This window comes from Schistocerca gregaria, unplaced genomic scaffold, assembly GCF_023897955.1.
Source record: "Schistocerca gregaria isolate iqSchGreg1 unplaced genomic scaffold, iqSchGreg1.2 ptg000213l, whole genome shotgun sequence".
In the NCBI taxonomy this organism is placed as follows: Eukaryota; Metazoa; Arthropoda; class Insecta; order Orthoptera; family Acrididae; genus Schistocerca; species Schistocerca gregaria.
The window spans coordinates 547,159-619,247 of record NW_026061741.1 but is presented as its reverse complement, the minus strand read 5'-3'; the positions used below and the strand labels follow the sequence as shown (position 1 = coordinate 619,247).

Here is a 72,089-nt window from a genome sequence, read left to right as displayed (position 1 = left end):
GAAAAAAGAACACATTGACACCGGTGTGTCAGACCCACCATACGTGCTCCTGACATTGCGAGACGGCTGTACAAGCAATGATCACACGCACGGCACAGCAGACACACCAGGAATTGCGGTGTTGGCCGTCGAATGGCGCTAGCTGCGCAGCATTTGTGCACCGCCGCCGTCAGTGTCAGCCAGTTTGCCGTGGCATACGGAGCTCCAGCGCAGTCTTTAACACTGGTAGCATGCCGCGACAGCGTGGACGTGAACCGTATGTGCAGTTGACGGACTTTGAGCGAGGGCGTATAGTGGGCATGAGGGAGGCCGGGTGGCCGTACCGCCGAATTGCTCAACACGTGGGGCGTGAGGTCTCCACATCGATGTTGTCGCCAGTGGTCGGCGGAAGGTGCACGTGCCCGTCGACCTGGGACCGGACCGCAGCGACGCACGGATGCACGCCAAGACCGTAGGATCCTACGCAGTGCCGTAGGGGACCGCACCGCCACTTCCCAGCAAATTAGGGACACTGTTGCTCCTGGGGTATCGGCGAGCACCATTCGCAACCGTCTCCATGAAGCTGGGCTACGGTCCCGCACACCGTTAGGCCGTCTTCCGCTCACGCCCCAACATCGTGCAGCCCGCCTCCAGTGGTGTCGCGACAGGCGTGAATAGAGGGACGAATGGAGACGTGTCGTCTTCAGCGATGAGAGTCGCTTCTGCCTTGGTGCCAATGATGGTCGTATACGTGTTTGGCGCCGTGCAGGTGAGCGCCACAATCAGGACTGCATATGACCGAGGCACACAGGGCCAACACCCGGCAACATGGTGTGGGGAGCGATCTCCTACACTGGCCGTACACCTCTGTGATCGTCGAGGGGACACTGAATAGTGCACGCTACATCCAAACCGTCATCGAACCCATCGTTCTACCACTCCTAGACCGGCAAGGGAACTAGCTGTTCCAACAGGACAATGCACGTCCGCATGAATCCCGTACCACCCTACGTGCTCTAGAAGGTGTAAGTCAACTACCCTGGCCAGCAAGATCTCCGGATCTGTCCCATTGAGCATGTTTGAGACTGGATGAAGCGTCGTCTCACGCGGTCTGCACGTCCAGCACGAACGCTGGTCCAACTGAGGCGCCAGGTGGAAATGGCATGGCAAGCCGTTCCACAGGACTACATCCAGCATCTCTACGATCGTCTCCATGGGAGAATAGCAGCCTGCATTGCTGCGAAAGGTGGATATACAATGTACTAGTGCCGACATTGTGCATGATCTGTTGCCTGTGTCTATGTGCCTGTGGTTCTGTCAGTGTGATCATGTGATGTACCTGACCCCCAGTAATGTGTCAATAAAGTTTCCCCTTCCTGGGACAATGAATTCACGGTGTTCTTATTTCAATTTCCAGGAGTGTATTATTTTACCGCTTCTTACTGGCTATTACTTCAACTTAGAAGCTTCTTCTTTGTTCTACTATGGTGCTTGTAGTGTTTCCGCATATCGCAGCACGCGACATAGCTTTGCAAACGATAAATGTAACCGTTTCAGAGAGAAGAGAATCCAATGTGACGATCTGACATTAAGTCGATTCGATAGCAACTGACGAAAACGGGCGGATTTCTTATGTTTTTACTACATTTGAACACATTTCACCTTCTCCCGAGCAACGTGGCTGCTAGTCCTCCCTTCGTACAAATTCTTAAGGTCCTACCTCATGTCGAAGGCACCAAAGCCGCCTAAAAATTCAAAAATCGATATCTAAATTTGAGTTCTACTGCGACTTACTGGCTATTACATCAACTTAGAAGCTTTACTGTGTTCTACTATGGTGCTTTTTGTGTCTCTGCATATTGCAGCACGCAACATAGCTTTGCACACGATAAATGCAACCGTTTCAGAGACAAGAGCGGCCAATGTGACGATCTGACATTAAGTCAATTCGATAGCAAATGTTGAGAACGGACGAATTTCTTAGGTTTTTACTACATATGAACACTTTTCACATTCTCCCGTGCAACGTAGCTGCTAGTCCTCCCTTCATGCAAAATCGTAAGGTCCTAGCTCATGTCCAAGGCACCAAAGCTGGCTAAAAATTAAAAAATCGATCACTAAAACTTAAATTGTACTGCTATTTACTGGCTATTACATCAACTTAGAAGCTTATTCTGTGTACTACTATGGGGCTTTTAGTGTCTCCACATATCGCAGCACGCCACATAGTTTTGCACACGATAAATGTATCCTTTTCAGAGAGAAGAGCGGCCAATGTGACGATCTGACATTAAGTCGATTCGATAGCAAATGACGAAAACGGTTGGATATCTGTGGTTTGTATAACATATGAACACTTTTCACATTCTCCTGTGCAACGTGGCTGCTAGTCTTCCATTCTTGCAAAATCGTAGGGTCCTAGGTCATGTCCAAGGCACCAAAGACGGCTAAAAATTTAAAAATCGATCACTAAAACTTAAATAATACTGCTCCTTACTCGCTATTACATCAACTTAGAAGCTTCTTCTGTGTTCTACTACGGGGCTTTTGGTGTCTCCGCATTCCGCAGCACGCGACATAGCTTTGCACACGATAAATGTAACCGTTTCAGGGAGAAGTGCGGCAAATGTGACGATATGACATTAAGTAGAATCGATAGCAAATGACGAAAACGGGCGGATGTCTTAGGTTTTTACAACATATGAACATTTTTCACATTGTCCCGTGCAACGTGGCTGTAATTCTTAACTTCATGCAAAATCGTAACGTCCTAGCTCATGTCCAAGGCACCAAAGCCTGCTAAAAAGTCAATAATCGGTAGCTAAAACTAATATTTTACGGCGTCTTACTGGCTATTACGTCAACTTAGAAGCTTCATCTGTGTTCTACTATGGTGCTTTTAGTGTCTCCGCATTCTGCATCACGCGACATAGCTTTGCACACGATAAATGTAACCGTTACAGAGAGAAGAGCGGCCAGTGTGACGATCTGACATTAAGTCGATTCAAAGACAAATGACGAAAACTGGCGGATTTCTCAGGTTCTTACTACATATGAACACTTTTCACATTCTCCTGTGCAACGTGACTGCTAGTCCACCCTGCATGCAAAATCTTAAGGCCCTTGCTCAAGTCCAACGCACCAAAGCCGGCTAAAAAGTTAAAAATCGGTAAGTAAACTTGAATGGTACTGCTTCTTACTGGCTATTACATCAACTTAGAAGCTTCTTCTCTGTTCTACTATGGTGCTTTTAGTGTCTCCGCATTCGGAAGCACGCGACATAGCTTTGCACACGGTAAATGTAACCGTTTCAGAGAGAAGAGCGGCCAATGTGACGATCAGACATTAACTCGATTCGAAAGCAAATGACGAAAACGGTCGGATTTCTTTGGTTTTTACTACATATGAACACTCTCCACATTCTCCCATGCAAGATGTTAGCTAGTCCTCCCTTCATGCAAAATCTTAAGGTCCTAGCTCATGTCAAAGTCACCAAAGCCCCCTAAAAAGGCAAAAATCGATAACTAAACTTTAATTGTGCTGCTTCTTACAGGCAATTACATCAACTTCGAAGCTTCTTCTGTGCTCTACTAAGTTGCTTTTAGTGTCTCCGCATATCACAGCACGCGACAAAGGTTTGCACACGATAAATGTAACTGTTTCAGAGAGAAAAGCTGCCAATTTGACGATCTGACATTAAGTCGATTCGATAGCAAATGACGAAAACGGGCAGATTTCTCAGGTTTTTACTACATATGAACAATTTTCACATTCTGCTGTGCAACGTTTCTGCTAGTCTTCCCTTCATGCAAAATCGTAAGGTCCTAGCTCATGTCCAAGGCACCGAAGCCGGCTAAAAAGTCAAAAATCGATAACTAAGTTTTATTTCTACTGCTTCTTACTGGCCATTACATCAACTTAGAAGCTTCTTCTGTGTTCTACTATGGTGCTTTTAGTGTCTCCGTATATCGCAGCACGCGACATAGCTTTGCACGCGATAAATGTAACCGTTTCACAGAGAAGAGCGGCCAATGTGACTATATGACATCAAGTTGATTCGATAGCAAATGACGAAAACGGGCGGATTTCTTAGGTTTTTACTACATATGAACACTTTTCACATTCTTTCGTGCAACGTTGGTGCTAGTCCTCCCTTCATGCAAAATCTTAAGGTCCTACCTCATTTGCAAGGCGCCAAAGCCGGCTAAAAAGCCAAAAATCGAAAACTAAACTTTAATTGTACTGCTTTATACTGGCTATTACTTCAACTTAGAAGCTTCTTCTCTGTTCTACTATGGTTCTTTTAGTGTCTCCGCATTTCGCAGCTCGCGACATAGCTTTGCACAAGATAAATGTAACCGTTTCAGAGCGAAGAGCGGCCAATGTGACGATCTGACTTTAAGTCGATTCGATAGCAAATTTATTTATTTATTTATTTATTTATTTATTCAACCTGACAAGATTAGGGCCATCAGTCCCTCTCTTACATCTAACCAGGCATTCTACTTATTTTACAGTCATATGTTGTAGTAGGCATGTTAAACTACATCTAATACAAAAAGTGAGATAAACAATTAGAAAGGTACACCTCGAAAAATACATTATTGAAGAGAAAGATTTCAGATAGGAGTGCTGGCAGCAGGGAGTGTGGGGGGAACTCATGGTGAAGGGAGGAGAGGAATAGAGGGACATGATGAAACATAATTAAGGAAAATATAAAGGAAAAGAAGACTGCGTGGCTAATAGAGATAGATGAAGAGGAAGGCATCTCAGAAGCAAGATAGGAGACGCTAGCTTTGCTATTTGACATATGAGAGGATTGGCCTTGCACATTAATTTTGTGGAGAATTTTCATGCGGATGATAGTAGGAAATGCTTCAACTTCTTCTTAAAAGCAACAGGAGATTGAATTTTCCTCAAGGTGAGGGGCAGTTTGTTCCAGAGGCGAACAGCGGCAACTGAGAAGGAGTTTGCAAAAGTTTTTGTTTTGTGAGTGGGCACAGCTAGGATACCAGATAAGAGCGACCTCGTGTTTCGATTATGATGGCATTACACGTTTTTAATCTCTGAAGCTAGGTACTGGGGTGCTTGCGCGACGAGGAGTCGGTGAAGTAGACATATAGTGTGGTAGTCACGCAGTTTGTCCGGCCGCAGCCACCCTAGCTCGGAGTATGAAGCACTAACATGATCATATCGGCGAATGTTGCAGGTGTAACGCACACAGGCATTCATGGTTAGCTCTAGCCGTCTTTTGTTTTCACTACTCATGCCTTGTTGAATCACATCACAATAGTGGAGGTTCAGTAGAACGAGTGCTTGCACGAGCTGGCGTTTCAAGTTCTGTGGGAATATGTTCCTAAACTTTTTGAGAGCATAGAAAGAAGCAGATGTCTTTCGGCACACTGCGACTGTATTCTCCGCCCAGTTGAGATGCTCGTCCAAAGTTACACCCAAGTTTTTCACTGTTTTCTGATATGGTATTGGAGTACCTTCGAGCAGAATAGGAGGTAGCCGTTCGTGGAAATCTGAACTTATTAATTTCTGATGGGCTATTAAGATTACTTGCGTCTTTTTTGCGTTTAATTTAAGCCCCTGGTTTTTCGCCCATGTCACTACTGAAGACAGATCATCATTCATCAGAGCGATTGCAGTGTTTACGTCTTCAGGTCTGACGCTTAGGTAGAGCTGGAGGTCGTCGGCATATGTTTACAGGAGGACAAAACCGACGAAAACAACAGTGGTCCTAAGACTGATCCTTGTGGCACTCCCGAAGAAACATGTTTCGAGGAAGATTTTTCATTTGCGCAGACAACACATTGCTGTCTGTCTTTTAAGTAGCTTTCAAACCATCTCATTGCACTATCAGAGAAATTAAGCTGTTGCACTTTTCTGAGTAATATGTCAAAGTTAACAGTGTCAAAAGCTTTGCTGAAGTCCAGTAGCGTCAATATTGTTGCCTTTCGATTGTCGATGGCATATTTCAGGTCATCAGTTACTTTAATTAGAGCAGTGTTTGTGCTGTGATGTTTACGGAAACCAGATTGAAATTTGTCATATAGACTGAATTCATGCAAGTGTTCAGTGATTTGGTCATGAACAATATATTCAAGTGCTTTGGAAACAGCTGGCTGTATGCTAATTGGTAGGTAATCACTAGGCAGTTGCGGGTTTTCGATCTTAGGGATGGGTCGAATTATGCTTCTTTTCCATGCAGTGGGGTATATTCCGTTCACGAGGGAAAAATTAAATATGTCAGTTAAGACAGGTACTAAGATATCGGCAACATTCTTAATCATGGTTATACCGATAATGTCGTTGCCTATTGCATCAGAAGAGATTCTCATTATTGCTATTCTTGCCGTATTTGTTGTTACATGTTTTAGATGGAAGGTATCGTTGTTAGTTATCCTGTTTGGGGATTCTTGTGGACGGTAATTATCAGCCGTGCTGGTAATCAGAGGTGCAGAGAAGAATTCATTTAATTCGTTAGCTGACACATGAAAAGTAGTTTCCGATTTTGCCTTTCCGACCCCCAAGCTACGGAGATTCTTCCATAGAGTCGTGGGTTTCAGATCGCTGCATACAAGGGAGCGAGCGTGCCTGATTTTGGCATTGCGAATGCATTGTTTCACTCTGTTCCGTAGCTTTCTATATTCTTCGAAACGCTCGGTTTTCGGATCTGCCTTGAAACGCCTGTGGGCAGCATCATTATTAGTCATCCTTTGACGTAATTCAGCTGTCAGCCATGGAGCAGGAGATTTTCTTACACGGACTGTGTGCGCAGGTGCATGTTTGTCATAGAGGGCAAAGAGTTTATCACCAAGTTCATTAATTTTGCCGTCGATTGAAGGTTCTCTGATTATTTGATGCCATGAGATTTCTGAGCAATCGGCTGTTAGAGCGTCAAGGTCAATACTTTCCATGTTCCTACAAGTTATGTAACGCGTAAAGTCAAAAATCGATAAATAAATTTGAATTGTACTGCTCCTTACTGGCTGTTACATCAACGTAGAATCTTCTTCTGTATTCTACTATGGTGCTTTTTGTGTCTCCGCATATCGCAGCACGCGACATAGCGTTGCACACGATAAATGTAACCGTTTCAGAGTGTAGAGCAGCCAATGCGACGATCTGACATAAACTCGATTCGATAGCAAATGACGAAAACGGGCCGATTTCTTATGTTTTTACTACATATGAATATTTTTCACATACTACCGTGCAACGTGGCTGCTAGTCCTCCCTGCATGCAAAATCTTAAGTTCCTAGCTCATGTCCAGTGCCCCAAAGCCGGCTAAAAAGTACAAAATCGATAACTTGAATTGCACTGCTTCTTACTGGCTAGTACATTAACTTAGAAGTATCTTCTGTGTTCTACTATGGTGCTTTTAGTGTCTCCGCATTCCGCAGTACACGACATAGCTTTGCACACGATAAATGTAACCGTTTCAGAGAGAAGAGCGGCCAATGTGACCATTTGACATTAAGTCGATTCGATAGCAAATGACGAAAAGGGGCGGATTTGTTAGGTTTGTACTACATATGAACACTTTTCTCATTGTCCCCTGCAACGTGGCTGCTAGACCCTGCATGCAAAATCTTAAGGTCCTAGCTCATGTCCAAGGCTCCAAAGAAGGCTAAAAAGTAAAAAATCGATAACTAATCTTGAATTGTCCTGCTTCTTACTGGCTATTACATCAACTTAGTAGCTTCTTCTGTGTTCCACTATGGTGTTTTTAGTGTCTCCGCATATCGCAGCAAGCGACATAGCCTTCCACATGATAAATGTAACCGTTTCAGAGAGTAGAGCGGCCAATGTGACGATGTGACATTAAGTCGATTCGGTAGCAAATGACGAAAACGGTCGGATTTGTTGGATTTTTACTACATATGAACACTTTTCACATTCCCCCGTGCAACGTGGCTGCTAGTCCTCGTTGCATGCAAAATCTTAAGGTCATAGCTTATGTCCAAGGCACCAAAGCCGCCTAAAAATTGAAAAATCGATAACTAAACTTAAATTGTACTGCTTCTTACTGGCTATTACATCAACTAAGAATCTTCTTGTGTTCTACTATAGTGCTTTTAGTGTCTCCGAATATCGCAGCACGCGTCATAGCCTTCCACACGATAAATGTAACCGTTTCAGAGAGTAGAGCTGCCAATGTGACGTTCTGTCATTAAATCGATTCGATAGCATATGACGAAAACGGGCGGATTTCTTAGGTTTTTTCAACATATAAATAGGTTTCAAATACTCCCGTGCGACGTGGCTGCTAGTCCTCCCTGCATGCAAAATCTTAAGTTCGTAGTTCATGTCCAAGCCCCAAAGCCGACTAAAGAGTCAAAACCGATAGCTTGAATTGTACTGCTTCTTACTGGATATTACATCAACTTAGAAGCTTCTTCTGTGTTCTACTATGGTGCTTTTAGTGTCTCCGCATATCGCAGTACGCGACATAGCTTTGCACTCGATAAATGTAACCGTTTCAGAGAGAAGAGCGGCCAATGTGACCATCTGACATTAAATCGATTCGATCGCAAATGACGAAAACGGTCGGATTTGTTAGGTTTTTACTACATATGAACTCTTTTCTCATTGTCCCCTGCAACGTGGCTGCTAGACCTCCCTGCATGCAAAGTCTTAATGTCCTAGCTCATGTCCAAGGCTCCAGAGAAGGCTAAAAAGTAAAAAAATCGATAACTATACATGAATTTTACTGCTGCATACAGGCTATTACATCTACTTAGTAGCTTCTTCTGTGTTCTACTATGGTGCTATTAGTGTCTCCGCATATCGCAGCACGCGACATAGCCTTCCACACGATAAATGTAACCGTTTCAAAGTGTAGAGCGGCCAATGTGACGAACTGACATAAAGTCGATTCGATAGCAAATGACGAAACCTGGCGGACTTCTTAGGTTTTTACTACATATGATCACTTTTCACATTCTCCCGTGCAACGGGGCTGCTAGTCGTCCCTGCATGCAAAATGGTAAGGACCTAGCTGATATCCAAGGCCCCAAAGAAGGCTAAAAAGTCAAAAATCGATAAATAAACTTAAATTGTACTGCTTCTTACTGGCTATTACATCAACTTAGAAGCTTCTTCTGTGTTCTACTATGGTGCTTTTAGTGTCTCCGCATATCGCAGCACACGACATAGCTTTGCCCACGATAAATGTAACCGTTTCAGAGAGAAGAGCGGCCATTGTGGCGATCTGGTATTTCGTCGATTCGATAGTAGATGCCGAAAACGGGAGGATTTCTTAAGTTTTTACTACATATGATCAGTTTTCACACATTCTCGTGTAACGTGGCTCCCAGACCTCGTTTCATGCAAAATCGTAACGTCGTCAGTCATATCCCTGGCGCCATAGGCGGCTTATAAGTCAATAATCGATAGCTAAAACTTGAATTGTACTGCTTCTTACTGGCCGATTACATCAACTTAGAGCCGGCCGCGGTGGTCAAGAAGTTCAGGCGCTCAGTCCGGAACCGCGGGACTGCTACGCTCGGAGGTTCGAATCCTGCTCGGGCATGGATGTGTTTAATGTCCTTAGGTTAGTTAGGTTTAAGGAGTTCTACGCTCTAGGGGACTGATGAAAACAGATGTTAAGTCCCATAGTGCTCAGAGCCATTTGAACCAATAACTTAGAAGTTTCTTCTGTGTTCTATGGAGTTGCTATTAGTGCCTCCGCATGCCGCAGCCAGGGACATAAGTTTCCAGACGATAAATGTAACTGTTTTATAGAGAAAAGCATCCAATGTGACGATATGTCATTACGTCGATTCGACGGCAATTGACGAAAACGGGACGATTTCTTAGGTTTTTACAACACATGAACACTTTTCCAATTCTATCGTGTAACGTGTCTTCCAGACTTCGTTTCATGCCAAATCGTAAGGTCGTCGGACATGTCTGAGGCACCAAAGCCGGATAATAAGTCAATAATCGATTACTAAAACTTGAATTTTACTGCTTCTTACTGGCTGATTACATCAACTTATAAGTTTCTTCTGTGTTTTACTGTGTTGCTATTAGTGCCTCCGCATACCGCAGCACACAAAGTAAGTTTGAAGACGATGAAGGTAACCGCTTCACAGAGAAATTTCAAATTCTGTGTCTGTGTCTATTGCCTGCTCATATTGTTTAAAGCAGGTTGCTCTAAATGCCCAGTGGATCTGATTCCATTGATACCTATTCTAAACAATCTCGGATTGGTAAAGACCAAGCTCTGCTTATACTTATAGTCTGGGAAGTTGACATATCTTAGACAGTAAAATATGATGGTTAAAGATGTCCACTGAGTATTCCCATATACACTGAAGTTAGCTTTGAACAACAAATTATTAATTGGCCACCTACTCTTGACTCAATAGCTACTAAGATCTTTCACTAGTGAAGGAGGTGACGACGTTGTTATGTCCACTAGAGGCTTCTGTATTTTGCTGAAAATGATGTGATATAATTGTGCCTTGTGATTTTCTGTGGAGTTCCAGAGTAAGTTCTATACTGGTGCAGGACATTCATTCGTGCTGTTCTCATTCGAGGCAATCCTGGATTCTGAATCTCAAGCACCAGAGGATTATAAACAGCAATGCAACCTCTGTCTTCCTGGCTGTGCACTATTTCAAAGTGCTCTGGTTGACAGTCTCTTCTCATTGTGCAGTGCTTGTAGATTATTGTAAATGGATTATCTGCATTATTTAGAACATCTCATTCTAAACTTTCTAAAGAACGAGACTTTTCTGTCATGACCACTTTTTGTGTGAGGTGATAAATACCAGGAATTTGATTGCATTTTGAGAACCTAATGGTAACTAACATTATTGTCTATGTAAATTAATGGAACTGGATTTTTCCTGAGGTCAGCAGTTTTCCGAAGGTCGTCGTTTTTCCCGAGGTCGTCGTTTTTCCCAAGGTCTGCGTTTTTCCCCGAGGTCGGCGTTTTTCCCCGAGGTGGGCGTTTTTCCCCGAGGTCGGCGTTTTTTCCCAACAGCGGCGTTTTTCCCCGATGTCGGCGTTTTTCCACGATGTCGTCGTTTTTCCCCAAGGTCGGCGTTTTTCCACGATGTCGTCGTTTTTCCCAAGGTCGGCGTTTTTCCCCGAGGTCGGCGTTTCCCCCCGAGGTAAGTTTTTTCCCGAGGTCTGCGTTTTTGCCCCGAGGTCGGATCAAAGATTTTTTTTCCCGAGGTCTAGAAATCTATCGATATATTGAAAATCGAAAGTATTCTCATGTATGTAGACTATACTGTTATGTCATGTCATCTTGAAACATTTATCCGACCACTAGATAATGGTATTTATCAAGATAGCGATATATTTCGTTATATCTATTTATTTCGATAATCGTTTTCTTAGGGGTACAGATTTATTTTGAGACGTCCATACTTTTCCCATTATCGATTCAATTCGATATATCGACTTACGTAGATGCGCACATTAAATCATGATATCGATTTATTTCGAGATATCTATCTATATTGTGGAGTCTACTTATTTCGAGATATCGATTGATTTAGAGTATCAGATTATATCGAGATATCGATTTATTTTGATATACCGACACAATTAAGGTTGTCTATATATTTCCAGGTATCGATATATTTCCATGTATTGGTGTACTACAGATATCGATTCTTATCGAGATATCGATATAATTCAAGGTACCTCCATATCTCTAGTAATCCATAAATTTCTAGATATCGCTATTTTGAGAGATATCTTTATATTACGTGGTACCAATATATTTCGAGATATCGATATATTTCTGTACCTCAATTTATCTCGATATGTCGACTAGCATCGAGATTTCGGTCTATATGGTAAGCCGAAATGCGTCTAGATGTCGATATACTTCGGGATATCGACTCATTTCGGTGTAGCGGTTGTTTGGAGGTGTCGATTTATTTCGAGGTTTCGATTTATTTCACGGTGTCGATTTATTTCGAGGTTGCGATTTTTCGAGGGTTGCGATTTATTTCGAGGTGGCGATTTATTTCGAGGTGGCGATTTATTTCGAGGTGTGGATTTATTTCGAGGTGTCGATGTATTTCTAGGTGACGATATATTTCGATGTTACTTGTCGACTACATCAGCTTAGAACCTATTTCGTACAGAGTGGTGCGACTGCATACCTCAGCAGGCGACATTGATATCCAGACGATGAATTTTACCGTTTCCGAGAGAAAAGCGTGCGATGTGATGAATTGACACTACTTCATTATGAAAACAAATGACGAAAACGTGAGGTTTTCTTCGGTTTTTCTGCCACTGCTGCCAACTTTCAGCCCACCCCCTCCTCCCCTTCCCCAGTCGTGGCGATCAGCTTTTGTGATGGAAATGGACACAGGCAAGTAATAACGTTCCATGTAATCCCATTCTAGGGACGTTCAAGGGTAAATGTTCCAGACGGTTTATTTGCATTAAGACACGCATACTGCGCATCTACAATGTCACATCTGCCAGATCGTTTCTATTGTCAACAGTGGAAAACAAAACAGCGTACTGAAGAAGCCATAGTGAGACGCGGTTTTTGGTAGACGAAATAATAGGAATACTCTAGCCATTGATAATGATGATCTAATGAGAATTCTGTTATTGTTTTGAAAGATGCATTTAAATATGCATTGAACGTAGCTCCCAATTATTTTGAGAATTATAATTGCGGTATTATGAATCTACATTGGAGATTTTGTAATGCAAAACATTTCGATCTGAGAATACTTTACGTGATAGTACGGCATTGACCTTGTGTGTCATTAGGGTAAAGTTAATTTGCCGCCATTCACATAAAATTTATCCGCCATTAACATAAAATCTATTTTTCAGCGTACTGCAATAAGGACTCACTTCAGATGATTGGACAATTAAAGAGAACTCAAACCGTTATTTTAATAGTATTCGTAGGTCCATTGCAGCATTTACCGTGGACAGTCCCTGAGTCTAGACTGTCAGTTTTATGTAGGGAGTACTACTTTAAAAAAGCACTCCGTGTTCAGGTCACAAGTGGCCAATCAGGACCATCCGACCGCCACGTCATTCTCACTGAGGGTGGAGGAGGAGCTGGCTCTCCCACTCGTTGTGGTAGTTTCCTTTGACTGGAGCCGCTACTATTCGGACGAGTAGTTCCTCAATTGGCATCGGAAGGCTGAGTGCAACCCGAAAAATGCCAACAGCGCATAGCGGCCCATATGGTCACCCATCCAAGTGCCGACCACGCCCGAAACTGCTAAACTTCAGTTATCTGACGGGAACCGGTGTATCCACTGCGGCAAGGCCATTGCCCCTACCACTTTTTATGATATTTTTGATCGTAGTTCAGGTCTGATGGCTGGGAAGAATGGACGTTTACCATGTTATGCACATTTATATTTTCACTACGTCGACACAGCTGGTCCAATTACGACCACAGGTGATGGTAGCCATAATGATCGTGCCAAGCATCCCGTGTACATTAGTTACACCCAAGTGTGTGGGCATCACAGCATTCGTGACATTTAGTTACTTCTTTGCTACTATATTCGCAATAAATTTTGCAGACAGTATCCGCATATGACGCTGAATGTACCTACAAAATTATATCATTGTACGACACATGTTTCGGGAGATACGTCATAAAAACTCAGGACAAGGCCAGACGCTGCATAGTACGGACGTGGACGCACAGCTCTAAATAAATGCCTGGTCAACACCAAGCTTTTCCGCTAGTCATCTATAAAGATAAAAAATCCCCAATATTGTCTACCAGCGTATTTTTGAAAAACCTTTATTTTGTCATCCATTTTTTTCCTGTAAAAATCGTAAAAGCCGTGCATCATTGTGTTTTTAAAAAGCGTTTCTTATTGTCATCTCTTTTTATGTATTTTAAACCATCTATCGCTTGTGTAACCTGTGGCTACAAGTCCATTCCCTTTATGGTGTAATCGAAATAATAAACAACGCAAAAAAGTGTGGGTCAATTTCTTCCTCATTTTTCGGAACTTCTGATAATAGTAAATCGTTGGCTCTTTGAGGGCGTGGTAGGTACATACAAGAGATTAGTGTAAGATTAGAATTTGGGTTAGATGCAGTGCCAGGAGGTTCTGTTTCTATCTGGCTAGCTTCAGAGTACTTCACCATCTACTAAGTGATGCGTTTCATTGTGAATGGTGTGTTCTGTGCTAGGTCTACCCTTTTACTGCACAATGCTGTTCCTTCGATGCTATTAAAACCAGGATGTTATCAAAATATATGCACAGTGGCAGACTGGAGTCTGCAGAAATATTTCCAGTGGTGGGGAGGGGGGAAGGCGCGTCGGGGCTGGAGTGCATGATTCTGAAACTGGCACTCTGTGTACAAATCAGCTGGTCAGTTACGAGGTGCATCAAGCTACAAGACCCTAACTCTATAAGCGCTACAACTGGCCAAAGCTAAGGTTTATCAGTATTGTGGAGAATTCTTATCTGGAAGAGTATACTGTAACGAATAAAAACTCTTTACTCCAGATTCCAGGGAGGGTTGGGGGCGATGGGTGAAAGTGCCCTTTTGCCTATCCTCCCCTCCCGACCTCCTCCCCTCCCCCTCCCCTTCACCCTCGCAGACGCCAATGGCTGGCCCGTTCATTTTGAGAACATCAGAGCTCCAGTAACCTTTCTGAGAAACTGTTCTTGTTGTCCTTGTGCGTCAATCTTACCACTCAGAACACCAGTGGGAATGTTGGTTATCGCTGAAATAACTGGTTTTCGGCTCTTATCAGTTTCCCAACCCTTCTTTAAGCTAATTGTTAAAGCCCGTCACAATACCAGTTCTTGTAATAACCGATTTTCAGTCTTTTATTTACATTATTTTCTCTAGTAAACGTAGAAATCAAACAAAGATTAAACAATTTTTATTTTCTCAGTTTCTTGATAAATGGAATCAAAATGTCAAATTAAATACCCTTATGATGACCTGCAGCCGTTCAGAACGAAATTAGAATTATATTAATACCGTCAGCTGCTCACGTGTGTCGATATATATCAACGGCGACAGGTGACAATGTGTGCACGTCTGGGACTCGAACCCGGGATCTCCTGCTTACATGGCAGGTGCTCTGCCCGTCTGAGCCACCGAGGGCACAGACGATAGTGTGACTGCAGGTACTATCTCGCGCACGCCTCCCGCGAGACTCACATTCTCACCTTGCATGTCCACACACTACATTCGTAGTGTCCCACACCGACACACTCATTACTCGTGGAACACATTCTTACCAAGTCCAGTTCGGGGAATACGTGTGCATCTTCACAGAAGAAGGTCATGGCTGGTACTGCCAGAACCATATACTTATATTGATATGGACATGTCTTCCACGAGGAATGAGTGTGTTGGAGTGGGACTCTACGACTGTAGTGTATGGACATTCAAGGTGAGAATGTGAGTCTCGCAGGAGGCGTGCGCGAGATAGTCCCTGCAGTCGAACCATACACTGTGTCCTCTGTGCCTCAGATGGATAGAGCGTCTGTCATTTTAGCAAGAGATCCCGGGTTCGAGTCCCGGTCGCGGCACACATTTTCACTTGTCCACGTTGATATTTATCAACGCCCGCGAGCAACTGACGGTATTAATATAATTCTAATTTCTTTAAATTAAATAGTCAAATAAAACTTTGTCCGATCTTCGCTGCTGGCGAGTGCTTCTATACTACAGAAAACTGGCAATATTATCCTACTGATTATAGTTTTTAGAAGCTCTGCTCAAAAATTATATTGTAATCGGTTATCACAGCACTATGCAGGCATTACGTATAGTCCAGCGATAAAGAGTGAAAACTGCGGCAGGAGAACTCTCTTTTTCGTTTTAATTTCTCTGTTTTTAAGGGCTAAAAGCAGATAACGGCATACTACGTAGACACAGCAGCAGATCAGGCACTTTCTACTTTTATCCAGAACTATGAATGATTTGTTAAATTTTAACTTTTTTCCTTGTATGATGTCGCAAGTCGACCAAATCTAACTTTGTTCTTCACTCGTACCGCATATCGTAAAATACTTCCAGACTTCCAGATGGTGCCATTCTATGTTACAACTGACGTTCGACAACAGCGAGAAACTGTGTCCAGTCTCGCGCTCTGCTTGTATTACAGGCACAGTATTGTCTCGGCAATGTTGGACCAATCCATTTGTTGCTCGTTTCTATCAGCAGTGTTATTAAAGTGGCATACATAACTTTTCCCATTTTTTTCTGTAATTACGCCGTATTTCAGTGCTATGGAAATCTTACGAATAAAAATTACTCGTCTTTTTTTAAAAAGGTTTATTTGAAAACTAAAAATGTTACTACGACATCTGTGGCTAATTGATATATCTGTTTTTACGTGGTTATCAGGAAAAAATGAAAAGATACTTGTTATAACCGAGAGCAAACAAATACTGAAAGACATCGGTTATTCAGAACTAAAATACCCATGTCGTTTTAACTGATCGGTTTTTCTATCTATAAACTGCAGTGTCGCCATAGGAAAGTGTGTCGCTCCATCAATGTCCATAGCAACTTTGAGATATGTGTTTATGCGCAATATCGGCAAATGGAAACACGAAGAGGTAATAAGCACCTGAGCGATAGAATTTATTTCACAGTCAGAAAAGTCGAGTGACAGGCAAGACTGAATCACTGTAATAGAAATTATATGGAAAGCTGTGTAAAGGAAAATTTCCAGTTCTTTCGTGGATTCCAAAATTGAAGCAAATTCCGGGACACCAAGGTGACATAGTCTTATACGGATAGTATTCCATGACTATCGTAATTGGCCCATATACTGTACTGGTATACGGATAATATTACACGACTAACGTAATTTACCTGAAATAATTTACAAACATGTTACTGTAACATTCGCTACTACTCATTACGCTAATTCACCTTCAGCCATTAAGCGCAAATCTCAGTTATGATACGTGCGCCAAACAAAAATTTATCAACCTAGTAACTCAAGACAACTACAAACGATCATTGTGTGCAAAATAAATAGAACACTTCATAAGAAGAACATGACGGGTTTGAATCATTCCCACCGCAAAGGATGAAAAATTCAGGCTCGCACACAAGACCACTTGATAACTAACCAGAAATTCAGATTAGTTGTAGCTTCGGTGACAATCGCCTTTCTTACATTTTCCCCGTAAACTAGATAATTATGAAACGTAAGCAACTACTGTAAAATATCTGCGGCAACGGCCTTGCCGCGGAGGTTGCATCGGTTCACGTGGGATCACCGAAGTTAAGTGCGTTGTCGGGCGTTGAAGGCACTTGGATGGGTGATCATCCAGGCCGCCATGCGCTCTTGCCATTTCTCGGGGTGCACTCAGCCTCATGATGCCAATCGAGGAGCTACTCGACCCAATAGTAGCGGCTCCGGTCAAAAAATACCAACATAGCGACCGGGAGAGCAGTGTGCTGACCCCCGCCCCTCCTGTTCGCATCCTCCACGGATGATGACACGGCGGTCGGATGGTGCTGTCCCAGTAGGTCACTCGTGGCCTGAAGACGGAGTGCTTACAAAGCAAACTACTCTCCAGTGGATGGTCGTACTACTGAGACCTTGATGCCTGGCATCAATAACAGATGGCAGCACAAGAGGTTGGCTTACGCCTACTGCCGAATTTTGCGATCTGTCGTAAGCCTGCGTAAGCACGTAGGGCCTTCCGTCTTAAGTGCAAGCATATCCATTGCGTTTTCTGTCAAGCGACTTGAGTGGAATATTTCATTATTTCTGAAATTTTATAGAAATGTTTTTCGTTGTATATCCTCACCATCGGTACTGAATTTACTGTAAAATTACTTGCTCACTTTTCGGAACTTCCGTTCATAGTAAATCGATACTATTTGAAGCCGTGGTAGACACGAGTCTAGTGTGCTTCACCTTCAGCACCTTCTGTGTCAGTCTCGGTTAATATGTCGCTGATTTCACAACGAACAGTTCGTTGTCTACTGAGTATACTGTCTGTTGCACGACACTATCCCTCCCACGCTGCTAAATGTAGGTCGTCGGCAAAATATGACTGCAGTGGAACAAGGGCGTCTGCAGAAATTTCCCCAGGAGGTGGTGGTGGCATTGGTAGTGGTGTGTGTGTGTGTGTGTGTGTGTGTGTGTGTGTGTGTGTGTGTGTGTGTGTGTGTGTGTGTGTGTGGAATTTGGAAAGAGTGTTGATCTTATACCGCTTATACTGCATATTTTAAAATTCCACCTCTAAGGGGGAGACGCAGGACATGAAAGGATTTCTGAATCATGTAGCTATTAAGGTAATTTTGAAGCTAGGCATACGAACATTTGTATCTGGTTTCTAGGTCAGAAATAAAGAAATATGTGTTCCAGTATCTTTGGGAATTTAACCTCTATGAGGTGAAATAGTGGATGAACATTTTATTTTGAGATAAATAATTATGGAAGAACTATGAAAGTATTTTTAAGGCTACATCTACGAAAATTGGTATTTGACTTCAAGGCTACAAATAAGAAAATACGTGTTTCGGTGTTTTTGGAAGTTCAACCCCTAAGGGGATGAAATAGAGTGAGCTGGTGCGTTTCTGGCGCCAGTTTCCGTCGATCGTTGTTTCGATCTTTGAGTCGCGGTCCAGAGGACACTGCTCCCTAAGCGACTGTAGTAGTTCTCTGTGCAGCCCAACATCGGGCTTACCACGCTTACACTGGACACAGTTGCCAACAAATCGCCTGCCATCGCGATATAGGTTGGGCCAAAACATGTATTCCTGAACTCGGTTCAAGGTCTTGAAGAACCCAAAATGACCCCCGTCCGCCGACTCGTGGAAATATCTGAGTGCCATGCTAACTCGTTCCTGTGGAATACAGACCTTCACTTGGCCACGGTTGGCTCCCCCTTTACACAAGAGGCCCGCACGAAGGCAACAGCTAGTGACGACGTCGCCATCCACCAACTGCTGCATATTCGGTCCCCACCCGGCGTCCTCGGCCTGTTTGCCGGCTAAGTCGAAGAAGAAGCCGGGTGTCTCGGAGAGAAGGAAATTCACCCCCAGGTCCGGCTCCACGTTTCTGAAAATGGTTCATTATGAAAGCATTATGAAAGCATATCTGACAATTCGTATTCGGCTAATCTGTTACAATTTTTAAAAACTACGTGTTTCACTGGTTTTTAACTTCGAGCATAAGGGGATGAAAATTTTAATGAAATATTTATTGCGTTATATTAAAATATTTTAAATCTGCATCTACGAAAACCGGTATTTCACTTCTCAATTAGATATAAAGAAATATGCGTTATACAAACAAGAATACAAACGGCTTGATTAACAAAAACCTTGGACCCCAGCTGTCAGCATTGCTTTTTGGTCATTCAGCAAAAGACCATGCTTCAACGGCGTTAAGTTTAGAAAAGTTTAGAAAGTGTTGCAGTTTATAAAAGACATAAAAAAACGATTAAAGAAAAAATGCTTTGCAGACCATGAACGGTCTAAGTAAGTAAAGAAGCGGATGATAAGCTAGCTCTTTATGCAAATAAGTTGGTCAGTTTAAGTTCCGAGACATGTCATGCAGCAGGAACGGAATCTTATAGTTGCTACGATTGGCTAAAGGAAAAGTTTTGCAGAATCACGCGAAATCACTTCTGCAAGTGGCTGAGAATCTCGTAATGAATAAAAATTCTGTACTGAGAATTCCAAGGTGGGAGAGGTGAGATTCCTCCCCCCCCCCCTTCCCCCTTCTCAGAATCCTATCCTTCTTTACCTACAGCAAAAAATAAATAAATAAATAAAACTAGAGAAATTTCTACTGTGAAACTATTTGCATACAAGAGAACGGCCATTAAAATTTAACTCTTCAAAGTTTTAAGCCCTGCCCCGTTCGAAAATTCAATTTCTTTGTAGTTGCATTTTTTAAAGGTGTACTTGTCTAGACTCCTGGAACGGAAAGGTTTTTTTTTTTTAATCCGTGCTTTACAAAAGTTTCTACAGTCCATTGTTTGAAGCAGTGTCACGGCTGCCATGAGCCGCGCGGGGTACCCGCCATGTGTCCAACGCCTTGTCACGGTTCGCGCGGCTCCCCCCGTTGGAGGTTCGAGTCCTCCCTCGGGCATGGTTGTGTGTGTGTGTTGTCCTTAGCATAAGTTACTGTAAGTAGTGTGCAAACATACGGACTGATGGTTCAAATGGCTCTGAGCACTTTGGGACTTAACATCTGAGGTCATCAGTTTCCTAGAACTTAGAACGACTTAAACCTAACTAAATTAAGGACATCACACACACCCATGCTCGAGGCAGGATTTGAACCTGCGACCGTAGCGGTCGCGTGGCTCCCGACTGAAGCGCCTACAACCGCTCGGCCACATCGGCCGGTCTATCATGTATTCTAGAAGAGCTGCACGGTCGTCAGTGGCGCCTGTTCTTTCTAGAACAGTTACTATCTTCATATCTATGGTTAAACGTCACTCAGCCATTGACCTTCGTCTGTGCGAATGCGCACAGGCTACCGGAAATCTTACGGGAATCGTCACCTTAGTGCGAGCCAGTAATGAGTGGATGGACAAATACCTATTAAGTACATTACGTAATCGGATTGTGGGCGGTTCGGGGTGTGAGTCTCACGGGAAGCGTGCGAGGGATAAATTCCTGCAGTCGTGCTGTTCATTTGTGCCCTCGATAGCTCAGATGGATTGAGCGTCTGCCTTGTAAGCAGGAGATCCTGGGTTCGAGTCCCAGTAGCGGCACACTTTTCAGCTGTCCCCATCGAAGTATATCAACAACACCTGTCGGCAGCTGAGGGTTTCAATTAATTATCAGTTGTGTAGGTGATTCGATGAACCCTTTGCCAGGCACTTAAATGTGTTTTGCAGGGTATCCATATAGATGTAGATGATAACTCGTCCCGTGTCGCACGTGCTCAAAAGGATTCATACTGCAGAATGCATGCAAACATACTCACCGAAAATACGGACGAATATCAAGTGCAGGCTGCCGAGTGCTGCATATCCAGCTTAGACAGATCGGCTTTTCCTGCCAAGAAGAACAGGAAGTTGCTGTCTAGGAACAATCAGAGGTAGAGGAAGGGCTGATAAATACTCCTTGAATTGCAGACTAAACGTAAATAACGAAAATACATTTTTGGTAAAAATTGGTCAAAACATAATCGTTTGCCCTCCGTATTGGATTAGCTGTTTTGAATATTGAAAATCTGACTTCAGATTCGTTTTCAGCGACATTAAGAATATATGTGTAACACTCAGTTCATGCAAATCGAAGTAATAATATAACTAAATGTTTTCCCTAAACTTTGAACACTTTTTTTTTTCGAGTAACGATTTTCTCAGAACGGCATGCAGCATAAATTAAAAGTGGTTCGATCTCTTAACTTCTACCTCTGACCCCTAAAAGTAAACACTTTTCTTAGGAACTTATAGCTATAATATGACATTTGTTAATATTAACTAATTTTTGTGTAGGCATAAGGAGTGAAACAAACCCCTCAAAATCGAACTCAAAGTTCGAATTAGCACTGTATCGTTAAATTTAAGGTTGTTTCATTGCGGTTAGGTATGCGCTCCCATTAATTTTATGTATTATCGACTGATGTTATCCATTTTCAAGTTCAGAGAAATAATGTAGTATCAACTGATGTTACCCATTTTTGAATTCAGGTAACATCTGAGGTGCCACACTGCACGCACTCTGCGTACTCCAGTCTCGCAAGCCCTTGATCAAATCATAATTACGGGCGCCATTTTTTATTGAAAATCTAAAATTAAGCTCATAGTATTGTCACTCGTAATTCCCAAACAGATCGTTCGAATGTATTTTCATTGTCTCAAAAAAAATTTCAAATTTACCCTTTTTTGCTCATTTGTATGAGAACCTGGCCGTAACGCCGGAATATAGTCACTAGATTTTTTTTCAGAGACGCTGTACGTTCGCGAGAAGACTTTCGTTCTGCGCGTGTCGAAGGACATTCCTCAGATATTACTGTGTGTGTGCTACTCAGTCGTGCCATTTAAGTGTACATCTTTGCATAGTTTTCCTTTCACGATGTAAACAGTGTTCCGCTCAGTTGCTAACTGGCCAGTGAGTGGTTCCGAAGGTGTCGGATGAGCGGTGCGTTCGGTCTGCTAGGACAACAGCAGACTGGCGTGGTGCGATGGCAGAAGCAGACACTGAGGGAGCTAGCTGCTGGGACGCCAGCGAACAATTTATGCCAAGTAAGACGAAGAGGACTATTCTAAAATTACGAGCCGTCTAAAAAGTGTTTACCATTGGTAAATCTTGCTGTTGAGCCTGACAAAACTGACAGTTTTTCCTAGAGATACAGGAAATCCCCCCACCCCCCTCAATGAATTTTTGGTTGTGATGACAGGCCGATTGGTAGTGTAGCCCGAGATCTAAGTTAGGTTGGAAGGTGGTAATTTGATTGAGAGTTGTTTACGCCAACGATTATGAATGCCGACTAAACGTTGTGCGAGCAGATTGCCCTGTAGCGTAGCCTAGTGTTTCCGTACGCGCCACATTTAACACACTTTCTCTAACTGTGTACAAGTGTCTCACAACAGCCACGATAACTACGTTTCTGGTGGGGGGAGGGTAGAGTCCACTATGTAACTTTCACGGCAAATTTTAGTAACCGCATAAACTAACCGAAATAGAAGCGTCATTTTAACTATATTTCCTTTTGTGGGAAAATAATGGTTCTCCTCTTTTGGCAGCAACTGTAATATGTAGGCGACTTATTAGTTTTTTTTAAACTCTGAATCATGATCTCAATAGACGCAGTGCTTTTTTTACGTTACTTGATTTGTGGTCTATAGTAAACAATGCAACGAATTGGTAAATTCTTTGAAGTTTGACATGTGTTACATAGACGACGTCTGCAATGTTCGTAAGGCCAAGTTTGCATATATTCGGTGTCTGTTTTTTTGGCCATGTACTGTATAATTAAGGGGAGGAGGATTATGTTCAAGGAGCAGTGCATTAGCAGTCTATGGATAAATTGAGAATTTGGATCTAACGAACGGCATGCTCGGGCAGTTCGTGCTATTCTGTTGACCACTGTGTAATTCGGACACAGTGATCATTGCCTCTCCCTAGTAACCAGGGGACTCGGGTGCTAATCCTGGTCTGGCACAAATTTTCAACAGTGCCCATTGACTAAAGTCTGTGCCCATTGTCAGCTAATATCATTGTTTCGGTGTTAAATAGTATTTTGTTCGCGATACGTCGTTTAGCTTTTTCATGGATAACAGCTTTGAAAAGCGTACAGGTTATATTGATATTCGCTCGTCGTTAGTCCAAGGCAACTATAGCGATTTATAAACACAGTTGTAGTTCGTATTAAGCCCACATACGTAATTGTGTCCTGTGTTTCTTTACCAAGAACTACTCCGTAAGTAATTCCCCTGTAGTGGTATTTTGTTATAGTATTTTGTTTAAATATTTATAGACTGCAGGCTTGGATGAAATATGAAACACATATCCGAAGTTCCTGTTGATATTGCAGATACTGTTTCATCCGTACTAGGGGCCAAAACATTTCATCAAATACAGAAGGACACAATTTGTCTCGAGATTTAGCAATTTTTCGTAATAGAGGCCTTGCGTCGATATGTTTTTCTCTAATTCTTGTTTGGATTTAATCTTAAAACACACTAACTCTTCCACCAGTTATTCGATATGTGGTTTCATTCCTTTCGTAGCCTAGAGTTCTTAAACGGTCGATAATATTAATAATTTCCTTTCTCAATTTTATTTTCTGTAAAATCTCCTGCTTATGGTTATTGCTAACATGTTCCATGTTCTCACTTTTATTATTTTTATTTTTCTAGTTTTGTGACTGGTAGCCAAATTTTCTTTGAATCTGGTTTCTAATTCTGAAATAGTAACAGATGAAGGTCAAGAGAAGATTGCGATCTATTTGAGGAGAGTGTCTTGGAGATTTTTTATAATAGACGTACACAGGTCATGGGGATCCTTACCTATATACATTTACTTCGAGTGTGATGTAGCCCATTCTCTTGTCATGATCTCGGCTGTATCGTAGCACATTGTCTCGGTTAGGTTGGAGATTTCTGTTGAGAGTTGCCGAAGTCAACGAAAGTGATTACAAAGTAAAGACTGTGCTAACAGAACGATCTGTAGCGTTGTCCAACACGTTCTTTCTGTCCTTTTAAAGCCTCTTTGAATTGAAAATAACTAAAGCTGCAAGATACAATCACAGAAACTGTGTTACGTAATAGAGTAATCCCAGACTATTGTGGTGTAAGTTGTGTGCATACACCATTTTTTTTTCAATGAGTATACATTATTTTACTCATTTGCTGGGTTTCAGTTTTCCGCGTTTTCTGGCAAAAAACCTTTTCCTGTGAAGGGCCCATTAGCTTGTCGGTTATATTTGTGACATTCTCGACGGTCAGTAATTTCGTGATAGTCCATCCACCGGCGTCATTGTTAACATCGGATATAGATTTAAGTATTAGGAAGGCTAATATGAAGCTAATGCATGAGTAGGTCTAATAATTAATAAAAATAGGAATGTGGGTAAGCTACTACATACAGCATAGTGAACGCATTGTTGTGGCCAAGATAGCCACGAATCCCACGCCTACCAAAGTCGTAAAAGTAGTCCTCAGATGATGAAGAAATTGATGGAATGTGTGATGAGATAAAAGAAATCATTCAGATAGTGATGGGAGATGAAAATTTAATATTAATGGGTGACTGGAATTCGACAGTAGGAAATGGAAGAAAAGGAAACGTAGTAGGTGAATATGGAATGGGGGTAAAAAATTAAAGAGGAAGCCGCCTGGTAGGCTTTTGCCCAGAGCATAACTTAATCATAACTAACACTTGGTTCAAAAATCATGAAAGAAGGTTGTATACGTGGAAGAGAGATACTGCAATATTTCATATAGATTATATAATGGTAAGACAGAGATTTAGGAACCATATTTTAAATTGTATGACATTTCCAGGAGCAAATGTGAACTCTGATCACAATATATTGATTATGAACTGTAGATTAAAACTGAAGAAACTGGAAAAAGGTGGGAATTTAAGGAGATGGGACCTGAAAGAACTGACAGAATCAGAAGTTGTACAGTGTTTCAGGAAGAGCATTAGGGAACGATCTACAGGAATGGGGGAACGTAATACAGTGTGATGGGGGATCTGAGTGGTGTACTGTCAAGGGGGAGGGGGTTCCTCAGGGATCAGTGTTGGGGCCGCTATAGTTCCTTATTTATATAAATGATATGCCCTCAAGTATTACGGGTAACTCTAAAATATTTTTGTTTGCTGATGACACTAGCTTGGTAGTAAAGGATGTTGTGTGCAACATTGACTCCGTTTCAAGTAGTGCAGTACATGACCTCAGTCCATGGCTTGTAGAAAATAAACTAACGTTAAATCACAGTAAGATTCAGTTTTTACAGTTTCTAACACACAATTCAACAAAACCTGACGTTTTAATATCACAGCATGGGCATATGATTAGTGAAACTGAACGGTTCAAATTCCTAGGTGTTCAAATAAATAGTAAGGTGTTGTGGAAAGCCCACGTTCAGGATCTTGTTCAAAGACTTAATACTGCCATTTTCACTATTCGAACGGTACCGAAAGTGAGTGATACTTCGCCAAGTAAATTAGTCTACTTTGCTTATTTCCATTCACTTATGTCGTATGGTATTATGTTTTTGGGTAACTCTTCCCGTTCTAGAAGGATATTTTTGGCTCAGAAACGAGAGGTTCGGGCAAAAAGTGGTGTGAGTTCACGATCCTCTTGTCGACCTCTGTTCAGGGAGTCTGGGTATTTTGACATTGGCCTCTCAATATGTATATTCCTTATTGTCGTTTCTTGTTACCAATGTTAGTTTATTTCCAACAATAAGCAGCTTTCACTCGGTTAATACTCGGCAGAAATCAAACCTCCATTTGGATCGGACTTCCTTAACTCATGTGCAAAAATGTGTGCAGTATACTGCTGCATCAATTTTCAATAAGCTGCCACTCGAATTCAAAAATCTTAGCAGTAATCCACGCGCTTTCAAATCGAAACTGGAGTGTTTCCTCATGGGTCACTCCTTCTATTCTGTCGAGGAGTTAATTGAAAAATTAAGCTGATTCTCATTGTACTGCTGATAGCGTTTGTTTAAACTTATGGACTGATTTTCTCTCAGGTTCATGAACATGTATTTTTATCTGTTATTACTTTTATGTTGTAAGTGCATGTGTCGCCCTAACCGCCGTCTGCTTCACGTCTGCTGTGCAGCGAGCTACCTTAATTTAAGTATTAACTGTATTTTTCTTACTTGTCACTTCTTCTTCCGTGTGTTTTTGCTTTTGCTGCCTCGGAGTGTAGCGGCAGTGGGGAGTCTAGTGCGTCGCATGGTGCACCCCAGGTGTTAGATGCTTCACCCACTGTCCCTGCTGTCGAGACATCTTCGCGGGTACCGGGCGCGGCTGGCCACCCTCTCCCCAAGGGGAGTGGCGGGTTCAGCGGCGTTCGCGGCGCACGAGGCGGAGGGTCAATGTGGAGGCTGGCCGTGTGGTATCGCCCGCTCTGCCTGTGAATGGACATGTGGCTGCTCCTTCAGCAAGGTCCGAGCAGCCACACGGGGGGAGGGGTTTATTAGTTATTGGGAGCTCCAACGTTAGGCTGGTGATGGAGCCCCTTAGGGATATAGCGGAAAGGTCGGGGAAGAAGGCCAGTGTTCACTCTGTGTGCTTGCCGGGGGGTCTCATCCGAGATGTGGAGGGGGCCCTACCGGCGGCGATAGAGAGCACTGGGTGCACCCGACTGCAAATTGTTGCTGATGTCGGCTCCAATGACTCCTGCCGTCTGGGTTCAGAGGTCATCCTCAGTTCGTACAGGCGGTTGGCGGAGTTGGTGAAGGCGGAAAGCCTCGCTCGCGGGGTGGAATCAGAGCTAACTATTTGTAGTATCGTTCCCAGAACCGATCGCGGTTCTCTGGTTTGGATCCGAGTGGAAGGCTTAAACCAGAGGCTCAGACGATTCTTCGGAGAGCTGGGGTGCAAATTTCTCGACCTCCGCAATGGGGTGGAGAAATGTATGGTCCCCCTGAATAGGTCAGCCGTGCACTACACGCCGGAAGCGGCTACGAGGGTAGCGGAGTACGTGTGGAGTGCACATGGGTTTTTTTTTTTTAGGTTAGAGAATTCCCTCCCTAGGCCCGACAAGACGCCTCCTGAGACGCGGTAAGGCAGGAGTAGGCAAAATGCGACAGGGAATAACAATATTAATGTGCTAATAGCAAACTGCAGGAGCGTCTATAGAAAGGTCCCAGAACTGCTCTCATTAATAAACGGTCACAACGCCCATATAGTACTAGGGACAGAAAGTTGGCTGAAACCACATGTAAACAGTAATGAAATCCTAAACTCCGATTAGAATGTATATCGCAGAGAAAGGCTGGACAGTAAAGGGGGATGCGTGTTTATAGCGATAAGAAGTGCAATAGTATCGAAGGAAATTGACGGAGATTCTAATTGTGAAATGATTTGGGTGAAGGTCACGGTTAAAGCAGGCTCAGACATGGTAATTGGATGTCTCTATAGGCCCCCAGGCTCAGCAGCTGTTGTGGCTCAGCACCAGAAGAATAATTTGGAAAATATTTCGAGTAGATTTCCCCACCATGTTATAGTTCTGGGTGGAGATTTTAATTAGCTGGATATAGACTGGGAGACTCAAACGTTCATAACGGGTGGCAGGGACAAAGAATCTAGTGAAATATTTTTAAGTGCTTTATCTGAAAACTACCTTGAGCAGTTAAACAGAGAACCGACTCGTGGCGATAATATATTAGACGTTCTGGTGACAAACAGACCCGAACTATTTGAATCAGTTAATGCAGAACAGGGAATCAGGGATCATAAAGCGGTTACTGCAACGACGATTTCAGCCGTAAATAGAAATATTAAAAAAGGTAATAAGATTTTTCTGTTTAGCAAAAGTGACAAAAAGCAGATTACAGAGTACCTGACGGCTCAACACAAAAGTTTTGTCTCAAGTACAGATAGTGTTGAGGATCAGTGGACAAAGTTCAAAACCATCGTACAATATGCGTTAGATGAGTATGTGCCAAGCAAGATCGTAAGAAATGGAAAAGAGCCACCGTGGTACAACAACCGAGTTAGAAAACTGCTGCGGAAGCAAAGGGAACTTCACAGCAAACATAAACATAGCCAAAGCCTTGCAGACAAACAAAAATTACGCGAAGCGAAATGTAGTCTGAGGAGGGCTATGCGAGAGGCTTTCAGTGAATTCGAAAGTAAAGTTCTATGTACTGAATTGGCAGAAAATCGTAAGAAATTTTGGTCCTATGTCAAAACGGTAGGTGGATCAAAACAAAATGTCCAGACACTCTGTGGCCAAAATGGTACTGAAACAGATGATGACAGACTAAAGGCCGAAATACTAAATGTCTTCTTCCAAAGCTGTTTCACAGAGGAAGACTGCACTGTGCTTCCTTCTCTTGAAGTCGCATAGTTGACAAAATGGTAGATATCGAAATAGACGACAGAGGAATAGAGAAACAATTAAAACCGCTCAAAAGAGGAAAGGCCGCTGGTCCTGATGGGATACCAGTTCGGTTTTACACAGTGTACGCGAAGGAACTTGCCCCCCTTCTTGCAGCGGTGTACCGTAGGTCTCTAGAATAGCGAAGCGTTCCAAAGGATTGGAAAAGGGCACAGGTCATCCCCGTTTTCAATAAGGGACGTCGAACAGATGTGCAGAACTATAGACCTATATCTCTAACGTCGATTAGTTGTAGAATTTTGGAACACGTATTATGTTCGAGTATAATGACTTTTCTGGAGACTAGAAATCTACTCTGTAGGAATCAGCATGGGTTTCGAAAAAGACGGCCGTGTGAAACCCAGCTCGTGCTATTCGTCCAAGAGACTCAGAGGGTCTTAGACGCGGGTTCACAGGTAGATGCCGTGTTTCTTGACTTCCGCAAGGCGTTTGACACAGTACCCCACAGTCGTTTAATTAACAAAGTAGGAGCATACGGACTATCAGATCAGTTGTGTGCTTGGATCGAGGAGTTCCTAGATAACAGAACGCAGCATGTCATTCTCAATGGAGAGAAGTCTTCCGAAGTAAGAGTGATTTCAGGTGTGCCGCACGGGAGTGTCATAGGGCCGTTGCTATTCACAATATTCATAAATGACCTGGTGAGTGACATCGGAAAGTCTCTGAGGCTTTTTGCAGATGATGCTGTGGTGTATCGAGAGGTTGCAATAATGGAAAATTGTACTGATATGCAGGAGGATCTGCAGCGAATTGACGCATGGTGCACGGAATGGCAATTGAATCTCAATGTAGCGAAGTGTAATGTGATGCGAATACATAGAAAGATAGGTCCCTTATCATTTAGCTACAAAATAGCAGGTCAGCAACTGGAAGCAGTTAATTCCATAAATTATCTGGGAGTACGCATTAGGAGTGATTTAAAATGTCGACTGTCAATGATAAGAAAAGTGTTTCTAAAGAAGAAAAATTTGTTAACATCGAGTATAGCTTTAGGTATCAGGAAGTCTTTTCTCCGAGTATTTGTATGGAGTGTAGCCACGTATGGAAGTGAATAATGGACAATAAATAGTTTGAACAAGAAGAGAATAGAAGCTTTCGAAATGTGGTGCTACAGAAGAATGCTGAAGATTAAATGGGTAGATCACATAACTAATGTGGAGGTATTGAATAGGATACTGGAGAAGAGAACTTTGTGGCACAACTTGACTAGAAGATGGGGTCGGATGGTAGGACACGTTCTGAGACATTAAGGAATCACAAATTTAATATTGGAGGGCAACGTGAAGGGTAAAAATCGAGGAGGGAGACCAGGAGATGAATACACTAAGCAGATTCACAAGGATGTAGGTTGCAGTTGGTACTGGGAGATGAAGCTTCCACACGATACAGTAGCATGGAGAGCTACATCAAACCAGTTTGTGGACTGAAGACAACAACAACAACAACAACAACAACAAGGTATTTGTCTCATGTGTAACCTTCAACAGAAGTGGGGCAGACAAGAGGGTTAGATTATATGTACTTTCCATTGAAATTGATCCATAATGGGGAGATACTCAATGGGAAAATAATATGCTAATTTATTATCCACAGACCGCAAATGGACTGATCATGAACGAGGAATGAAAATTTGGTCACACTTCTGATAGTACACGTATTATTTGACACCTCTCTCTCTCTCTCTCTCTCTCTCTCTCTCTCTCTCTCTCTCTCTCTCTCTCTCTCTCTCTCTCTCTCTCTCTCACTCACTCACTCACTCACTCACTCACTCACTCACTCACTCACTCACACACACACACACACACACACACACACACACACACACACTCAATCGCGCGCGCGCGCTTGTTCTACTAAGTAATTCCATTCATTAATGGTGTCGGAAGAGATGGTTAGCAAGAAATCCTTTAGGCTCCTCGTAAACTGAAATCTGTCAGTAGTAAAGCTTTTTATGGCTGCCGGCAAGTTATTGAAAACATCGTTCTCCTTAATGATGGAGACTTTCTTGCACCAAAGTAATTAACTTACCAATTTTTGTGGAGATTATTCACTTCTAGTTATGACTTCATGAAATGAGCTGTTGATTTGAAAATATTCATTTGTTTTTAAACACAATATTCACGGGGAGACCGTATCTTCCATCTCCACCATGTTAACTGATCTATTTATATGACCCTTATCCTAAGTTGTGTTATATTAACGGTAAAACACAAAACATTTCTTACATGCATTTCCACTATTTTCCAACAAGCTGACAATTTTTCATGAATAATATATTAATAGTGAAATTTTTAGAAAAATTTTGAAAGACAGGTTTTGCGGGCAAATTTCAAAAATTAAAAGACCATAGTGTTCATTATAATACAATTTCTCCATGGTTTTTAATTCCTACTCCGAAGTTTTCTTTTGTTTCCTTTACTGCTTGCTCAGCAAACAGATTGAATAACATCGGGGATAGGCTACAACCCTGTCTCACTCTCTTCCCAACCACTGCTTCCCTTTCATATCCCTCGACTCTTCATGCCCTCGAGTAAGAAAACTGGTCGTTAGAATTCCATGGTTCTGGGATAAATGGTTTGAGAGGAAAGGTACATTTAGTTAGAAAAGTTACGGAAAATTTAAAGTTGTATTGCACTTACCGTCGTACATGCACTCATTTAAATTCATAGTTTCTTTCACTTTCCAATAGTACGCATGCTGTACATAAACATAACATTTGTTTCATGATATTTACTTTTTTATTTCTTGCAAGTCTTCTAGAACTTCTTTCGAAAACTTTGTGGGTAGATCTTGGCATTTGTTTTGTTCAGAAACGTTATTACTCTAGCAAACAACTGACTACGAGACAAGAAAAAATGTATTCAATAGGTGAAAGCTCAAAGCTACGGGTAAAATGTCCCTAGGCTTATCATCTCAAAGAAGAGATGGCACAGAGAAACAAGTGGGCATGTCTTACATAGCAAGCTGCCATTTAAACCGACATTTAGAACCTTCAAATACGGATTTGGACTAAAATACTTTCATATTCACACTAAGTGTAAATAAAACTGGTACAATCACCAATAAACAAAATTATTTTCATTGTTTTCGGGGTTCCTTTTGCCTTTCGGAATAAATATATTGCGAATCAGTAGTTAACATGCCTGGTTCCCCAAACAGGAGACGACTAGAAACTTCCGAAATGTGGTGGTGTAGAAGAATGCTAAAAAAGTTTTGATCGAATAGCTGATGGGGAGATACGAAATCAGATTAGGGAGCAGAGAAATTAATGGCACAAATTGACAAAAAGAAGCGATCGTGGATAAATGTCATATTTCGATTCCACCCATCCGCTGTGACCCACGACGTTCTGCATGACGTTGATTAGTTGCATTTCGAAGGATACCAGTGGCCTTATTAAATGTTAACTGCGATTGCCTTCGTGTCTAGAGCAATTTATAATGTTCGTTAACTATGATTTTTTTCGGAATATATCGTGATGAACTCTGGGAGGAACCACAGAACACAGCTTAAATTGTCGTTGAAGAAACGAGTAGTGATTGTATTTTTATCTTTCTTATCCGACACGTTGGGGAATCCAAGGTATAATGGGGTACACAGTTGAACACTTTGATTAAATGTACAAAATTGATAAATAAGAGAGTTACAAATTTTTATATGAACACATTATGATGTATTAATCACAAAAATACAAGAACATTGCCATAAAATAAAACAACAATATTTTCTCACTCAAAAACAGAAATTTATATCATTTGCACGCGGCAGAATGGGGTGGTAAATACAAGTGATTACAAAAACGTATAAAATTATCGGAAATGCAGAAAATATTGGCTTGCTCGTTATTTTTTTTAGTTTAAAGTGAGTATTAATGTCAAACTACAGTTTTCATGTATCGTATCCTTTTCTTGAGGCTGTTTACAAAATTCACACACGGGGAGACACTCATCATCTTCGCTATCTATTCCTGCACAAGAATCGTGTGTCAGTTTTTTGCAGGTGGAACAAGCGACCCAACTTCCAACTGATTTTGAATATAACCCACCACAATATACACATTGACAGTCAGAACTTTCCTCATAATCACTCTCGTTAGTATTGTATTCTCTCTCCTTTTTTCCATTTACCTTCAGAATCTTTCTCTCTTTTTTGAGTTCTTAATTTTATTCTCTTTCGCAGAAAGTTTTCTGTTTGCTCTTTCTTCTTTGTCAATGTTCTTTTTTCTATTTCTCCCATTAATGACTTTTAACTCTTTTTTTGTACGGCGAATCAGTTAAAACAACGTTGTTCCCCCTTTTCAGTCTCGCTCTTTTCTTGCTTTCGTTAACTTTTGACAAGAAAATCAGAATCTCAGGTGAAATATGAAATGAGGAGGTTGTGTTGTCAGTTGTCATCCAAGAGCACCCAAGATTAGAACAATTAGCCCCAATAACTTTGTTATTCTTAGGCGGCAGTTCATTGTAACAATTCGCTGAAACCTCGTCCCCTTGATTATCCAGCCCGTTTGAGTCGTCTTTTTCAGCTGGTGTGCTAGGTGAAGGCAATTCCAATTTTTCAGATATAATAACCTCTTTATCTGACGGCCTATCACGTCCGCTGTCAGTTGTGTGTGCCGGGAGGAAGTGTGCGTCGTGAATATGGATGGGTCCGTGGGCCATATTGCAGTAGCTTCGAAACCTTTAATAGCGGTTTTCATTGTTGCGCTTTAGACGAAAGCTGAACCAAAAAGCGTTGAAATTTGAAAGATAGTTACGACTTTCGCTGCATGGTTCCGTAGCCATTTTCGAAGCTGATCACTATAACGAGGATTTATAAAACAAACATCAAGCGGCTGAAGTCTGTGAGAGCAATGTGGTGGTAAAGAAACGCCACTCTCCCTCGCGTAGTCCATAACGTCAATGTTCGTGGTATGTGCTGAGTGGCCATCTGATATAAGGAGAACTGGGACCTGCTTTGATGCCTTAGAAAATACCACTAATTGTGGAAACCATACAAAGAAGGACTCTGTGGCCATACATGCTGTGCTGTGGACCTCAGCGCAACCTCCTGCTGCCTGTCCTAACTCAAATTCTTTCTGCTTCTTCTTTCGTGGAAAAATAATCGTAGGAGGAATGTCAGCTCCGCTTGCTGACGTACTAATGAGGCTGGTTGCAATTTCGCCCCTTTCTGCAGATGTTAACGATCGCACTGGACGGTTCCCTTTGCAAGCTGCGATGTTCGATTAGTTTTTAGCATTAACCGAGACGCCTGTTCCATCACAATTAGTTATTTGAGAAGTCATTAGTTTGTGATTGTCAGTTACATCTGTAAGCAACGAAAAAAACCTATCGACAGCTACTTTATTAAAATCCATGATTCTTATACCAGATGTTGCTTCGGGCTTGCGAACAAACCCGCATTTGCTTCTTCATTGTTTCATGATGTAATAAAGATTTCGATTTGTTTTGCTCGAAATTTTCGAAAAGGTATCTGTGAAACGTGCAAAAATTGAAATGGCAAAACTGTGCACCTGCCGAAATACGAGTGCGTATACTCATTTGAAAAAATGTTCCTAAACTGCTTCTGATACGCTAGAGGTTACCTCACAGTAAACAGCAATTGTAGTTGACCATTTGCCTGCACCGTATAAAGTACGGCCAATAAAATATTTTTGTAGGGAGGACACATCATCTCATCCTAAATGGAGAGTTCATCTATACGTGTAAAAGTAACCACTTGTGCCAGAGGGAAGCGTGTTGGGAGCCTTACTGTTCATGTTGTATATTAACATTACAGATAATATAAGAAAGCTCACATATTTCGAAAATGATGCCGATATCGACATTGAGGTAACAAAGGTCGTGTGAAGCGATATGCACATACAGGGGATAGTAAAAATGTGACCACCTATACTTGCATCTACATGGATACTCTGCAAATCACATTTAAGTGCCTGGCAGGTTGTTCATCGAACCACCTTCACAAGTCTCTATTATTCCAATCTCGCATAGCACCCGGAAAGAATGATCACCTGTGTCTTTCCATACGAGCTCTGACTTCCCTTATTTTATCGTTGTGGTCGTTTCTCCCTACGTAGGTCGGTGTCAACAAAATATTTTCGCATTCGGAGGAAAAAGTTGGTGATTGGAATTTCGTGAGAAGATTCCGTCGCAAAGAAAAACGCTTTTCTTTTAATGATGTCCAGCCAAAATCCAGTATCATTTGTGTGACACACTCTCTCATATTTCGCGATAATAGGAGGACGTGCTGCCTTTCTTTGGACTTTTTCGATCTACTCCGTCAGTCCGATCTTTTAAGGATCCCACATTTCCCAGCAGTATTCTAAAAGAGGACGGACAAGCGTAGTGTAGGCAGTGTCCTTTGTAGGTCTGTTACGTTTTCTAAGTGTTGTGCCAATAAAACGCAGTCTTCGGTTAGCCTTAACCGCAACATTTTCTATGTGTTCTTTCCAATTTAAGTTGTTCGTTATTGTATAATAATAATGGCGTGTGACGAGGGCCTCCCATCGGGTAGATCGTTCGCCTGGTGCAAGTCTTTCGATTTGACGCCACTTCGGCGACTTGCGCGTCGATGGGGATGAAATGATGATTAGTACAACACAACACCCAGTCCCTGAGCGGAGAAAATCTCCGACCCAGCCGGGAATCTAACCCGGTCTTTTAGGATTGACAGTCTGTCGTGCTGACCACTCAGCTACCGCGGGCGGACGTTAGTTATTGTAACACCTAGTTAGTTAGTTGACTTTACGGCTTTTAGATTAGACTACAACTTCTCTGATAGTGATTCGTCCATTCTGCTTCACCAGCAATATTGCGGGATCAGTAACGACCTGATTTGCAGATATTGCGGGCGTACCTTAACTGGCTTCTGTCTTCATTGATTAGCGGCTACCTTTGAAATGGTTGTACCACTCCTTTAGCCCTGCAGTACCCATTACTTTGTCCACAAACACACGATGGTTTCAACTTGAGAATCGCCAAGCTTGGAGCCAAATGTGATGTAAAGACGTCATTTTGCTCAGAATACTAAATTCAACGTGTACGACTTGCAAGTGTTCCGAAGTAGTGGAGAAAATCAGGTATGTGTGCTAAATATGCCTGAAAACATGAGCCCATGCGCGCCCTGATACCATTGTTGATTTCAACAATTAAAAAAGGTCGGATATTTTTTGAACAGCTCATGTATATAAGCCATCGCCAGTGATGTCGAAAGAGCAAGATACCCCTAACTACGCCAGTTGTATAGGTAGTTCGAATGGAGCGGTCTATTGTCTGACGTATCTCCATAACAGCTCCGAACCGAATACCCCAAAGTTCGACAAATGGTTCAAAAGGCTCTGAGCACTATGGGTCTTAACATCTATGGTCATCAGTCCCCTAGAACTTAGAACTACTTAAACCTAACTAACCTAAGGACATCACAAAACACCCAGCCATCACGAGGCAGACAAAATCCCTGACCCCGCCGTGAATCGAACCCGGGAACCCAGACGCGGAAAGCGAGAATGCTACCTTCACGTCAGGAATCAAGCTGAGCTCAGAAGGGCGCAATTCCGGGGCTGTCTCAGGCCGATACTGATCTTCGGCCTGACGTGGCTGCTTGTCCTGTTCCAGGGGTTGCCCCTCAGTCTGCAAGATCCGAGCAGTCGCAGAGGGTGGTCTTACTGGTAGTTGGGAGCTCCAACGTCAGGCGCGTAATGGGGCCCCTTAGGGATATGGCAGCAAGAGAGGGGAAGAAAACCAATGTGCAATCCCTGTGCATACCGGGGTGAGTCATTCCAGATGTGGAAAGGGTCCTTCCGGATGCCATGAAGGGTACAGGTTGCACCCATTTGCAGGTGGTCGCTCATGTCGACACCAATGATGTGTGTCGCTATGGATCGGAGGAAACCCTTCCTGGCTATCTGATTTGGTGAAGACTGCCAGTCTCGCTAGCCGGATGAAAGCAGAGCTCACCGCTCACCATCTGCAGCATCGTCGACAGGACAGACTGCAGGCCTTTGGTAAAGAGCTGAGTAAAGGGTCTGAATCAGAGACTGAGATTGTTCTGTGACCGTGTGGGCTGCAGATTCCTCGACTTAAGCCATAGGGTGGTGGGGTTTCGGGTTCCGCTGGATAGGTCAGGAGTCCACTACACGCAACAAGCGGCTACACGGGTAGCAGGGGTTGTGTGGCGTGAGCTGGGCGGTTTTTTAGGTTAGATGGCATTGGGCAAGTACAAAAAGGGCGGCAGCCTCAACGAGTTCGGGGCAAAGCAGGACATGAGGGGACCAAGCAGCAATCGGTATTGTAATGGTAAACTGTCGAAGCTGCGTTGGTAAAGTACCGGAACTTCAAGCGCTGATAGAAAGTACCGAAGCTGAAATCGTTATAGGTACAGAATGCTGGCTGAAACCAGAGAGAAATTCTGCCGAAATTTTTACAAAGGTACAGACAGATATAAAGGATAGATTGCATGCAACCGGTGGTGGAGAGTTAGTCGCTCTTAGTAGAAGTTTATCCTGTAGTGAAGTAGAAGTGGATAGTTCCTGTGAATTATTATGGGTGGAGGTTACACGCAACAGCCGAGCTAGGTTAATAATTGGCTCCTTTTACCGACCTCCCGACCCAGCAGCATTAGTGGCAGAACAACTGAGAGAAAATTTGGAATACATTTCTCATCAATTTTCTCAGCATGTTATAGTCTTAGGTAGAGATTTCAATTTACCAGATATAGACTGGGACACTCAGATGTTTAGGATGGGTCGTAGGGACAGAGCGTCGAGTGACATTATACTGAGTGCGCTATCCGAAAATTACCTCATGCAATTAAACAGAGAACCGACTCGTGGAGATGACATCTAGGACCTACTGATAACAAACAGACCCAAACTTTTCGACTCTGTATGTGCAGAACAGGGATTAGTGATCATAAGGCTGTTGCAACATCCCTGAATATGGAAGTTAATAGGAATATAAAAAGAGGGAGGAAGGCTTACGTGTTTAGCAAGGGTAATAGAAGGCAGATTTCAGTCTACCTAACAGATCAAAACGAAAATTTCTGTTCTGACACTGACAATGTTGAGTATTTTTGGAAAAAGTTCAAGGCAATCGTAAAATGGGTTTTAGACAGGTACGTGTAGAGTAAAACTGTGAGGGACGGGATAAACCCACCGTGGTTCAACAACAAAGTTAGGAAACTACTGCGAAAGCAAAGACAGCTTCACTCCAAGTATAAACGCAGCCAAAACCTCTCAGACAAACAGAAGCTAAACGATGTCAAAGTTAGCGTAAGGAGGGCTATGCGTGAAGCGTTCAGTGAATTCGAAAGTAAAATTCTATGTACCGACTTGACAGAATATCCTAGAAAGTTCTGGTCTCAATTTAAATCAGTAAGTGGTTGGAAACAGCATGTCCAGACACTCCGGGGTGATGATGGCATTGAAACAGAGGATGACAGGCGTAAAGCTGAAATAGTAAACACCTTTTTCCAAAGATGTTTCATAGAGGAAGACCGCACTGCAGTTCCTTCTCTAAATCCTAGCACAAACGAGAAAATGGCTGACATCGAAATAAGTGTCCAAGGAGTAGAAAAGCAACTGGAATCACTCAACAGAGGAAAGTCCACTGGACCTGACGGGGTACCAATTCGATTCTACACAGTACGCGAAAGCACTTGCCCTCCCTTTTAACAGCCGTGTACCGCAAGTCTCTAGGGGAACGGAAGGCTCCAAATGATTGGAAAAGAGCACAGGTAGTCCGAGTCTTCAAGAAGGGTCGTAGAGCAGATGCGCAAAACTATAGACCTATATCTCTGACGTCGATCTGTTGTAGAATTTTAGAACATGTTTTTTGCTCGAGTATCATGTCGTTTTTGGAAACCCAGAATCTACTCTGTAGGAATCAACATGGATTCCGGAAACATCCATCGTGTGAGACCCAACTCACTTTATTTGTTCATGAGACCCAGAAAATATTAGATACAGGCTCCCAGGTAGATGCTATTTTTCTCGACTTCCGGAAGGCGTTCGATACAGTTCCGCACTGTCGCCTGATAAATAAAGTAAGAGCCCACGGAATATCAGACCAGCTCTGTGGCTGGATTGAAGAGTTTTAACAAACAGAACACAGCATGTTGTTATCACTGGAGAGACGTCTACAGACGTTAAAATAATATCTGGCGTGCCACAGGGGAGTGTTATGGGACCATTACTTTTCACAATATATATATAAATGAGGTAGTAGATAGTGTCGGAATTCCATGCGGTTTTTCGCGGATGATTCTGTAGCATACACAGAAGTTGCAGCATTAGAAAATTGTAGCGAAATGCCGGAAGATCTGCAGCGAATAGGCCCTTGGTGCAGGGAGTGGAAACTGACCCTTAACATATACAAATGTAATGTATTGCGAATACATAGAAAGAAGGATCCTTTATTGTATGATTATATGATAGCGGATCAAACACTGGTAGCAGTTACTCCTGTAAAATATCTCGGAGTATGCGTGCGGATCGATTTGAAATGGAATGATCATATAAAATTAACTGTTGGTAAGGCGCGTACCAGGTTGAGATCCATTGGGAGAGTCCTTAGAAACTGTAGTTCATCAACAAAGGAGGTGGCTTACAAAACACTCGTTCGACCTATACTTGAGTATTGCTCATCAGTGTGGGATCCCTACCAGATCGGGTTTGCGGAGGAGATAGAGAAGATTCAAAGAAGAGCGGCTCGTTTCGTCACAGGGTTATTTGGTAACCGTGATAGCGTTACGGAGATGTTTGACAAACTCAAGTGCCAGACTCTGCAAGAGAGCCGCTCTTCATCGCGGTGTAGCTTGCTCGCCAGATTTCGAGAGGGTGCGTTTCTGGATGAGGTATCGAATATATTGCTTCCCCTTACTTATACCTCCCGAGGAGATCACGAATGTAAAATTAGAGAGAGGCTTTCAGATAGTCTTTCCTCCCGCGAACCATACGCGACTGGAACAGGAAAGGGAGGTAATGACAGTGGCACGTAAAGTGCCCTCCGCCACACACCGTTGGGTGGCTTGCGGAGTATAAATATAGATGTAGATGAGTGTGGTGCGTGATGCGGCGCTCCCCATCCCTATATACCGATCAAATCAGTCACGACTTGAACCGAGCGTGCCCGAGCATTGTCCTACAAAATGATGGCCGCCTCCTGCAGAAACCGATGCTGCTTCTTTCTCTCAGTTGCTTTCCAACTTTGTAACACAGTCTGTTTCGTTTTAGAGTCCAAACCGCTTAACAGATATTGTTCAAATTTGTCATGGAGACAGTTTGAACCCTTAGAAAGAACGAGCCCACTTTAAAAAGCAAGAATTTTTTTTTTGCATCAGTGAACGTAAACTACATTAAAACTTACTTATTTTGGTTGTATAACTTAAGAATTCTATAATGTATAAGTACTTCAGTAGTCGCCGCGCGGGATAGTCTCTCAAACGAAATTGCTCCCACGTCCGAGGCCTTTCAATATCACGTCTTCCATTCCGCTTGTAGTTCAGAAAATTTTGGGGAAGTCTGGGACGTAGCATTCTCACCAGTCTTCACGATATTTTTGAATTTTTTAGTTTCTGTTGAAAATACTTAATTTTTCTCTAGTATCTTCATTCCTAATCATTTCTTGTTGTGCAGCTCTTCGAATTTCTTAGGAACCTCATCTCTGCCGTGTGATTTTTTTTTGCTTTTTTTTTAACCATGTTTTCGCTTTCATAGCATAATACAGGAACCGGGACCACGTTATAGAATTTCGGAACAATCTTTTTGTACTTTATTGCCCAATATTCAGATAATAGTGTCACAGACAGCTTAGAATTTGTGTAATTTATTTTAAGTATCAGAGTAAAAATCAGATCTTACAGCGTAGCCTAAGTGAAAGATTAAGAGACCAGTTCTAAAGCAGGATTATCCAAAACTAGTTTTAAAATGACTGAGTATTTTCCTCGGAGTGCACTTATTTTCGTTTTATTACTAGAAATTTTAAAGTTGTATTCATTGCATATTTCGTTCAGGTGGTATATAGATCTTTGGAGGTCATTTCGTGAACGTGAATCATGTCATCTACAAACAGAAGCACAATCAGGTATTTCTCATTCGTTATCCCAAATCCTTTGTCTTGTCATAGTTCCTGCTTTCATTTATGAAGAACGAAGTCAATGTAAATACTAAAAATGCTGACTTAATCTGCTCATTTAAATGTATACCGAACGAGCTGCCGCAGTGGTTATTACATGGTATGATGATGATGATGATGATTGGTTTTTGGGGCGCTTAACTGCACGGTTATCAGTGCCTGTACAAAGCTCCAACCTTTACACAGTCCAGTTTCGCCACCTTCACGGATGATGATGAAATGATGACACCACAGACACCTACTTCCCGGGCGGAGAAAGCAACCCAGCCGTGAATCGAACCCGGAATCCCATCACCAACAACGCTAGCTTCTACACGACGAGCTGTCAACTAGTACACTAGACTCGCATTCGGGAGGATGACGTTTAAATCCGCATCCGGCCATCCTGATACGTTTTCCGTAACTTTCCTGAATCGCTCCAAGTAAATGCTGGGATGGTTCCTTTGAAAGGGAACGGCGGACTTCTTTTACCCTTCCCTGACGCAGTGCCAACTCCTGCTCCGTCTCTAATGACCTCGACATCGATAGCACATTAAATGCAATCCTCCTTCCGTCCTTCATTTAAAGGCATAGGTTTACGCAATAAGTCGGGCGTTAAAAGTTAAAAACTGCGTACTCGACTAAGGCAGCATAATTTCATGGCGCGCAAATTATCGAGACTATATTCACCGAGCATTTGTGAAAGGCAGCGCGTGGCGACTTCCAACAAACTTCACACATAATTTCGAAACTTGGCGCAACTTTTTTTCCCCTCTGACATCCCTGACATAATGATGAAAGGAAAAAGACTTTTATCACTTCTACATTTTCGCTGATCGTGCAGTAAGGTGTCAGCATCAGGCTTGATGTTTCACTTTATTACTTCTTTACTACTCACTTTATTCGCAACACATTTGTCAGACAGTATCCACAAACGTCGCCGAATGTACCTGAAAATTATAGAATTGTACAACACCTAGTTCAGTACATAAATATTGAGACGTTTTCGAAAAACTAGCTTCTCTTACAACTGAGCGTCTTCAACTACAAAGGGTTATGTTTCTTCAGGTCAAGTTTTTAACACATTAACTGATACGGAATGTGAACGAACTTCTGAAGGTGTTTTACAAATGGGACTTCCAGTTTTCAGACAGCAATTTGGAGGGGAGAAGGGGGCCGTGGTTACGCGGTCTATTTGGAACTTCAGTGTTTTCGCAAATGATGCTGTTGCCTGTAATAAAGTTCTGTTTGAAAGAAGTCACGCCTTCATAAGATTTCAGTGTAGTGCAAAGCATGACAACTTAGTTTAAATGTTCCCGAAATGTAAAATTGTTCGGTTCACAAAACGATATAACCTTATCCTACGAGTATAGTGCAGCGAGTCAAATTCGCTATCGCTCAACCCACATGAATACCTGGGTGTAAAAATTTCTAGAGATTTGAAATGGAACCGTCACATAGTCGCAGTCTTAGGGAAATACGGTGGATGTCTGCAATTCGTTGGTAGAATTCTAGGAAAATACAATCAGTGTACAAAAGAAATTGCTTACAAATCACGCTTGCGACCCATCCCCGAATATTGCTCGAGATTCTTGGATCCTAATCAGATACAACTGCCCGGCGATACTGAATGTATACAGAGAAGGGCGGCACGAATGGTCACAGGTTTTTTGACCCGTTGGAGAATGTCACACAGTTTCTGATCAAATTGAACAGGCAGGCGCTTGGAAAGAAACGTAAAATATCCAGAGAAAGTCTACTTGGAATATTTCCGGAGGAATCCTTAACTGTTGAATATAGGCGAATGGTAGTCAATGGAGGGAATGACTGCGAATGATCGTTCGATTTGCGTTCTCTTCCGTAGGCTGCGATGCAAACCAATCCTGGTCATATTCCCGGTGTGAGATGTAGTTGGCAGCTCTGTAAATGCTGACCGGTGAGTCGCTTAAAGCCCAGGTGAAATTAATCTCGGAGGGACACATCACGCTCTCAACCGACTAAGCTTGTCCCCTAAGGATCGCCTAGAGCCTGTGACTAGTGCATTGAATGTAAATACGGAAAACTGCAAAAACTCACTTTTTCAACTATTTGTAATTCCATTAACTAGTTTTGTAACCTTTACAGACTCATCTTCAAATGTGGCACACAGAATTTCCGTCTCTCTGGCGTGGAGACAGAGCGACAGTTACATGGCGACATGTGTCGGAAAACCAGTTATTCCACTTACTGACTAACGGACAGTTCATGGTAGACACAGACTATCCCGTGGAAGAGTAAAGTATCTCGAGGAGACCTAATTAGAAAGTTTCTAGAACTGACGTTACATGATGAAAGTAGGAATGGAATATACTGAAACCGCCTACGTATTGTAGGAAGCGTGAAGACCAGAAGAGACTAAGCACAGCACGCACAGAGGCTTTTAAGCAGCCACGGTTCGCACGCTCCATACGTCAGTGGAGTGGGAATAAGTCCTAATAACTGGTATACTGGCAAGTTCCATCTGTCACGCAATTCACGGTCGTTTATAGACTACAAATTATAAGCTGCCTATGTTTTGTTTAAATTTGGATTACAAGAAAATGGGCGTTTTGCAAAATGTCCTACATAAGTCTCCTCTTCATCAACACCACCACCATGAGTGTTCTGCCCTAGGGCAGGTCTTCACATGTAGTTCTCCATGCAGTCCCATCATTTGTTACCCTCTTGTTTTCTCACAACTATTTTCTGTTCTTACGCTGTCCACCACCTGGTATGTTCTGCGTCTTCTTCTTCTTCTTCTCCTTCTTCTTCTTCTTGCATTCACCATTTCCTTCATACCATCAATAAACAATCTCTTCTCATTCAGTGTCCATGCCAATTGTGTTTGCTCATCCTGCTACCTTTAAAATTTCTCTCTGTTCTCCCAATCAACACCACCTCATTTCTCACTGTGCCTGCCTATTTTATCCCCTATCAACGCACCCACATAAAAGCCTCCTGTTATGAAACGTCTCGTTGGCAATTGCTATACGTATTTTCACCTCCTTATTACTTCCAATGTCGTCCATAATAGCACGTCGCAGTTATCTAAAAACACTAAATTGTTGTGTATCTTCCTGCCTAACATTATAGTTGTTCTTGCTTTTCTTGCACCTATCACCGGACATTTTGCGTTTTTCTTATTATTTCTCATTCCAATTTACTCACGTCTCTTGTTCAATTCTTTTAACATTTCAGTCATACTTTCGCTCTCTGCCAATAACACCACATGATCCGCGAGTCTAATACATTCTGCTCTCCTAACAACAACCCGCTCCCGTCTATGTCGTTTCAAACGTTTTTGAATGACATGCTCCAAATATATTTACACACTAAGGAGAATAAACGTATCCCGGAGGACTTACCCCAGCGCGATGGAAATCGATACACGTGATGTTCATTCATGCCCAATAGTATCCGAACGACCTGAATTGAATTTCGCCTGATTCACATGCAACCCACATAGCGCAACTGTCTAGCAGGTCTCCTTATCGCTCCTTGGTACAGTCGTTTGACTATTGAAAGTGGTTCCAACAAGTCACCACGAGAAAAAACTGTTCTGTATTGCAATAACTCAAGATGCAAAGTAATACCACGATACTACAAATATCACGGAACACCTTATCACAGATAAGACTGCCCTTAAGGCTTGTAGCTCACATTTATTACAATAAATGACATACCTGACATTTTACCACTCTCATTATTACGTCAGATAGGTAATGCACGTGGTAAATTCGTCGTATTCATGATTTACTCTTCAAAGTAACATACCGTACTTATTATTTAACACAAAATAAGATTAAAAATTAAAGATATTCACGAGCAGCTAATTGAGAATGTTTATGAACTTCAAATGACACGACGAACCGTCTCGTTCTGCATATGGATGCAAACTCAGGTCATGCAGACTAAGCAATGATTTCGTGCCTGACGGATACTGACTGTCACTCCTGATTAGGCATACAGAGAGTGATATACCTCGATTTTAGACAGAGCCAGTTTGCAAATTCCAACTTTAAATTACATATCGCAAGTATTTTTGCCGGACGCGAATTCCTACCCAGCACCTATTGTCCCTGTTAACGAACGACGAGAGATGTTGAATCTTGGTTCTTAACAAGTAACTTATTTGAATTGCCGTGAGGTAAGGCTTTGTGTTGGACAGGGGTTCGAACTCAGAACTTAATCGGATAGATATCGACGCACAATCAACTGTGACATTTCGGGTTTTCTCGGCAGTAGCTAGATGTTTTAACTGAAATGACGAGACGAAACATACATTTTTTTCCTTCCCAAGACTCCAACCCGGCATCTATCGCTGTTATATTCTAGAGAAAACGAACGTTAAATATGGGTTTGTTGCACCAGCAGCGACATGTGAGCGTGTTTGAACTAGAAATAATATGACGAAGAGTTCAGTGCTCACTGGGAATACAGCTCCACACATCATATCGCTTTTGACTACACACAAAGATACGTCAGCTTCCGAATTTTTGTCCAGCTCGGACTAACATCTTGAACTTACAGTGATCTCGCAAATAGTTCTGTGTCTCACTGGGTGTCAAAAACGTCACATATCGTTAGTGTTGACAACGAATGAAAATACATTAAACATTAAAATAATTATCCACCAGCAGATAGGTGTTCTCATGCTAGAGCTTGATAATACATAATGAAATCTATAGTGCCGGGCCAGGATTCGAACCCATTCACGCGCAGTATGTGGAGATGTTGAGGAATCTGCAGTTCTGAACAAACAACAAATTGTAGACGTGCTGTATTCTCACGAAGGGATCAAATTCAGCGTTAAGTACGGTCTAAGTTGCATTCCCAGTTCAGAACCGATTTTATCGACATACAGAAGCTCATATAAAATATGGACTAAATGTCCTGTGAGCCTACATAGCGTTTGTTTCGTCACTAGAAATAAATAACAAGTATAAGAAAGGTTTCTACGTGTCGCCGCTCCAGTCTTTATTGTGATTCATCCTAACGTCTACTTTGTAGTAAAGGAATATCATTTTTCATGTTAATTTCAGACCACAATGTCATTATATCTTCTTCACTTGGTGTAGCCAGAAGAGAATGGAATCTGTCTCTCCTTATCTAAAATCATTGACAGAAGTTGGAATCGAACCCAGTCCATAGATATACAAGCATATTATAAGTATGTGGCTCATTTTTCTATCGTAACGCCGTTGCACCTCTCTGGATGAGAATTGACACACATGCTTCCTGTAGTAATTTGCAGCAGGTTCAGTAAATTCATTTACTTGGTTGACCGAATCACAATGAACTAGCTGCCTCGACTACCCAGTGCATAAATTCGACTTTATTTTGTAATCACCTAAATAAAATCACGTACCTGCCACCTACACAGAACAGCCAACAGTGTAGGATGCACAAATTTGAAAAGGAAGTGTTTCTTTCCACTTGAGCTACTGTATTGCGCCATCTCTTTGTTGAAAACGTCGTGCATTGCAAATGTCGCATTTCATAAGTAAAGTTTTGTATTCCTAGAAACCCAAAATTTGTTTGTCAGCTGCGGGAAGAGGAGTTACCTGTTGTGCAGCATTGTAAGTTTTCACCATTGCACTATGAGCCGAAAGTATTTTTTTGCGATTTCCTTATCGATGTTTTATCTGACTGCTTGTAGCTCTTTCACAGAAGGGATAAAAACGTTACAGTCAGCGAGACTGGAAGTGCGAACCATAACAGATGCTATTTCTCAGGTCAGCGCATTACCATAGAGCTGGCTTAGAAGTACGTGTCTTAGCTTACTCTTACGAGTTCGATAATGTCTAGCACTCGTAAACCGCTATTTAAAGGACGAGATTAGTTGCGATTTCCACGTGCAACGACTTTCCTGGGCTGAAAACCGTAAATTTACAATCTTTTGTTACACCTAACGTGATAATAAATCAGATTATTCAATGGAAATGACAGGTAAAATCAAGTGAACTTTGAGGATAAATTCCGTGCGCACCAGGAAGGAACTCGTCGATCACAGAGTTGCCAAACATACGTTGCCTTGTTGTCAAATCTCAGTTACAGCACCAGCAGAAAGAAGACGAACCGTTGTGATCGTACAGCGGGCTGGGAAGTGACCATAGCTGGTGTCTCCAAGTCGCGGTTGCTACGGCCTGGAATACGTAATGCGTCTGATTCGCATTTCTGTAACTAGGTTTAGGGACTGGAGCGTGGTTACTAATAATACTCCAAACTGACTGAAAACTAAGCATCATATACCAGTAACTCTCACAGTTGTTTTTATATTTATTTCGTAAGTGTACTAAAAACTAAGAAGCTCATTCAGAGACGTTTTGATGCCTCGCCGATAGTCGAGCAAAACAAACAAATAAAGAAAAAAAGAATGTGTGTGTGTATGATAGAGAGAGAGAGAGAGAGAGAGAGAGAGAGAGAGAGAGAGAGAGAGAGAGAGAGAGAGAGAGAGAGAGAGAGAGAAATCAAAAAGAATCAAAGAAAGTAAGAAATTGTTGTAAAGAAATTGAATCATGGTATGTAAAGAAATCTTTCATTAAAATTACACGTTACACATCATTACGAAATATCGTATTCATGATCTATGAAACAAAAATTGATGTAATGTAATCTAATCATATCATATTGATGGCTATCCATGAAGAGTCATGAATTACCGAAATTTTTGCCAATACCAGTAATGAAATCTAAACTTGAAAATAAAAGACGACAATTTTTGTAATAAACCTGGACTCCTAACAAGACAATTTCGTCCCTGTTAACTAACTACGAAAGATGTCTGATATACCTCCAAGCTCAAGTAACAAAGTGCGCAAGCATTTAAAGATTAAGTGCATGATGTGAAGTTATATGACGGAGATACGAACCCAACACGTAATCGTATTGTTAATTAAGTAAAATCAAATGTTACGTATCGCTTTCCCTTACCAGCTGCTTGGTGTTTGAATCTAAACTAAGGATACAAACTTTTGTACCTAAGTGACAATCTAACTACACGCCTACCATGCATCCACAAATATAGCTTAAATATCAGTTGCTTACTCACCAACGGTAAGGTGTGTGCGTGTTTGACAAGAAATCATGACACCTATTGCGATTGTTGGCAACACATGAATAGACATTAAAAGCGCACGTTGGTTTTCACTAGCGGGACGGTGTGCACGTTATAGGGCTTGAACTGAAACTATGAATATTTTTGTATTGGATCAGGATTCGGACCCACATCCTTACCTTTGGAGGAGACCTAGAGAAGGTTGCAGTCTTGCGAAAAGGGACGAAATGGTTGAACTATAATGTCCCGAGAGATTCAGATCCTCGAAAGAGGAGAAACGAATTCGAATCACAGTCCAGCACCAAATTTTTCAACGTCTCTAGTTCAATAAATTACAAGTAAAATAAGAGCCCCATCCTTTAAATGGCTATCGGTTCATAAAATAAAATAAAATTTTCTAATGTAAGTAAGTTTACTGGCGACTGTATTTCTGTTTACGATGACTTCCGCTATGTCATTTCCCAACGTAACCTGGCTCTGCCCAGTTGGTAATGATGGAACGTGATTTGTATTGCGAATTCTGGATTATAACGTCTTTCTTTTGAGGTTACCAGACGCAAAGTAAATCTGTTTGTGCTTCTTAAAAGTAAATGTCTGAACCCACGCATTGCTCCTGTGATAGTTCCACCAGGCCACTGTGCCCACATTTCCCAGCCCCAGGAGTGAGCTGCAATGGATGATGTGCTGAGCTTACAAAAGTAGTCACGGTGGATAAAACGCGAGTCTATTAAATGTTTAAGTAGAAACAAGCTTCTGACGCGGAGATTATGCTATTCTCATGTCAGCAGGATGTAAAGACCCTTGTAGGCATCATAGGCTCGATGTGAAGCCATTTTGAAATGTTCACAAATTCAGATACTTTCTTAGTTCGTGAAGATCCACTGGGAAGTGTGAAGTTACCGGATAATTGGATTATTACCGACATTATTACTATCATTTTCTTCATGCCGCTGCTGGAACACTGTACTTGAATATAAGTTCGTGCCTTTTGGTCACTATACAAGTAGTTTCCCAAGAAGAGGTTCTTTCTCTGTCTACAGAATTCTTTTCATGTTAATATCAAACATCAGCAATTCCTCATAGATTACATTAAAACTAAAGTAATCGATGAAGACGTTACTTGATAACAAAAACGCGCTGCCTTTCTTCTATTACTTGCGCCTAGAAATGGCTGTCGAGTGCTGCCAAACCAAAAGCTAAGAGATGTTACTGCCTGCCGATATACGTTCGAATCCCTGCCCAGTACAAAGCCTTACCTCACGGCAATTCAAGTAAGTTACTTGTTAAGAACCAAGATTCAACATCTCTCGTCGTTCGTTAACAGTGAAAATAGGTGCTGGGTAGGAATTCGCGTCCGGCAAAAATACTTGCGATATGTAATTTAAAGTTGAAATTTGAAAACTGGCTCTGTCTAAAATCGAGGTATATCACTCTCTGTATGCCTAATCAGGAGTGACAGTTAGTATCCGTCAGGCACGAAATCATTGCTTAGTCTGCATGACCTGAGTTTGCATCCATAAGCAGAACGAAACGGTTCGTCGTGTCATTTGAAGTTCATACATATTCTCAACTGGTTGACCGTGAATAACTTCAATTTTTAATCTCATTTTGTGTTCAATGATAAGTACGGTATGTTACTTTGAAGAGGAAATCATGAATACGACGAATTTACCACGTGTATTACCTATCTGACGTAATAATGAGAGTGGTAAAATGTCAGGTATGTCATTTATTGTAATAAATGTGAGCTACAAGCCTTAAGGGCAGTCTTATCTGTGGTAAGGTGTTCCGTGATATTTGTAGTATCGTGGTATTACTTTACATCTTGAGTTATTGCGATACAGAACAGTGTTTTCTTGTGGTGATTTGTTGGAACCATTTTCAATAGTCAAACGACTGTACCAAGGAGCGATAAGGGGACCTGCTAGACAGTTGCGTTATGTGGGTTGCATGTGAATCAGGCGAAATTCAATTCGGGCGTTAGGATAGTTTTGAGCATGACTGTACGTGTAGGGTCAAATGAATGATTAGAGTTGAAGAAAAACTGGATGATTAATTCAAGACAAAGAGCTTCACAAATTGATAAGTCGATAACGTGTTGGGCCACCTCTGGCCTTTCCGCGGTCAGTTACTAGGCTTGACATTCACTGATAAAGTTAGTTTATACCCTTCTGACGGATATCGTACCAAATTCAGTTCAGTTGGTTCGTTACATCCTCAAAATCGCGACCTGCTTTAAAGAACCTGCCCATTGTGCTCCAGATGTTGAAAATTGATGAGAGATATGGCGATCTTGCTGAGCAATTTATTGCCTTGCGTGTACAAACACGTAGATACGATATCCGTGTGTGGTGCGTAAATTGTCGGTAGGCACCTCACTTAGTGTCCCGAGCAGAGTTCAAGCCGCCATAAAGACAAAGGGTGGACGCACTGCATATTAATGTCCACTAACAGGTGTCTGTACACTCACTGATAGGATAGTGTATTTCGAAATGTTAGTAGAGGCCAGAAGTTGGAGCATTTGGTCTTCCTTTTTAAAGCTTACGTGGGGCGAGTCGTAGAATCTCTAAAAAGAGACACCTCTGGCAACACTAGTTGAAAGTGGCCTTCAAACTAGCCGTCAGAGCTGCCGTAGCCGAGACGCCCCCTGGGTAAACGCTACGGATTTCTGCAGTCGCGCCTCGCGATCTGTCACGAATTATGGAATGTATTCGCAGATACCAATTGTAATACGACAACGGCTATACAGTTTGCTGGAAACGTACAGGATGTTCTGAAATTCCCATCACTACCTGCTACAACTTGTAGAGGGGACTGAGTACATAATACTCTTATTTTAAATTGTAACCTGTCTCCCGAGACGTCCCGTATACTAGAACCACTTGAAAACATGTTGGTAACGCTGTCACTTTGATAAGTAATTTGTTACATTGAGGAGCCAAAGAAATATCGTTTAAGGTCCCCGCGAGCACGCAGAAGTGCCTCAACACGCCGTGGCATGGACTCTACTGATGGCTGAAGTCGCGCTGCTGGGAACTGACACCATGAAACCTGCAGAGCTGCCCATAAATCCGTAACAGTAAGAGGGAGCAGAGATCTCTTCTGATCAACACGTTGCAAGGCATTCCAGATATGCTAGTTAATGCTATAAAATTTACTAGAAACGTACAGTATGTTTGGGGAGTTTGGTGGCCAGCGAAAGTGTTTAGGCTCGGAAGAGTGTTCCTGCAGCCACTCTGTAGCAACTGTGGTTGTGTGGGCCGCTCCATTGTCCTGCTGGAATTACCCACTTCCGTCGGAATCCACAATGGACACGAATGGATTCAGGTGATCAGACAGGATGTATCTAGACGTATCAGGGATCCCACATCACTCCGAATGCGCACGCTCTACAACGTCACAGAGCCTCCACCAGATTGAACAGTCCGCAGTTAACATGCGGGGTCCATGGAGTCATGATGTTGTCTTCATACCCATACACGTCCATACTGTATATATATTTTGAAATGAGACACGTCCAACCAGGGATTATGTTACGAGTCATCAACAGTCCAATGTTCGTACCGATGGGCCCAAATGAGGCGTTAAGCTTTGTGCTGTGCAGCCAGCAAGGGTACACGAGTGGGCCTTCGGCTCTGAAAGGCCATGTAGATGATGTTTCCATGAATGGTTCGCATGCTGATACTTGTTGATGGTCAAGCATTGAAATTTTCAGTTATTTTCGGAAGGGTTGCACTTTCGCCACTCTGAACGATTCTCTTCAGATTCCATTCTTGCAGGATTTTTTTTCTGGCCGCAGAGATGTTGGAGATTTATTGTTTTACTGGATTGCTGATATTCACGGTGCCCTCGTGAAATGGTCGTACAGGAAAATCCCCACTTCATCGCTACCTCGTAGATGCTGTGTCCCATCGGCCTTGCGCCAAGTATAAAACCACGTTCAAAGTCATTTAAATCTTTATAACCTGCCATTGTAGCAGCAGTAACCGATCTAACAACTACGGTAGACACATGTCTTACATAGGCGTTGCCGGCGGCAGCACCATATTAAGCCTGTTTACATATCTCTGTGTTTGAATACGTATTATTATAATAGTTTCTTTGGCATTTCAGTGTAGATGTGACCGAGTACATCTATTGTTCTACAGTTTCACTCTTTAATAACCAAAGAATCAAAAAAATCGGTCTTCAGAGACACTGGTTTTACAGGAGGGCGTTTTCCAATTTGAAATTACAATGATATTATTTCCTTCAGCTGCTGACGGGCGTTAATAGATATGAACGAAGACAGGTGAAAATGTGTGCCCCGACCGGAACTTGAACCAGGGATCTCCTGCTTAGATGGCAGTCGCTCTATCCATCTGAGCCACAGACGGCACAGAGGATAGTGAGACTACAGGGACTGTCTCGCGCACGCCTCCCGCGAGACCCACATTCTCACCTTTGTATGTCCACACACTACATTCGTAGCGTCCTTTCGCACATGTCCGGAAGAACAGACACAATATCCATATAAATATATTTTCCAATTCGCGTGCGCTGCGTCTCCACGGGGCACCACAGACGCACCTGCTGACGGTGAAGACACCCATAGTCGAAGACGTTGTGCAATGGCAACGATAAGCGTGTGGGGAGGAGTCAGACGTTGTGGACAACGATCTTGATAAAGGCGACCAGCAGCTCTTCCAGTACTGTGCGCTTTGGCCACACAGGATACTCGTGTCGGTGTATTCGGCAAAAGTGTGCTCAGAAATGTTGCTCTAACACTCACAGTCACATGAACGAGACTCGATCCAGGTCAGAGAGGAGACAGCCGTCAAATGACAGCATAGGATCAGACGTAAGTAACCCCCCCCCCCCCCCTCCAGTGATTATAACCCTGTTGCATACCACATTAGCGAAGGTGTATTTATACGGCTGTAGCACGGATATACCTTTCCATACATGGGCTCCTCTTCAGAATATCGTCACTCAGTTCCCTAGAAGTTTTTAACGGGAATTTTGCAACATCCTGTATCTCTCCACTAACTATACAGTTCTTTCCAGAATTAGATCCCTCTGCAGTGGAGTGTGCGCCGATATGAAATTTCCCGGCAGATTAAAACTGTGTGCGGGACCGAGACTCGAACTCGGGACCTTTGCCTTTCGTGGGCGAGTGCTCTACCATCTGAGCTACCCAAACACGACTCACGTCCCGTCTAAACAGCTTTACTTCTGCAGTACCCCGTCTCCTACCTACAGCTGTTGTACGACATTCGAAATATACGGATGTATTTCAGAATTTCGGCGTAATGCAACTTCGCAGAAACATGGCTGAATTTTCCTGTATATTGTTATCATTAAAACCAAGCACCGTCTCAGTACCTAATACTTTTTGATATGGAGACAATTTTCATCATTTCAAGCACTATTAAAGTTGGTAGGTGTAGGAAAAAAAATACCAGTACCATACTGAAAATATCGGTGAGAAGCGATAGAATTCCTACAAACAACTTGGGTTCTAGGCCATGTCATTATAAAACAGTGAAACAACTAAAATAACTACATTCCGACCATCGTTTGAACGATCCTCTTCAGAGCGAATAAATGCCACGAAATTTCAAATCAGCAGCAGCGAAATGAAAGGTCGATTTGGAAACAGTTCCTATTTCTTCTTTCTTATCTTCGATTAATTTCCCAAATATCTTGTTCATTTCGTATGTTGCTTTCTTTATACAAGGTGTTTCACATTTCTAGAGCTTGCAATTTTACCTAGTAACTCATGCATGCAAACGTCATCTAACGAGGCTACAGAGCATCAAAATACAGGCACCAGCCCCGGCGAATGTATGTAAGTAGAGTGTGATGCCGTGATTATTTATCAATTTGATCATGTATCATGTTCCGGAAGTTACAAGGGAATATCGTTATCATACCTCTGACGGCGGAATACAAGTACTGGTACTGTTGTTGCTAACTTTCATAGGTGGTAGTATGGATCAAAGTAAGAAAAAAATGTCCGGTAAACATGGGCTACAAAATGCATACCTGAGGCGCTATGAGCACTTGTTCAACAGTGGAGATATGTTTTATGCTAGCGAAGATGCACAAGTCCTCACAGCTCTTAAGGTATGCATTTTACAGCCCATGTGTACTGGACATTCGGTCCATACTACCACCTCTGAAAGTTTCCTGCCCTACATCTTAGCTGCAACACTACTGGTACATACTGTCACACGCAACAGGAATGTCTTCGCTTCCAATTTTCCGTTATAGGGACATAACCTCAAATTTATACATTTATCCATCTCCATCATCATAGAAAATTGGTAACATCTTCATTGAATCTTTCTGTGTACACATATTTTACAGACTCCAGCGCCTGTAACTTCGATACCCTGTAGCGTCGCTGGATGACGTTTCCAGACATCGATTCCTATGTAAAACTTCATATGGTAGGTCCCCTCTACAGACGCGATAAGTGTGTAGCACGACGTGTGAAACATTCTGTATGCAAAGTGAATAACATGGGTGAATGGGCTAGAACCGAACCGCCCCCCCCCCTCCCATTATCTCTCTCTCTCTCTCTCTCTCTCTCTCTCTCTCTCTCTCTCTCTCTCTCTCTCTCTCTCATTCTCTCACTTTCATTCTCTCACTCTCTCTTCTCAACTATCAACTGCCAGCTTTCCTTTATGTCTTTTAAGTCTTAAAATTGCTGCCTGATTTCTCGCAGAGCTCTAGATAACATGCCGCTCACTGTATTTTATCGCTGGTTGCATCATCTTAAATTCAAACTGTATATTTTGCTCAAAATTGTCAGAAGTTATTTTGTAACATCTATAGATGTTATAAATATGGGTTGAATTTCTTCAACCGATCTCTAGCGGCTAGTGTGTTCTCTCAAAATCGATTTTCCTCTAGCTCGTCTCCTCTAATTCCTGTGTAAATATTTTGGATCAGTATTTTCAGCCAGGACGTATGAAAGTGATGGTTCGATAGTATCCGCACTTATCACTATTTGCCTTATTTGGTGTTGGTGTTATTTTTTTCGTTTAGTCTGAAAATTTAGCAGTCACGTCAGTTAGCATAGATGTTGAGGAGTGAAGCAGCAAACGTCGACAGAGTGAGTCCTCGCCGGTGCTGATAGAGCCTTCTGGTGGCGAAGCCCTGCACTACAGACAACTGAGTGTGTGAGGAACTAGTAGCGACATCTAGCAGCGAAGTGATGAACAGCAAAATGGCCGCAAAAATTGAGTGACTTAAATGTCTAGTTGCTGTTTATTTCTTCCTTTACACTATTATTACAAAACAGATTACGGCATCACTGCTCGGTTAGTCTGTTACCGTATTTTTGTGTATTTCACACATTACAAAATAATTCTGTTCTGGTAACATATAATACAAACTACATCTCGAGCGACATTAATGTACGCAGCATGTTACATTCATCATTCCCTCTTCGTAATTTAGTATTACTAATAGTTTTGTCCACACTTTTAAGCATTAAAAATGGATATGTGGCTCGAAACAGGACTACTGTTACATTAAATGTTAACAACATAATCGCACGGTATAGTGAGTTTCACCTAATGAACCATGGACCTTGCCGTTGGTGGGGAGGCTTGCGTGCCTCAGCGATACAGATGGCCGTACCATAGGTGCAACCACAACGGAGGGGTATCTGTTGAGAGGCCAGACAAACGTGTGGTTCCTGAAGAGGGGCAGCAGCCTTTTCAGTAGTTGCAGGGGCAACAGCCTGGATGATTGACTGATCTGGCCTTGCAACATTAACCAAAACGGCCTAGCTGTGCTGGTACTGCGAACGGCTGAAAGCAAGGGGAAACTACAGCCGTAATTTATCCCGAGGGCATGCAGCTTTACTGTATGATTAAATGATGATGGCGTCCTCTTGGGTAAAATATTCCGGAGGTAAAATAGTCCCCCATTCGGATCTCCGGGCGGGGACTACTCAGGAGGATGTCGTTATCAGGAGAAAGAAAACTGGCGTTCTACGGATCGGAGCGTGGAATGTCAGATCCCTTAATCGGGCAGGTAGGTTAGAAAATTTAAAAAGGGAAATGGATAGGTTAAAGTTAGATATAGTGGGAATTAGTGAAGTTCGGTGGCAGGAGGAACAAGACTTCTGGTCAGGTGACTACAGGGTTATAAACACAAAATCAAATAGGGGTAATGCAGGAGTAGGTTTAATAATGAATAGGAAAATAGGATTGCGGGTAAGCTACTACAAACAGCATAGTGAACGCATTATTGTGGCCAAGATAGATACGAGGCCCACACCTACTACAGTAGTACAAGTTTATATGCCAACTAGCTCTGCAGAGAATGAAGAAATTGAAAAATTTACGATGAAATAAAAGAAATCATTCAGATAGTGAAGGGAGACGAAAATTTAATAGTAATGGGTGACTGGAATTCGAGTGTAGGAAAAGGGAGAGAAGGAAACATAGTAGGTGAATATGGATTGGGGCTAAGAAATGAAAGAGGAAGCCGCCTAGTAGAATTTTGCACAGAGCACAACTTAATCATAGCTAACACTTGGTTTAAGAATCATGAAAGAAGGTTGTATACGTGGAAGAACCCTGGAGATACTAAAAGGTATCAGATAGATTATATAATGGTAAGACAGAGATTTAGGAACCAGGTTTTAAGTTGTAAGACATTTCCAGGGGCAGATGTGGACTCTGACCACAATCTATTGGTTATGACCTGTAGAGTAAAACTGAAGAAACTGCAAAAATGTGAGAAATTAAGGAGATGGGACCTGGATAAACTGAAAGAACCAGAGGTTGTACAGAGTTTCAGGGAGAGCATAAGGGAGCAATTGACAGGAATGGGGGAAAGAAATACAGTAGAAGAAGAATGGGTAGCTCTGAGGGATGTAGTAGTGAAGGCAGCAGAGGATAAAGTAGGTACAAAGACGAGGGCTGCTAGAAATCCTTGGGTAACAGAAGAAATATTGAATTTAATTGATGAAAGGAGAAAATATAAAAATGCAGTAAATGAAGCAGGCAAAAAGGAATACAAACGTCTCAAAAATGAGATCGACAGGAAGTGCAAAATGGCTAAACAGGGATGGCTAGAGGACAAATGTAAGGATGTAGAAGCTTATCTCACTAGGGGTAAGATAGATACTGCCTACAGGAAAATTAAAGAGATCTTTGGAGAGAAGAGAACCACGTGTATGAATATCAAGAGCTCAGATGGCAGCCCAGTTCTAAGCAAAGAAGGGAAGGCAGAAAGGTGGAAGGAGTATATAGAAGGTTTATACAAGGGCGATGTACTTGAGGACAATATTATGGAAATAGAAGAGGATGTAGATGAAGACGAAATGGGAGATACGATACTGCGTGAAGAGTTTGACAGAGCACTGAAAGACCTGAGTCGAAACAAGGCCCCCGGAGTAGACAACATTCCATTAGAACTACTTACGGCCTTGGGAGAGCCAGTCATGACAAAACTCTACCAGCTGGTGAGCAAGATGTATGAGACAGGCGAAATACCATCAGACTTCAAGAAGAATATAATAATTCCAATCCCAAAGAAAGCAGGTGCTGACAGATGTGAAAATTACCGAACTATCAGTTTAATAAGCCACGGCTGCAAAATACTAACGCGAATTCTTTACAGACGAATGGAAAAACTGGTAGATGCAGACCTCGGGGAGGATCAGTTTGGATTCCGTCGAAATGTTGGAACACGTGAGGCAATACTGACCTTACGACTTACCTTAGAAGAAAGATTAAGAAAAGGCAAACCTACGTTTCTAGCATTTGTAGACTTAGAGAAAGCTTTTGACAATGTTGACTGGAATACTCTTTTTCAAATTCTAAAGGTGGCAGGGGTAAAATACAGGGAGCGAAAGGCTATTTATAATTTGTACAGAAACCAGATGGCAGTAATAAGAGTCGAGGGGCATGAAAGGGAAGCAGTGGTTGGGAAAGGAGTGAGACAGGGTTGTAGCCTCTCCCCGATGTTATTCAATCTGTATATTGAGCAAGCAGTAAAGGAAACAAAAGAAAAATTTGGAGTAGGTATTAAAATTCATGGAGACGAAGTAAAAACTTTGAGGTTCGCCGATGACATTGTAATTCTGTCAGAGACGGCAAAGGACTTGGAAGAGCAGTTGAACGGAATGGACAGTGTCTTGAAAGGAGGATATAAGATGAACATTAACAAAAGCAAAACGAGGATAATGGAATGTAGTCAAATTAAATCGGGTGATGCTGAGGGAATTAGATTAGGAAATGAGACACTTAAAGTAGTAAAGGAGTTTTGCTATTTAGGAAGTAAAATAACTGATGATGGTCGAAGTAGAGAGGATATAAAATGTAGACTGGCAATGGCAAGGAAAGCGTTTCTGAAGAAGAGAAATTTGTTAACATCGAATATAGATTTATGTATCAGGAAGTCGTTTCTGAAAGTATTTGTTTGGAGTGTAGCCATGTATGGAAGTGAAACATGGACGATAACTAGTTTGGACAAGAAGAGAATAGAAGCTTTCGAAATGTGGTGCTACAGAAGAATAGTGAAGATAAGGTGGATAGATCACGTAACTAATGAGGAGGTATTGAATAGGATTGGGGAGAAGAGAAGTTTGTGGCACAACTTGACTAGAAGAAGGGATCGGTTGGTAGGACACGTTTTGAGGCACCAAGGGATCACAAATTTAGCATTGGAGGGCAGCGTGGAGGGTAAAAATCGTAGAGGGAGACCGAGAGATGAGTACACTAAGCAGATTCAGAAGGATGTAGGTTGCAGTAGGTACTGGGAGATGAAGCAGCTTGCACAGGATAGAGTAGCATGGAGAGCTGCATCAAACCAGTCTCAGGACTGAAGACAACAACAACATAGTGAGTTAAAGAATATTGAACAGCAACGAGAACTGTAAATAAGTTTATGCAGTGCAACGTTAGTGATATAATAGTACAACAGTAATAGGCGTTTTTCAGCCCTTATTTCTATTTTACAGTTTCACTCATTACTGATGGCAAATGGCTTGCAGAGAACGTAATATTCTGCATCTTCGGTACGGCCTTTACAATCTCTTTCATTGAACTGCACTTAACCTGGAGAGGTAGTAATACAATTTTTTCTCTGATCTACAAGATACTTTTACAAAAAGTAGAGGCAGAGAGGTAGTCATGTAACTATTAATCGAAATATTATATGAACTATATGGGCGTGTTAGTAAAATCACCAAGAAATTCCTCTTATTAATTTTAAGTGTTATTTGTTTGATACAGCATTCAGCTCACATAAAACCACGAGAAATATCGTTTTTATAAAAAAAAAACAGTTTATGTCATTAGTGACCTGTGTAAAATCAAACATCTCATTTTGACACTAGAATAATTTGAGAAAAAAAGGCCTGTTTTAGTTTTTGAAAATGCAATAAGTGAAAACAATGTATTTTTAAAAGGTATTGTCAATTGTTACGAAACGATTTATTATACAGAATTTATTAATCGCATAGTAAATCATGATACAAAAAAGAACACCTTGTTGGCTTGTGATACAATATTTTGCATTTTCTTATGACTTTGAAATAATTACTGCTTTTTCAGCACTGAGAATGAGTAAAATACATTATGTAATATATGAATCAGTATGATAAACTTTTTTCGAATATTCATTGCTAACTACAAGAAAATGGCAGATGTTTGGGTATTTACCTCAGAAGTTTTCAGCACACGAAGGATAACAAAAATCATTTTTTTGGTAAGGTTTTTGTTTCATAGTTTCCTACAAATATTACTGATACCATAGTGAGATATATTAAGTACCTTAAAATATATGTAGATGTGGTCTGGTGAAGAAAGTGTGTGAATTAAAATTTAAAATTCTTGCACCAGCATAACCACGTTTAGTTTGTAGTGTGGGAGTGAGCTCCACGTGGGACCCGAAGCACGGACCCCACGGGGGTACCCGGCATGCGCCACATGCCAAGGCAGAGGTGGAGGCTAGTGTTCGGAAGTCTGAAAATTCCAGCGCCGGCCGGGGATTGAACCCCGGCCCGGCTGGGGCGAATAGCCCCAGCCGAGGCGCTGGAACGTTCCAGACCCCCTTACCACTAGACCACCGGGGACCCCGGCTGTTTCTTGCTCCATAGTCCAGCTAGTGGTCGTAGAGCACTTCCTGTTGTCCTCCGTGTTTACACCGAGGCAGCAGTGGCGTGGTGTAACAGGAAGTGTTTACTTGCGTCCGCTGGATGTCCACTTAGTGTACGACTTATTTACCCGGCTGACGTTCGTGTCGCTATAATCTCCTTAGTTCCGTTACAATTACATGCAGGGACTGAAAATCTGCCTATGCAGTTGCACGCAGTCGCATCTCACTATTTGAACCTCTGTAATTCGATCGTGTTGTCAAGACCCATGTCAGAACTGTTTATCGAAGAATGCTCATGTGTTCGGTACATTTCATAAACGGAAGCGACTGGGATAACAGACAGCCCGTAAAAATTTTGTAATGAAGTGTCAGCCGGTACGTAATACTCGATATCTGGAGTTGTTTTATCGGTTATTAAGATAATCGTTTCACCCCTATACACTTAAAAAATTCCCGTGTTTTCTTAATAAAGCATAAGCACAGTACATAAATCCCTCGCGAAAATGACATCGGAGAAGTACAAGTGTTCGAGTGCCACAGAAAACAAGTGGGTCCTTGAAGGTGTGGAACGGAGAGCACAACTAAAATAAGATGTAACGTTTCGGGATTCCCTCATAGTCGCGTAGACACTCCAGAAGCAGGAAGATCCGTTTGATGACGTCTCTTGAGGAGCGAGGAAAAAATTCACTCTCAAATAACTACTGTACAAGATGCCTCGCCGCCTCTTGAAGGGTGTCATGGGATTCTGCAGCCGTGGACTCGGTGACCTGTGAGCCAACGCGGTGTTTCTGACCACATACATTTTAGCTGCGGGTTCTCCGACGTGCAAAGGAAGCCGCGACAATGGGGAGGCTCTGCGTGCCGTTTTGTAATAAGAACGCCTCTCCACATTTTATCGTAGGAATGATATAAATTTTAAACTTCTTAGATCCACCGAGTCATTATGTATTCTTAAAATATCTTTTAACTCTTTTTCAACACATATGTATCGTTTACCTCTTTCACTGAAGAGGCTGACCAACAGATTTTTTTTCAATTTCAGGTATTGGTTTTATTGCATTCTCCTTTAGCGTATTGATCAGAAATTGTAGGTTAAGATACCTTTGCCTTATTGAGTATCGTTTGCTATGCCAAACTTCGACAGCATTCATGGTCCTGTGCATCGAATTGATGACGGTAGATAGCTGACCGAAATCACTTTGAAATAAATTCTCTGAACGCAGATAACTTTGATACAGTAGTGTTAGGTATCGAAGTATTATCTAACGCAACTGAAGCCAACCTAAGAGTGAATTTATTTCGAAATAATTTTAGTCGACTGTCTGTCTCCACCAATTCCACATTTCAGGTTGTGTACTAGCATTTTCCATCTATTGACTGATTAAATAGTCTACGCCACTGGGCACTTGCTACGCTGTTACTCTCCATGCTTCATCAAGGCAGTCCGGTGGAAGATGGACTCTACAGCACACGTGCGGCAAGACAAACGAACTACTTCTTCATCCCTGTATTGCTCCACTAATCGCAGTTCTTGTATGTCTTCCACAGGCATTGCTTGAAATGAAAATTACAACTGGAAAATGAATGTCTCGGATAACACTGTTTTCATAGTTTAATTTGCAATCATTTCGAAGTAAAGCAATGCAGTTTTAAATGACAACCAAGTTATGACATTTCTCGGTTGAGAAAAAATATTTCACAATTATTTTGACTTTCCTCTGGTAAAAAAGCTAGTCTTCCGTGCTTCAGGTATCAACAAGTTGTTTCCAACACCTCTGAAACGTCCGTCCATAAGAAGAGCTTTATTTTCAAACATTTTCTCCCCTTCTTCGTAACTGATCACCAGGATTCATTTGTCAGGAACAGGGTTATTATCAGTCTCCAAAAAAACTTCAGTCACTTTCAAAATATCTTCGTGCTGCCGAATCCCTGAACTACTGCCACGGTTATGGGACATCCCAGAAGCTTCCCTTACACAGTGCAGTCTTTCTCATAATTCGTTATACTTGCGACGTAATCTAAACCTTTATCTCGCAAATCTTGAAATTTCTCTTTAAACCCTCCGAAAAAAGGCACTGTCTACTCACCGCAGACTGTTTCCCAGCAGTTATGCATTCGTTTCTCAATCTCCACATCTGTTTCGTCAGGTTGGGCGAGAAACTTACTGTTGAGCCGTGATTCTACCATTTACAATTTTTAAACTGCCGCTGCTCCTATTCCGTTCGGAGTTCCTGTACAAGCAATTCGTATAATTACCACATTTCCGGTGCTCCTGGCACCGCTTACCATCCTTTCCCCTTTCTGTTTCCTTTTCCTTTCCTTTTTCTAACCACAGGCTCCAGTCACATTAACGTGATCACCGCCTGTGTCCGACGCTAATGAGTAGGGTATGCGTAACGCGGAAACTCAGCCACTTATGTGACATCCAAAAGGACGTGATCATTGCCTTTCGGGCCACAGGTGGATGCATTTTCGAAACGGCAGAGTTCGTAAAATGTTGGCGTGTTGCCATATTTAAAGCACTCCGCGCATGGCGCTGTCGAGAGCCGACGCTGAGGCCGTTGTGGTGCCCCACGGTCCACAGAGGACAGGAGTTAAAGGAGACCGCAGGTGAATAACGTGCAACTGCTGAGCAACTGACCATGCACGTGAACCGAAGAGCCTACCGACAGTGTCTCCTCTAAGACCACTCAGCGAAAAATGCTATGTGTGGGTCTCCACAGCAGACTCCTGGTCCACACACCAATGCTGACTGCTGTTCGTCCTCGACGAAGGCTGGAATTTTTACGCCAGTTCTGCGACTGGGCGTCCACTGAACGGTGACCTGCGGGCTTTCCAAGTGACAGACAGACGATGGCGTGTAGGGCGCGATTCACCTGAAAGTGAACACCCTGCAACAGTCGGCGGCAGGGTTAGGACAGGAGGAAGGATCGTTACGATCTCACAAACGTTATCGTGACACTCCCGTCGTTCTGGAAGGCACAGTGGATGAGCAGAAATATCGGTCGGAACCGTTGCCACACCTACGTCGAGTCTTTTTTCCCTCGGAATCTACCAGCAGAACAACTAAATCTGTGACACAGCATGCAGTGTGAAAAGCACCAGGATGAGTTTGCTTTACTCCGCCGACCACCAGGCTTCCCGGGCTTAACGGAATCGAGAATATGTGGGACCACCTCGATGAAGCTCTTCGTATCCTGGGTCCTCAATCGAAAAACGTAGCGCAGCTAACTAAGGCACCGGCGTCGGCATGGCTCAGTACCTCACTGACTCCTACGCGTTTCTCAGTTGTCCGCGCTTCCCGTTAATCTTATCCCCCTACAGTGACTCAATGACGACACTCTCCCGTACACGTCAGCATCATCAACAGCCGCAGACTGCTGTTCACTCAGCCTGTCACCTCATTTATGTCTATACAGCATAACAGCTGTCTGTTACACTTCCTGGGACACTCCTGACGATATCCTTGTGTCTGATCAACGCTCGCCGTCGAGAACGTACTGGTATCTGTTGTAGACTTGAAGCCGCTCTCATATCTGGGAACCGACTCCGTATGCTCATACGACGCCCTTGGTTAACAGTGTGCAGTGGAGCACCGTGCCAAAGGCTTTTCTCAAATATAGGAGAGTGCAATGTGCTTGGGACCCTTCATCCTTGGTTCGCAGTATATAATGTGCGAAAAGGGCAAGCTGCGTTTCACACGAGCTTTCTAAAACCGTGCTGATTTCTGGACGTAAGCTTTTCAATGTCTAGGAAATTTATTATAATCATATTTAGAATACGTTCTAGGATTCTGCAGAAAATCGATGTCTGTAATTTTGCACATCCTTTCTGTTACTCTTCTTTTACACGAGTGTCACCTGCGATTTTTTAAACTGCCATAGGTTGGACCCATTACAGGTGTAATATTCAGAAGGCAAATGTATATTGATCTCGTTATATACGGCTGCAACTTGCGCTTTTGCCAGTCCTTTGCGAAATACTGCTGGGCAAGAGAAAGGCGATTAATGCAAATGAAGTAAGTAAAACTGAAATTGTTTTAACTTCTTCGCTGTCGCCGAATCCTTTCCAAGCGATGCGTCCTTGAGCGGGTCAAACAGGTAGCAATAAATGCTCTACAAGTGAGGTTGACTTTTGAAGTTTTTCTTACCAGTCAAGTACAATGCAGACAGCTTCCATTCTCCATAATATCAGCAATATGAAAATGAAAATTCACGAAAGTCAAATCTGGACTGTAGCGATAATGACGCAGAGTCTCCCAACCCATTACTGTTTCTTTTCCCTTCCAGTGGTTTCTTGGATCAGCTGCGCTATGTTTGGGCGAGCGTTGTTGTGTAATAGTATCACGTCTTTTCTTTGACATTGGCGACCCTTTCCTCTCGTTTTCGGCTTTACTTTGCTCATCACTATGTGTGAGTGGTCAGCGCTGCATCCTGTACGCTGATCTTCCAAATAATCACCAAAATACAACTACTTTGGCATCCAAATGATGGCCAGCATCACTTTCCTCGCTGATGCTCGAGTTTGAATTCCTTTCGGACAGGTGAACTAGTGTGCTTCCATTTCACTCCTTGTCTTTTCGAGTCGGGTTCCCCATTTTGAACGAAAGTTTAATCACACGTTAAAATCTCGTTCGAGAAAGGTTCACCTTCACGTTCATAGCACTCTTTGTTTCCTTGTGTTGTGTGAATTCTCTCGGGACCCACGTTGGACTTGTTTCGCTGTACTTGAGCATGTCAATGACGACGTTGTGGACTGTGCCACTACCTGTTGCAGCTATTTTGCTATTCAGTTCTACTGCAACACGTCGGCCATCAGGAGTAATGTCGTCAGAGCCGGCTTTAAGCGAAGGAGGAGACAGTTCAATTGGCCGGCCACGGTGTTTTTTTATTAGTCACTGAAGTTAGATTGTTTTTGAACTGTCCTACGTATTTATAAAAAATTTCCGTCGTTCGCACAGCTTCGACCATACTGAAAAAACGTTAGAGAAAATATTTCGGCCGTTTTCCGTCTTCTGAAAGGGAAAACGCATCGTTGAACGTTGTTCAGTTAATGTGGAAACTTCAACCAGATACGCCATTCTCAATTGCAACATTAAGGTTATAAATAAAACAATTATTTTTTGTCAGCCGCTCTTAGCTCATCACAGTCATGCCATCCTAAAGTCATGAAACTACAAAAATTATTCCTACGGACTATTCGACTTCATTAATTTGCTTTGCAGGGGAAACTCACGAAGGAGTATGCGCTTAGTATTTAGTCGGTCATTTCTAGTTGATGAGAAAGTTAAAACAAACAAGTAGCAAACCATTGCTCATTTATTTAGGAACAACATTTATCAGATACAGCTGAGTAACGTTTAACCCAAACCTTAAATGTCATATATATGACACTGCTCGTAGCTGCATCATCTGGCAAGAGTACGCACTAACACCAATAACAAGAAAATGCACCATGACTTTCGTAAACTGTGCATTCTTCATGCCACTGTTGGGAGCAGACATCACACTCAATACAGTCTTCCGTGACAGACTCGTTTTAGTCTTCACCACACCTTGGGCAGTTCAAAACATGAAGTTGGAATAATAGACAATTGTGAAGGTGATTCGATAAACCCTATGCCTGGCACTTAGATATGATTTGCACAATATCCATGTGGGTGTAGATCCCTCCTTGGATTGTGCCCTGGTTGTTGCTGAAGATGATGGAGCAGTTTAATCCAGATTAGCCACAGAGATTCTACGTTGTTCGTTACTGATATTTTGTCCCTCCTTGGTTTAGTTTGTTTTCCTAACAATGCATTTTTGTACGTAGAATCAAACAGAATTCCGGATGTTTTTGCAGCTTGCTTTAGATGTTCGAAAACCTAAAATTGTGCAGTTCACAAAACGAAAACTCATAGTGTCCTATGACTACAGCATCAATAAGTCTCATTTTCAGTCGGTCAGCTCACACAAATACCTCGGTGTAACACATTGTAAGGATACGGAATGGAAGCAGGACTGAATAAAACTCAAACGATTTCTACACCTGGATAAGCGTTCGACAATGTAAAATGGTGCAAGATCGAAGTTGTGAAGAAAATAGCTCTAGGCAGAGACGGGTATATATTAGTACAAGACCCAAGAGGAAATAAGAGTGGAAGACCAAGAACGAAGTGCAAGGATTAAAAAGGGAGTAAGACTTTGATGTAGTTATTCGCCTATACTGTTCAATGTTTGTATCAAAGAAGCAATGAAGAAAATAAGAGAGAGGTTCAAGATTCGCACTGAAATACGGGTTGAAAGGATATCAGTGACAGTGTTTGCTGATAATATTATCGTTGTCAGTGAAAGTGAATTACTACAGGATCTGATGAATGAAATATACAATATAATGAGTGTAGAATTAGGGGTCAGAGTAAATCAAAGACAATAGTGATGAGATGAAGCATAAACGGGAAAAGCGAGAGTCTTAACATTGGTGATAACGAAGTAAGAAATGGAACCATCACATCGTGTCGGTCAAAGATAAAGGTGGTGGCGAACTGTAATTTATTGTTAGAATTAAAGAGAAATATAATCAGTGCACAAAGATGATCTTTTTTGAACTATTGGTGCGACCCATACTCTAATATTGCTCCATGGTGTGGGACCTGTCCCATATACGAGTAGCAGGGGATATTGAACTGTTCATAATAAAGACAGCACAGGTTTGTTTGGCTCACAGGAGAATGTAACAGAGATGCTGAAGAAATTGGGAGATGCCTGAAGATACACATAAGCTATCCCGAGAAAGCTTACTTGCCAAATTTCTAGAACATACCGTAAATTTTGAATATACGAGGTGTGTTAAAAAAAATTGGGAACGTTCGTAATTTCGCGCCAATGGCGTGTTGGGGCGAAATGCAGTTGACATCCCTGCACGCGCGTGTGCTTAATGTGTAACTGCGGGAAGTTTCACTGTTGTATGTCTGTTAGCTTATTGTTCAGTGCTGTATTGACTAGAACGTTGTGTCGCACAGTTGGCGAACTTCGAGAGGGTATAGTTAGAGGAGCAATGCGCCTGCAATAAATTTTGCGTGAAGCTCAAGAAAACCGCCGCTCGGGGTAGCTGCGCAGTCTAGGGGCCTTGCCACGGTTCGTGTGGCTCCCCTCTGTCGGAGGTTAGAGTCCTCCCTCGGGCGTGGGTGTGTGTAAGTGGTGCAAGCCTAGGGACTGATGACATCAGCAGTTGGTCCCATAGGAACATAAGAGCTAAACTCAAGAACACCTCTACAGAGACACGCCAAATGATGCAGGAAGCCTACGGTGATGAGTGCTTAAGCCGCACTCGGTGTTACGGATGGTTCACACGGTTTAAGAACGGCCGGACGGAAGCTAAAGACGACGCTCGTCCTCCGACTTCTGCCAGCAACGCTTGTGTCAGGAACGTCAACGATCCTGTGCGTGCTGAACGAAGACTGACTGTCCGAGAGATTGCAGAAGAATGTAACATTGCAGTTGGATCGTGAAATCCTAATACAGCATCTTGCAATGTATCGTGTTGCCGCCAAGTTCGTGCCACGGCTCACGAGTCAAGAGCAGAAAGACCTCCACCTCCCAATCTGAGAAGAGCCTTAGGATCACCCAAATTAGAACGAGATGTTCCTTAAGAAAATTATAACTGGTGATGGGTCTGCAGTTATGACGTTGTCATGAAGGTTCAATCTTCACAATGTGTAGGGAAATGTTCTGAATGATCAACATATAAAATAGCTTGTCAGGTCAGCTTGGCCCTTGCAGACATTTATTTTCAAAGTTGAAAACCAAGTTGAGAGGACGAAGATTTGTAACGATAGACGCACGGTCCAGCGAAAGGCGAACCAAGTCTGCTCCCAGAAGTGGAAACGGTTTATCAGTCGTGGGGGTGATCATATACAAATATGTGAAGGTAAGCGTAGAAAATTTTTGTGGACAAAGTTCCGGAATTTTTTAAACAGACCTCTTAGACGAAAGGTAATGAATACAGGCAAGTGGTCTGCAAATGTTCGTACGCTTGAGTTCGCTTCCATTCGCTGCTGTTGAAACTGGGCTTAATAATAGTATTCCCTGTGTGAGATGTAATTGGAAAACTATGTAAACGCTGAGCTGTGCGCCGCTTACAGCCCACGCGAAATTATTCTCGGAGGGACACATCATTATCCCCTTCGTGCCTAAAGTTGCTTCGGCCAAACTCAAACTCAATTGCCAGGCCGATAGCTCGTTATCCTACTGCTCTGCAAGTAACACTTGGTCTGAAACCATCTGTACGGTTATGTAGGTTAAGACACTGCAGCCACTCAAAATGGTGGCTCCACGTTTGCGAGTAACTGACGAGAAAAGAAATTCTGAATTTTCTGTGACACTCCGTAGCATTAAGAAAGCTGAGTGACGTTAGTTGGTTGTGAGGTGTAATGGAAAGGATAATAGCTTCACATGTTGTGTTCGGATACCAAGATTTAAAAGCCTGAAGTCTTATATTTCAGAAGCAAGGAGCGTAACAATCAAGTGATTTATGAACAGTACGTGCACACATTTTTGCTCGGTTGATTTTAATTGAGGTTGCAACGTGCAGATCAAGCAAGTACCGTACTGTAGAGAGGTTGAGCAAGAGAAGCGTTTGGAACATGTGTTTATCCTTATTTTGGATAGTTAGCTTTCTTATCTGAGAAGTAATTGTGGCTAGCCCTTGACATGCATCACGAATTCCTTCGTCGTTCAGTCTAATATCGCCTTCCCCCCCCCCCCCCCCCCCCCCCTCCCCACACACAATACCCTCCACCTCTCATGATTTTGAAAATAAAAGTGTTCCTAGAAAAGTTGTTCACTGTACAGTTTATTTATGTGCCAAAGTTAGTGATAATGTGGGGGAGGGAAGGCCACAGACCTCAGGGAGGGGGGGGGGGGGGGTAGGACAGGGGGTACTGGCAAATGTCTGATGACAGTCAGGAGCAACGGTCTGAGAAAGGCTGGGAACCACTGTTCAACTGCCTGTGAATGTATACTGAACATAAATGTGGAAAACTGACACAACCCACTTTTTGAATTTTTTTTAATTCGAGTTAACTAGTTTTGGAACCGTTTGAGGGACATCTGAAAATGTGGCGCACAGAATTCGCGTCTTTATTTCTTTAGATTGAATCTGGGTACTGGCTCTTTGACAATAAGACAGAGCACTCTTTAATGTATCGCCACGAGCGGCAGTTAAACGGCGACATGTATCGCGAAACCAAAACACCTACTTACCGTGGCAGCGTGGGCGCTATTGCGGTTAATATCCATCTAGCAACTTGCGTTTTAGTTGTCTGTTGGCCACTGGTCAATCTCTTTCCATTGTAAATATAAATACGAATTGTCACCATATATCACAAGCATAACGTTTACCACAGACGTACGTTACAAAGATCTTCACTTAAAAATACAGCATACTTTGCTCTGAAACAATTTTTTGGATTTTTGTGCTTATAACACGACGGCGTGCTGAGAAGATAATGACTCGGTCTGTTTTATTTGAAGTCAGTAACATTCTACATCTTTACTATGGATATCTGCAGCCCTCTGCTTCGTACCGCGTTACATAGCGGTGTGTGACGTGACTATGTTGGGGGTGAGAAAAAGCTCACAACACTAAAAGCACGAATTCGAAGACTTCGTCCGCATGTGGAGCACACTCTCCTTGAGCACGGCAGTGCCAAACTACACACGATCGCTGCGGCATCTGCAGCAAGCCGACGTCCTTGGTTCACTGCCGTCGATCATCCTACACACAGTCTCAATTTTCGTCTATGTGCAAAACTAAGAAAACCTTCGAGCACTTCAATTATTTCAAGCGGTGCAAGCAGAGGTAAGGTTGTGGCTCTGTTAACATAGTCAAACAATATACTGTGACGGTGTCAACAAAATAGTATCTAGTTGGGGAAATTGTGCTGGTTCCGAGGGTGAGTGTTTTGAAAACTAAATTTATTGACGTGAAGAATACCAATGCAGAATGTTCATGAAGTTTGTTTTATTTAAAAATCTTTGTGACTTTTCACTCAAAACTTCTCAACATTACTTTTCTGTACGTCCTCGTACAATGGATGTCTCAAAAAATACGTACATTGATCAAAATAAGTGTTAACATGAATGCTTTTAACAGCACTAGGTTCAAAAAAAATTAACTCTATGCCAATTGCAGATTAATTTTAATGGCAGCTAGCGCGATTATATGAGTGGACTATTAGATTTAATGGTGAGCATTTATGTAATTTTTAAACATTCTCTGCCTTGTCATTCTTCCTCTCTTAAGTGCCTCGTCTTCCAGTAACACTGTCGATCGATAGCATGATCTGTTGTCCGTCCATGGTTTTTCAGACCATTGATTCAGTGCTGAACCCAAACTGCTGGTCTGAGTTATTTAGCCTGGATAATCCTATGCGTCGTGGGTCACGTATGCCATTAATCTTTCAAAGAAATGGTTCAAATGGCTCTGAGCACTATGGGACTTAACATCTGAGGTCATCAGTCCCTTAGAACTTAGGTTTAAGTAGTTCTAACTAACCTAAGGACATCACACACACACACACACACACACACACACACACACACACACACACACACACACACCCGAGTCTGGATTCGAACCTGCGACCGTAGCGGTCGCGCGGTTCGAGACTGAAGCGCCTAGAACAGCTCGTCCACAATGGCCGGCCATTAATGTTTCATTGAATTATTAATTTCAACAAGTTTTATTTATTGTTGCGAAATTGCGCTACCAAAACAATCGAGTTTTGCTATGTGGATGCTGTTGAGAATTTCTGCATTTTCGTACCGCTATATTTTTGACTATATCTGTCGATGGTGTTGTTGTTGTCTTCAGTCCTGAGACTGGTGTGATGCAGCTCTCCATGCTACTCTATCCTGTGAAAGCTGCTTCATCTCCCAGTACCTACTGCAACCTACATCCTTCTGAATCTGCTTAGTGTATTCATCTCTTGGTCTCCCTCTACGATTTTTACCCTGCACGCTGCCCTCCAATGCTAAATTTGTGATCCCTTGATGCCTCAAAACATGTCCTACCAACCGATCCCTTCTTCTAGTCAAGTTGTGCCACAAACTTCTCTTCTCTCCAATCCTATTCAATACCTCCTCATTAGTTACGTGATCTACCCATCTAATCTTCAGCATTCTTCTGTAGCATCACTTTTCGAAAGCTTCTATTCTCTTCTTGTCCAAACTAGTTATCGTCCATGTTTCACTTTCATACATGGTTACACTCCAAACAAATACTCGGAGAAACGACTTCCTGATACATAAATCTATATTCGATATTAACAAATTTCTCTTCTTCAGAAACGCTTTCCTTGCCATTGCCAGTCTACATTTTATATCCTCTCTACTTCGACCATCATCAGTTATTTTACTTCCTAAATAGCAAAACTCCTTTACTAATTTAAGTGTCTCATTTCCTAATCTAATCCCCTCAGCATCACCCGATTTAATTTGACTACATTCCATTATCCTCGTTTTGCTTTTGTTGATGTTCATCTTATATCCTCTTTTCAAGACACTGTCCATTCCGTTCAACTGCTCTTCCAAGTCCTTTGCCGTCTCTGACAGAATTACTATTTCATCGGCGAACCTCAAAGTTTTTACTTCTTCTCCATGAATTTTAATACCTACTCCAAATTTTTCTTTTGTTTCCTTCACTGCTTGCTCAATATACAGATTGAATAACATCGGGAGAGGCTACAACCCTGTCTCACTCCTTTTCCAACCACTGCTTCCCTTTCATGCCCCTCGACTCTAATAATTGCCATCTGGTTTCTGTACAAATTGTAAATATCCTTTCGCTCCCTGTATTTTACCCCTCTGTCGATGGTATCCTTAATATTTTTCGATACGATCGCATTTCAAATGCCTAATAGAGTCCATGACTCAGCTCCATAGAGTAGGACACCGAACGTGTAACATCGAAGTAGTCGACTGCTCTGAAGGTTCTCAGCAGTCGCCGCGGACTAAATGACTGCAGGGGACTCGATGCATTGGCCATAAGTTTTCTAGTAATTCTGGAGATTTTCCTTTGGACTAAGTATGAAGTCGTTCCTTGTTGCTTAGATCGTGCAGGTTTCAGACCGATTGTGTTAGTATTGCTACACTACTAAATGTGTATCCACCACCATATCAGGGTATATAATGAAACGGCGGCCCTCTTTCGTCATGCCTTACAAGGAGATATCTCCAGCGGTAGGATCGACTTTTTGGAACCATCTATACGGTTATGTAGGTTAAGCACCCAAGTATCGCA

General features: G+C 42.3%; 1 non-coding gene across 1 annotated transcript; it reads left to right on the top strand.

The window, feature by feature from the left end:
• The first annotated feature begins 20,607 nt into the window (after nucleotides 1-20,607).
• Nucleotides 20,608-20,682, top strand: Trnat-ugu (transfer RNA threonine (anticodon UGU)). Its single transcript has one exon. It is a non-coding gene; the product is annotated as a tRNA-Thr (tRNA).
• The last annotated feature ends 51,407 nt before the right edge of the window (nucleotides 20,683-72,089 follow it).